Source organism: Acartia tonsa, chromosome 7, assembly GCF_053477335.1.
Source record: "Acartia tonsa isolate MP-2025a chromosome 7, ASM5347733v1, whole genome shotgun sequence".
NCBI lineage: Eukaryota > Metazoa > Arthropoda > Copepoda > Calanoida > Acartiidae > Acartia > Acartia tonsa.
This window is the reverse complement of record NC_137266.1, coordinates 27,401,858-27,464,628: the sequence shown is the minus strand read 5'-3', so window position 1 is coordinate 27,464,628 and position 62,771 is coordinate 27,401,858. Positions and strand designations below refer to the sequence as shown.

The window sequence follows — 62,771 nt, the reverse complement described above, 5'->3', positions numbered from 1 at the left end:
GTTTATTATAATAGTCCCCAAATTCACAAAATAGCGTTTTCTTATTTGTAGGCATAACAATTTGACTTTTATTGAATTTTGATTGGTTGGTTTATTAGTTGAGTGTCCAAACGTTTTAATCACTAATTGTAATTTAAAGAAGGGCCAATTTTGTGTATTAGCATTGGGAATGTACATTAATTTCTCGGCCATTGTATAATCCCTATAAATCTCTGATATAAGACTTTCATTTTATTTTCAATTAACTTGAAAGGAAGCATTTTCTATCTTAAACAATACAAATTCTACTTGTCTTTTTGAAAGCACCTTTGGAAAAAGGTTGCTTAATATAAGTGTGAAGGGAGTAAATAATGCTAATTAAATAAGAATATATATTTAAACTAGGAAACCACATAAAATTTTTTTTAAACTTCTAGCTTTAATGGGTTTAGATGTGGATATAAGTGGGGCATTACCCTCCCCCCCCCCCCCCCAATAAAAAGGTAAAATAGTTCAAATAAGAGCCTAGACTTTTAGGGATAATCTTTATTTAAAACTTTTCTTTACTTTTAGTTTAATTAATTATGTGTTGGAAATAAGTAGAAAAATAAATTACTTTTATATCTTAAAAAATTGTTATTTTTTTATAGACCCAGTATCTTTAGGGCTTAAAAAAACAAACTTCGCATACCTTCGCATACACAGGGTAAAGTTCTCTGATATTGTACATACATATAATATCACCATGTAAGAGGATTTGCTTGGACTCTTTTGGTCTTAAAAGATCTGGAACCAAACGTAAAATTTTCATTAGAAGAAAATTGTCTATTTAACAGAAATCGAGTATGCTAAGAAAACCATCTACAATTACAACAAAAAATGGAGATTTGACTTCTTTTAAAGGCTAAACGTATAAATTATTACATACTGATTCCAAAAATATATAATACTTAAAAATAGCTTTAAAAATAAGGGGTCCACATTGATTTGAAATGTAGTTTAGTTGACCTTATAAATAGTTGTTTACAATGATGAAAAGGAACTTAATTCCATACCTCTGGTATAATTACACGTAAAATTCTTATTTTTCATAGTAAAGAGCTAATTCTTTCGGCTTTATTTTCCAAAACTTGTGTATATTACTAAACAATTGTTTAAAAGTGTATTTTCCAAAATGTAAAAAACGATTTTTTGTCACCCGTGGAACATAGTGACCTGTCTCTTTCTTCATACATAATACGTGAAAAATATAGGATTTCTATGTAGTCAACATGTTACAGTAGAATTACAGGCTACATTAAGCTTCATTTGTATTGTTATAATATGGATGTTATAACTTTAGAATCAGCAATGCATTGTAAAGGGCTTGGGGTATGAAAAAGGGGTATATAGAAGTGGAGTAGTTTCTTCATTATTATATTGCAGTTTCAGTAGTAAATAGTTTGAATAATGTTTTGGCTTTCCAGTGCAATGTGGGGAAATATATTTTGCTACATTTCACAATCAAAACAATGCCACGACGTTTTAAAGATTTGACTTTTTTGTGCTTGATTAATCTTTAAGGCGGTGATTTCTTTAAATATACCATATGGAGGTCATCTAAATAAGAGAGAAAAGTTATTACATATTCTATCATATGTGATTTAATCAATATTTTATACAAAGAAAAAGGCATGTAAAAATTTCATATAGTGAATTTAATTTGTGAATAGAAGAAATTTGTAATATTTATACTTAATTTCAAATTAATGTTGTTAGATTTTAAAATTTCAACAATGATTTGTAAATTATTAGAAATATAAACCAAAAATTGAAAATAAAATTAATTATATAAAATGCCTTATACGGACTTACATTTTAACACTTCATTTAATGTTCCTGATATAGAACCTAATCCTTATTCCCAAATTGAAATGAATAGTATATTTTTTATGATATAAACGTACCTTCGTACCATATGATTGTAGAGTTGCTACGCTTTTGAATTGATACAGGAATCACCTTGCAAGTTTTAAATCATTAGTAGAAGTCAAATCAATGATAAAGCAATCTGTTATGGGGGGACGTACGGACCGACCCTATTTATAGAAAAGCTACACTTTTAAAGACACATAACAATCAAAATATATTTACTGTTTTATATTTTGTGTATGTATTTAGCAAAATATATCTGCGGATTATTTAAAACCAAAATCCTCGTTATATATCGTTTTTTGAGGTTTTTTATTTAATACTAAACATCTAATATGCGTTTGATCTTTGTTTACTTTCAAACAAAGCAAAAAATCCGCAAAATATTTTGCAAAATTTGTGTTTGCATGTTTAGTTAACATTAAAGAATTATCTGTGTAAAATCTTTAGGAAGCTTTCATAATATTTTTCAATTCTTAGTATTGAAGATACTCAATAATTCAAAATGTTCGTATGTCTGCCTGTTAGACACATTATTAATTGCCATGAAGAACAACTGAAATTTTTGTGGTACGGTTTATAAAAATCAAGCATCTTGTATATCATTTTTTTTGTCCATCGGTCTGTCGTTAATCATGTCATACACTTATTATAGATAAACATATAGTTAATATTCTGCTGATAAACGGGAATCTACTGTAAAACGCACTTGATCCATCATTCTAGGCTAGGCTGGGGCAGTGTTTCTATCTCTTCTGCTATCTAAGATAAGAGTCTAATTTTTTGCTTAAGATTTTTCTTATCAATTTGAATTTAGCCTAAAAATCACTTGGCATGTCGGTTTGTCTTTTCTTTTCTGGAATATATAACAAAAATAAAAATGTATGTCTTTTTGTGCTAAAATTTTCATATTGCCATGAATCATCTTTTCTACAACTCACTATGTCTGTCTGTCTGTTTTGCTGTATTTGAGATTAATATTGTGGAGGGGAGATATGATTGCTTTCAGTTATCATTAAAGATCTATCGAACATTGTGCAAATCTTTCCCTTACTTTGAATGACCCTTCCGCTTGGCTGTTTTTACTTTTACATTTATGAACTTCGATGCTTAAAGATCTTTTCATCCTTGTAAATTGTTATATTAACCAGAACAACAAAATATAAATTTTAAATTATCAGTAATATAGAAATCTAGTAATTATTACATGATCTTATGTAGAAATCTAGTAATTATGATATGATCTTATATTGAAATCTAGTAATTATTATATGATCTTATGTAGAAATCTAGTAATTATGATATGATCTTATATAGAAATCTAGTAATTATGATATGCTCTTATATAGAAATCATGTAATCATGATATGATCTTATATAGAAATCTAGTAATTATGATATGAACTTATTTAGAAATCTAGTAATTATGATATAATCTTATATAGAATTCTAGTAATTATGATATGAACTTATTTAGAAATCTAGTAATTATAATATGATCTTATATAGAAATCTAGTAATTATGATATGATCTTATATAGAAATCTAGTAATTCTGATATAATCTTATATAGAAATCTAGTAATTATGACATGATCTTATATAGAAATCTAGTAATTCTGATATAATCTTATATAGAAATCTAGTAATTATGATATGATCTTATATAGAAATCTAGTAATTATGATATAATCTTATATAGAAATCTAGTAATTATGAAATCTTATATAGAAATCTAGTAATTATGATATAATCTTATATAGAAATCTAGTAATTATGATATAATCTTATATATAAAGATTGTATTTTAACTATCATTTAGTGTCGGATATACCCAACATTTAAAAGTTTCCAGTTATCATGTTTAACTAACATTAGGCCATGGGAAAAACTATTAAAAGGCTCTCATAACAAAATATTTCAGAAAACTTTGTAAAAAAAGACCATAACATTTTCGTTTCATTCTATATTTCTATGCACAATAAATCATTTGTGCTGTTAATCTATCAATATAAAATAATATCAAAGTATTTTTGCTCTTAGAAGATATAGATTTATTGTAGTAATTTGCAATATTTATAGTATTGCTTAATTTCCAGGAAATGTCAGCTATTGCCACTTTTATCAATTGAAAGTAGTCGATATAAAAAAAATAAGTTTGAGTTAATTAACTCGTTCCTGTATTAAGTTTAAATTTAGTTACTTTTTGTTGAGCAATATACAGCCAACAAAAGTTGTTATGTAGACTTGCAAACAAAATATTTTTAGAAATTGTTTGAAAATGGCACCTGGGTAGAAAAACTTTAACAAACAGAAATGGAAAAATATGATAATCTTGGATTGATTGGTAAGACTTTTTTATTTTACTTGCTGTGATTATTGGGAATGACGCTGTTCTTGTTGGAGGATGGCTATGCCACCTTTTAACAGGGATCTTAAGGGATAAGACAAAAAAATTCCCTTAGTTGACAAACAACATTTTCCCTTCTGTAAATTAAGTCCATTGGTTGACAATCTTGCTTGCTTGTACTAATGAATGATTTTTTCCTAGGGGCAATTTAACCCCACCCCCCCCCAAAAAAAAAACCTTCTTAAGACCTTTAAACCAAATAGATTCAGATGTAACGATGTTCTTCGGTGTACATAGACTGACAGACAGACGGATCTTTTGGTACATTTAAGATAATAATTGTTTTTTTTTCAGGTGAGGGGTCATACGGTGTGGTGACAAAATGCAAACACAAAGAAACTGGACAGGTGAGTGGCCTTACTTCATTCATGGCAGTCGGACTGCTTTAAAGCAGCTTTGTAGCCACTGATTTAAATTAAAATTAATAAACCGCCGTGGTTCAACCTCAACCCCCCCCCCCTTCATTACATGGTTAAAGCCATCATACATAAATTCTTGTACTTATGCTGCTATGATAATGACGTGATAATAAGAGTAATGAAAATCCTGCACTATGCCTATATCCTACAAAGCCGAAAAAAATAGTTTATATTGCTGTAAACTTTGGGATAAGAAATGTATTTAGTTTTAGTTAGCTGCCATTATCATCTCCCTCTCTGGTTTATGAAAAAGGTTAACAAAACATCACGCGGACAATGGCAGATGTTTTATCTCTAAAAGAAGAGAATTTAATGAAAAGGAAGATTTCCATAATCACACTTTACTAGAAATAATAGGGTTTGAAAATTAAAATGTTCATAATACTAACGGACTTACTTTCAGAGTTTCAAATTATACCTGTAAAGGAATCTTTAAGATAGATTAAAATAAAGAGGATGATTCTAACACGTTTAAATAATGTATTCATTACCGACAAATGGGCAAATGTTAAATGTAGAAAAGTTTTGTTTTAAATATAGTGTTCCCGCATCTAATTAATCCAACCTCAAACAAACTTTCAAAAACACAAGATCTTATTCTTTAATTATTAAGGGAGAGGATAATGGCATGGTAAATTAATCTACTCCCGAATCCTTTTTTAATTATCTACAAACTAACAAACGCACAACTATTCTTAGATTTGGAGAGAAAACTAATTTATATTTTATGTAATATCCCTATATTCTTTTACCCACATTACAGTTTATTTTGTTTATTTTTCCTAGGTAATTGAATTGCTAAAGTCAACCCAACAATTTTATCTCAAATCTCAAATAGGAATATTTTTTTTGAGGGGGGGGGAGGATTGACATATCCAACAAAGCAAGAGATTGGACATAAACCTGTAAATCATACTGGTACCCAATGTTTTATAAACACGATCTTATATTAGTTGGCTTCTGAAAGCTCTATCCAAACTTTTAACTCAACAATTATAATCTACAGAATGGATGGGTAATATTTAGTTATTCGTAAATTTATTGTTCATTGTCCTTAAACATTACTTTCCTGGTCAAGGTCGTCCAAACTTTTTCATTTTTGGAGGGGGGGGGGGGTGGTGGTATTTACCCCCCCCCCCCCCTCTCCATTGGACGTCCTTGTTCCTGGAAAAAATATATCAGATATAGAATTAACAACTGACTGACTTGATTATAAAACTTTGGATTAGCTTTGCTACTAGACAAAAGTAAATTCAATTTAGCTGTCTTTACACAAAGTTACATAAGACAATTTACAGACAAATCATTAAGAGAACAAGGATAGTTCTATTCAAAATTAGCGTAACATGGACAATTCAAAAACACAAATATAAATACAATGGCGTTGTAACTATGTAATTGTCGAGTTAAATTGCTGATCGTTTGAATTTAAAAAGCTAATAAATCAGTTTTGGCCAGTATGGCCACCGATATTGAGATTCTGTACACATACAATTTATATTTTTATTTTACTTAGTGGCTAAGCAAATCACAATTTCGATTAGTAATAGTACAGACAGACGTATGAATGCGATCTAATTTAAAGGGAGCTATGCTAAGAAAAAGAAAATAAAGCATTTCCACTTTTTTTCTGACAAACAAAGTAAATTGGATTAGAAACAGAAATTAAGACTAACAAGGATGTAAAAATTCAAATACAGCCGAGCTGTTGAAAGACTCACCCCCCCCCCCCCCCACTCTAATGAATTTTAGTTTTTAAAATATTGTATGTATTTGGGATTTTGCGGCAATGTATGGGTAACGAGTTAGTCAAAAAGATGTCACAGAGTTTTTAGGTGGTATCATCACAAGAAGTTTTAGGTATATAATTATAGAGAAGTGGTTAAATAGAATTATGTTAAATTGAATCATGATCATTTGTAAAAAAAAGATTCATCAAAATATTAGGCTTATAGTTTCTCTGATAGCGGCCAACTTAATCACATTATCTCTGATAAACAAACGGACTAAATGATATAGACACAAATTAATTGATAGAGTATTTTTGCTACTTAGATATCACCGTTAGAAGTTTTCAATTGCAATTTGTATGTATGCAATATTTTTCAATGATAAAAAATAAACACTTTATTTTAGGAAATGAGCCGAAAATTCTATTTATATATAAATGCAAATTTATATGCAAAGCTTTTTTTTACATTACGCGTGGTTTTAAATAGATATATTATTACTTGGATCTCACACCATATATTTAAGGTATCAAATAAAGTGAAACACGCGGAGGGCTAAAATAACGATAACAAATTTTTTACCTATATTTGAACTAAGTTATGAAGAAATTTGAAGTTTGACCTTTTGCTCTACTGCGCCATTTCTATAAACTTTGTTCTATTTACAATGTGGATTTGAGGAAAAGTAAACAAGTCATTAATTTTGATTAAGAATTTTATAAAGTAAACAATATGTCTATACTCTATCGGAAGGTGTTTTTGTGTTCATCTCAAGATCTCGGAAACTAAGGTTAGTAGAAAAATTTTGGAGAATAGTCCCTTACGTGACAACGCACCTTAAGAGGCGATTTGTCGTATTTTTAAAATGGCTTTTTATAGGTTATTTTAGGTTAGGTTAGGTTATATTGGGGTAGGTGATTGCCCCACAGGATTAGGTAATTGGCCCCGCAGGGGCTAGAAATAGGAGAAAGCCTACTGTGAAAACTACGAAGAATCGCCCCTTAAGGTGCGATGTCACGAAAGGGACTATACCAAAATTTCGTATTTAGGGAGTGATGGGGAATTGGTCTTATTTATATTCCCCATAGTTTCACAACAACGTTTACGTTGGCTTAACAACTTTGCAGACTTTGGTTGATATATTATGTTGAGTTTCTAAACGTTTAAACCACGGCACTAATTGTAATTACAGAGGGGTAATTTTTATTAACTACCATTTGGAATGTACTTGGATATATCGGACATTTGGTTATCTGGTATTAGACTTTACCTAAATTCTTTTTTTTATTGTTGTATGGTTTCTATTGTTGAATAACGCTGACTATCAGGATAAGGGGCTTACCCCCATCAGGAATAAGGATTTTCAGGAGCACCCCTTCCCCAAGAATAAGCATGTTTCTTGCTTTCCAAAATATACTCACATCTAACTTTAGTTAATTTATATATTCATTTAAATACCAAATTAATTCATATTACTTTTTTCATATAACGCATTTATTTGCCCTTTTTCCCTGTTAATTTTAAGTACGATCTCTTATGGCAAAAATGCTTTATTCCTCGTTGTGCAAAATTGGTGGGCGTTCACTTCCGCATATAGTAATATCATATTCACAAAATAGAAGTAACAGGAATTTTGTCTGTCTGTAGCGAAGGATCTTGCTGACTGTTGCACCGATATGGATCTCCTTCAAAGTGAAGATTCTTTTTCTTATCTTACTTTTCTTTTTAAAACTAATTTGGAAGGAGAGGGTTTTCTCTCCCCCTTCCCCCCGTGGCACTCAAAGGCCCATTAAAGAAAAAATTAGAAATTTTTTTTATGATGAAAGTGAAATAAGTGGAAATCGAATTTTTTTCAGTAATAGATAGCAGTTCTGATAATTTATTCATATAAAATATTTTGCAGAAAGTATCGCATGTATAAAGAATATTTTGCAAATATTTGCATTGCCAATAAATATGTTACCAGGTGTTAATTGCTATATTTATTGTACATTGTTTTTAATGCCAAGTTAATTCTTGGGGATGCGATCCATAGGTAGTAAAGTTTTTTTAATTATTGAATTATTGGCGACATAATGATTTGAAATAAAAAATGAAACTGTTATCTTGGTTCTTTTTGATTACCTTCTATAAATTATTTTGTTGTAATTATTGAAAAAACTTTTTATTCTCTTTCTATTCTACCATTGTTTTTTTTATCTCTTCATAAAGTTTACCATTAACTCTTGTGCACCAGTCTCTTCTTTTATTTTGTTTCTTTCCATGTTGCACTTTATTTTTGTAAATGAAAAAATTCAATTCTAATATTGATAAATAAGACAAATATTTTACTTTGAAATTTATTGAATTAACTGATTTTCTGTCTGTCTGTTCAGTAAGTATCCTAAGACTAAATTTGAGGGGCAAAAGGAAGTTTTTTTGTCAACATAGAATAATAAGCTGTTATAACTAAGACACTATCAACATAATATTTTACTATATTTTTCTAAAAGCCAAAAATCTTAGAGGCAAAATAGTATTTCTTTGGGTGTCATATCTCTGCCCAAGCAATAAATAAAAACCCACAAGTTGTTAAAACTTGTCCCCGCACTTTTTATATTTTTGTCTCGAAAATAAAATTACAGAAAAGAGTTAATGTGATTGATAGACCAATATGACAAAATACAGAGGACCTAGTAATAGAATATTCGTTTTTTTTTCAATTAGATCTTGAGAGGGACTAGACCGAATTTTCAGGAATGCTGTGTAGTGACGAATGAAAGGACGGTTTAAAACTTTTTTTTAAGATGAGGGTTGGTAAGGTAATTTGGGTTTCATATGACTACATCCCATTTTTTTTCTATAAAAACAAAACTTATCTTTTTCTAATAATCAAACTACCATGACGATTTTTTCACCACGAGAACTGTGGTAAAGATTTATTTATTGTCTATTGAATTTTCACTGTTCCTTAGAGATTTTATAATTTCTTATAAAGCCAGTTCAAAAGATTGATTTATCATCTATTCCTAAGTATCTATTGTCTAAGTATAATCATTCATAAATTACTTGACTTTCCTGATACTTTTTTACCATAATTAACAGTACAGTTAGGTTATTGTTAAAAGGAAACTTTTTTAAAAATTAAACCATGTAACCTATTCTTATTTTATACTTTTGTTTTGATTTTAAAGATACTACTTATTTATGGGATAAAAAAATTAAAAAATTTATTTCAAGTTTTGATCAACATAATCAAACTTAATAGCTTTAGCTTTTCTTTAAGAAGGGTATCTTTGTCGTTATCATGTCAATTATGATAGTCTTACATTAAAACAATTCCGACGGGGGAGGGGGGGGGGGCGGGGCGTGTGGTGGGGGGGGTATATCACAAACACACTAAAAGCAAAGTTGCTCCAAAAAAAAAATCAGAAACATTTAATTATCTATATAATGAAGTTTTTTCAAGACAATAACTGCCATAATTAAAAATTTAATTTAAAATCTTTCTTATTTTATACTTTATTAGCGGTTACGCCCCTAGAGTCCTTTAGAGGCTCTGGAGGGGTGGTGGGAAAAGTCAACTCCCCACATTTTCAATTAAATTTTTTTTAGAGAAAAAAATTTGAACAAATTTTTGGGGGTGGATGATATTTATCTAGTGGCGATTTTCCTGCCCCCAAATAGTAATAAACCTTCACAGGGCCTAACAGAAGTTACTTTGTAAAGGAGAACCATCGATTATAGCAATTAGCGATATCCTTCGGTACAGAAGACAGACATACATACTGTTACTTTTATTAAAGGATTATTGACTTTCATTATGAATGTTTATATCTTTCTATTACTGCTTCTTGGTACCAATATAATACACTCATATAATTATGGAAAGAAGTTGTATCAACTTTTTTTTTTTATAGCTAGCCGGTCCTTTTAGTAAGTAGTAGATGTAAAATTTTTCATAGAATTCAGATATGCAATCGGTTTTTTTGTAGACCTCTTATTTTTTAAGTAATTTAAGTTTTTAAAAAAAAATAATTAAGTCGGTTTTAAGGTACTAAAACGCAACAAAATAAAAGAAGAAAATGGCCAGTAAGAACAAAAATAGTAAGATCTTTAATTTGACACCTTACTTTTAAAATTCTGTTGAGTAATTATTGAAAAAATCTATTTTTTCAACCTCGGTTTAATAAAAACTTTAGACCTAAATATTTTCTCAAACAGACATAAAAAACATGGGTTCATATATACCTTTAGAATCAGAAAAATATTACGAATCCATTGTAAGCAAAATTGAAAAAAAGTAAAAAAATAAAAAGATATAAAAATGGCCAATTGTATTTTTTGTTCTGGCAACACTATCATCTTCCCTTTTTTACCCCCTCTTTACCCCCTCTATACCCCCTTCCCATTTTTATACCCAATTCAAAAGTTAAGACGTTGCCTGTACAATATAATATGATATTTTCATATAATTCCTTTTATTGTAGTTTATATACTATATTGTAAACTTTTTTTTTCAATTTTGCTTACAATGGATTCGTAATATTTTTCTGATTCTAAAGGTATATATGAACCCATATTTTTTTACTTGTGAAATGATAAAATTGAGTTCAAAGTTTTTATTCTCATGGGTTTAAAAAAATCGATTTTTTCAATAATTACCTGACAGAATTGAAAAAGTAAGGTGTCAAATTAAAGATCTTACTATTTTTGTTCATAATGGCTATTTTCTTTCTTTTTTTTGTTGCATTTTAGTACCTTAAAATCGACTTAATTTTTTTTTTAAAAAACTTAAATTACTTAAAAAATAAGAGGTCTACAAAAAAACCGATTGCATATCTGAATTCTATGAAAAATTTTACATCTACTACTTACTAAAAGGACCGGCTAGCTATAAAAAAAAAGGTTGATACAACTTCTTTTCAAATTTTCAAAGTAATCTGCTGTAACTTTTTTCCAATAATTAATTATCTTCAAAAGAATCTAAAACCTTTTGACCTAAAAAATAACTTTTCTTTTTTTGTATAGTTTTCGAAGGAGGAAAAACTTTTTTAATTTGAGTTTTAAAAAAACAACTAATTGAAGCCATAGTAAACAAAATATAATCGTATTTTACTCAAAAATCAAAATTCATGGTTTTTAACTTTTTCTCAACAATTTTGAGGAAAAAAACAACTAATTTCTCAAAAAGTAAATTTTGAAAATCTTCAACAATTTTTAATCAACTACTTCGATATACATAACATTTAATGGTAAATTTGATATTAGGGTTTTAGTGATTTAATTAAACCTTTTACCTTATAATGTGAAAAAATAAAGTATTACCTAATGTCAAAACGTAATTGACACTTATACAGTAGACTATAAAAGTTTTAAAGATTTTTAATCAATATAATAGATTTGAAATCTGCATAAAATTTCAAGGATTTTTTATAAAATTCGTTTTTTATATAATTCTTTATTTAAAGGCGCAAATACGATTTAAGTTAATAAATTTTGACCAATGGGATAGCTGGATTGGAAACTACCTACGCTCTAATTGGTTGAATGATGTACGTCACTTAAGCTTCTCCAATCATAGCGCAGATAGTTTTCAATCCACCAATCACAGATCTCAAAATTATTTAACTTAATTTGTATTTGCGCCTTTAAATAAAGAATTATATAAAAAACTAATTTTATAAAAATCCTTAAAATTTTATGCAGATTTCAAATCTATTATATTGATTAAAAATCTTTAAAACTTTTATAGTCTATTATACAGATTACAATATGTCTGTTTATAAATTTAAATCGTTTACTGAATCGTTTTAAGAATCGAAGTTACTCTATAATTCATTTTCATCTGGTAGTTAGTCTATAACGCTATGGGGGAAATTAGGCTTTCTCGGCTGCTATCGAAGATCGACAGCTGAAATTTTTAATAATGATATATGCGCATCTAGTCTTTGCATTGTTTTGTCTGTGGGTCAAAGACGTAAACGTTATTTTTCGTGACATTTTGAGTGTTTGCATATCCTCTCTCTTTCTGTTCCTTATTTTGACAACTGAACATTTGCTGTAAATTTACTTAGTCCATATGTCCATTCGCTACTTATGGATGTTAGCATCATTGTTAAATATTAATCCCTACAACCGTGAACACAACCAAGTATTACCAGAGTCACGAGAATGGGAACAAATTAATTCAACTGTTAACCAGGGATTTGAAGGGATAAGGCAATCGGTGATAAATCTATGTACACCCCAACTGTTGATATACAAATTCCCAGTTTCTATAGATATAATTATAGGTCAAAAGTTTAAACATTGCTTGTTTGAACCAACAAATCAAGATTAGATAAAGTATTCAAAGTTTTTAAGCCAGCGAATAAGAGGAAGACTTAATAAAACTTTGGGTAAAGTGGGATTTACAGTCAAAAGTCCCCTCCCTTCCTGACTGTTAGCTCAAGTAATTTACTTTATAAATTGATTCAATTTATATTTACAATTATACAAATTATACATATATTGCTTTAATGGATTTAATTTTCATGGATAAAGCTATTAAAGGGAATTTGTAATTGAAATAAACAAATATTAGAAAAGGATCAACAAAACTTTAGGTAGATAATGATATAAGGGGCAAGTTTTTGGTAACTTAAGTATGTAAATCTAATTTTTTTAGCAAAAACTTCAAAAACTGAAGGCCACTTAGGACAATGCATCTCAGATTTTATTTTTATTTTTTTTATTATTACTTTTCTAACAAGATTTTAAATATCCTTATTAAATAAAATGTTTTTTTTTCTTTGAAGTGTTCATTGAATTTTAAAATGCTTTGCCCTAATATTATAAGTAAAAACATAAAAATTTACAAAAGTAAGAACAGAAGACAAAATGTAAGTATGTCCCATAACTTTTTTGATACCTTCAAATCAAACAATTTTTAAAGGAGATGGGACATTGAACTGGAAATACTCTGGTATCCAAAGTTTTCATATTGATAAATTTGTGTACTTTAATGGATTTTATAATTGTATATAAATTCATCGTGCTTTGCCCTATCCCTTCAAATCTCGGAAATTTTGAAAATTTCTTTTTCAGATTGTAGCCATAAAGAAGTTTCTGGAGCCGGAAGACGACCCCTCCGTGAGGAAAATTGCCCTGCGAGAAATCCGCATGCTGAAAAGACTTCGTCATGATAATCTTATCAATCTTATTGAGGTAAGATGAGGGGCGTGCACAGCAATTAACTAGGGGATGTCAAACCATTGGAGGGTGAAAAATGGGGATTGTAGGACTTCTAAATTTCAAATATAAGAGTATTGTTAAGCAGTCACTATTTATTTAGGAACTGCTAATAAAACTTTAGATTGGCCCTTTCCTGCATATTGCCTTTGAGCACGAAACTACCACACTTTATTATTAGGTCGAATTATATGCTCAACAGACAATATTTGGAAAACACCCAACTCTAATCAAAGAAAATCAGAATCTTCTGTTCTAAAAATATACAAATAAAATATAATAGATCATTTTTTAACCACATTTGCAGAAAATTATATATGTAGTTTTGATATTTGTCAAATAAGATATTAAATTGCATTGATTGAAATTTCAGTATATTTATGTTTGTATAATGCCTTGAACTTTAGTCACGTTTTGAAGATATAAAATTTGCATTTTATGGACATATTTCCTTAGCAATATCTATAACAGAAAGTTTCAAATTTTACAATATGCACAACATTTGCAAATGAGTGAACTTTTCTTTAATTTTGCTATCATATCAAAATAAGTATTTGGTCTTTACGATATGTCTAAATGGTATTTGTAGATTTCTAGCTTAGAGGCGAAAGTGGGTGTAGTGGATTTTGAAGTTTATTTTTTAATTTTAGTAATTTTTTAATCCCTCTTATCTTTATGTGAATGTTATATTTCTAGGTTTTCCGCCGACGAAAAAAGTTGTACCTGGTTTTTGAATTTATGGATCACACTATACTTGGTAAGACAATTTTCTTTTTTTTTGTTTTTACGGCTAATTAATTTAATTTAACAGTAACATGCTGTTTGTCATAATGTCTTTCTGTGTGTTTGTAGCAAAGGATCTCACCAACTGCTGAGCCGATATGGTTATAATTATCTATAATAGAAAGTAGCTTGATGTCTGTCCGTCCGTCCATCCGTCTGTCTGTCCGTCCGTCTGAAGCTTAAGATCTCAGTAACCACTGAACCGATTGGATTCTACTCTTCAGGGTATATACCTATCGGTCCTGTGGTGGTTTTAAGCTATTTTCTTGGGGGGTTGGACACCCCCAACCCCCCAAAAAATGAAAATTTACCCCTCCCCCCCAAAAAAAAATAAATAATTTTCTTGAGAACACATTAGACTATGAGCAGCACCAGTAGTAATTTTCTTGAGAACACATTAGACTATTTTTTTACGAATTTTGCGAATTCGTTATTTAAACGAGAAAATGTTTTCCTGCTGGGTGTGTGCGAAAATTTGCGATCCATTCTGCTGGGTAAGTAATAGAAGATGTAATTATACCTCTTGGGGCAAAGCCTCTAGAGGCTAGGGGCGAAGCCGCTAGTATTGAATTAAAGTAGAGAAGATTTTTTTTCTACTTTAATGTAGGGTACTTCAAGTTTTCAACCCTCCCAATAGAAATCGCACTAAAACAATTACAAAAGAAATATTTTTAAAGGGCGCTTGAGACCATTAATTAAGGGCGCACACTGTACATCATATTTAAAGTACCCCTAGAGGCTTCCATCAATGTTTTATATGACATTGTTGTAATTTACCACAATCTACATATGTTACAAAGTTGTTCTATTACTTCAAAAATTTTAAATATAATTGAATTTAAAGTTCTAACTTTTTTAATTTTTTGGTTTAATTTTTGACAAATTACTTTGAGTGTAGCAACTTTTATATTAAATTTTGAAATATCGTAAAATATTATAAAACGTAAAATGTTTATTCAGTAATCATTACTGATAAATTCAAATATTAGATTAGCTGTGGGTGATTCCTTTTCGTAATTCTAATCTTTTATGTGACTTTTTGAACGTGTATATATTGTTAAATAATATTTTCCATTGAAAAAAAAAACATAAAAGAACATTTTATGTTCGGATTATATGATTATCTTTTCGAATATTTTTCTATGTAATTTATTTTATTATTCTATAGACGTACTAGGGAATGGGGTTGAAGGTGTACTACTAATTTAATGATTTTTTTTGCTTTACAAACACATGTAAAAAAAATGATAAATTAATTACACCTCAAATACAATACTTTGTGGGACTTCATTAACCTCCATTCGCCCGCCCCCTTGTAAAAATTAAGTGTTCGCATTTCCAACTTTATACAATGATCCTAGTACAGTGTTTTTATGGCTTCTGGGTATGTAAAGAATTTAACTATTGAAGGATATAGGTACCTTTGATAATTATTCTAGTTAAATGTTTTGATAAAGTCAAGGTGATATAAATCAATATTTAATAATAAAATAAATGTATTTCTGTCTGTGTGTAACCACTGAACCGATATGATTTTAGCTTGTATTTTTATTTTGACAAGGGTCCGAGCCTTAAATATTATACCTTAAATGATATTTATAATATTTTGTTTAGATGAACTTGAGTTGAACCCTGGAGGATTAAATGAAGAGACAGCTAGAAGACACATCTATCAAGTTATACAAGCACTGCAATTCATTCATCAAAACAATGTAAGTTTTACATCATGCGTTGCAATGGATATATTATTACTTGGATGTTTTACCAGATTTTCATGTTCGCGAATAAAGTGAAACACCCAGCAGGCTAAGATAACAATTTCCCCCTTTATCCATCCCATCCTCTCCTAATGGATGAACGAACTGGCCCATATATGAACTCTATGTTAGCAAGCTAATTTGACGATTTTTTCCCTTTCTTAATATCCACGTATATTCTACATCCTTTTTGATGCATTCCAACAGAGATACAGATAAGGATTTTCATAAAATCATTGAAAATATAAATATGGGATGGGTTGGGTTAAAACCCCCTTCACTCACTTTATAAATGAAATTGTGTAGGTTTGTCGGATCTACTGCAGTTCACGGCAAAATATTGCTGGTAAGCAATATTTCCAAAAATCTATGAAATTCAAAGGCTGCTAGCTGCCAAACGGCTGAACGTACAGATCATGCCCGCACACTGTTTTACGCGGCATAAGAAGGCCTACAAATAATATGGAATAGCCAAGATCTAATTATGCACAGGGAAAGCTTCACTGAAGAAAAACGCGTTAAATAGGTCTTTTTCGCGCATTTCTCTGCACTGCGAGATAATTATGCATTATTGATTTATGGCTATTCCAGATAATTTGTAGGCCTTCTTATGCCGCGTAAAACAGTGTGCGGGCATGATCTGTACGTTCAGCCGTTTGGCAGCTAGTAGCCTTTAAAATTCATAGATTTTTGGAAATATTGCTTACCAGCAATATTTTACCGTGAACTGCAGTAGATCCGGTTTGTCTACCCCTTTCAATCCATCAATCAATACATCCCATGACAGAACCCTGTGCACGCTCAGGGGCGTCCAAGCTTTTTATTTTGGGGGGGGTAAAATTTTTTTAAGGGGGGGGTAATTCGGTATTGGGGGGGGTAAAATGGCGCGCGAAGCGCGCCGCAAATTTTTTTTACCCCCCCCAAAATTTTTACCCCGGGGGTAAAATTTGCTTGGGGGGGGTAATTACCCCCCCTGAAATCTGTTGGCAGGGGTAAAATTTGTTTACCCCCCTAAAATTTACCCCCGGGGTAAAATTTTTTGGGGGGGTAATTTAAATTTGATCAAAAATTTAGTATTAAAAATGCGCGCGAAGCGCGCAAAAATTTTTTTTGTTAGAGATTTTCTATTTTGGGGGGGGTATTATAAATGGTTGGGGGTAAATTTTAAATGGGGGGGGTAAACGCCCCATTCCCCCCCCCCCCCATTGGACGCCTATGTGCACGCTATTGGCTTAAACAAAAATACCTTATAAATAAATATGACGCTTATTTAAAAAAAAGTTGATATAAAAAAAATAATAATTGTCATGAGGTATGGCCACCAAGTGAAAATAATATTTGGAGGCAGATAAAAAAAAGTCGTCTTTAACACGAATTTTTTTACCCCAAAAATCATGAAAAAATCAGCTATAATTAACAATACATTTTTTATAAATTCAGTTAATGATTACAGCTGATTTATTATAAGTTGTTGAGATTTTTTAGAAATTGATTACCTATCAGATGTTGAAAACAATAATATAAATAATTTATTAACAAAGTTCTACAGTACACTTATATACACAGAACTTCAAAATAATAATATAATTGTAGTTTTAATACATAAATGATAACATAATTTTTATACAATTTTACTTACTTAATTAAATACTAATGTAAGGGATAGAAATTTAAAATACACATCTGTAAATTAGTTTTAACAGGACATCGCTTTCTAAAACTATACAATTTTCATTAAAAGAGAAACTTTTTGTAAAATATTAGGACAGGCAAAAAAATTTACTTTCCCTCAAAGTGCCTAGCGAACACAGAACAACCTTTTTTTTATAAAGTTAGTTGGGGTTATTTTTGTACGCCCAAACCTGGCCAAAGCTCTGCTAGGCTACCTTGCACTGTAATCTAATCTAACCTGACCTGAAGTATTAACAGTTACACGGAAACTACCCTCAAGAATAAGGAGAGGGTTTTCTGTGTTGGCATCCCTTATTTTCAAATAATAGTTTCTTGAATAATAGGGGATTATTCACAAGAAATTATAATTCACAAGGAAACATGTACTTCAATCTGTGTCAGTCGTCAAGTTTTTTATACATATTCCTTATTCCAAGTATATTAATTTTCATATATAGGTAGGTATGCTTTTAATTGAAATTAGAATCAAACTTTAAATATACAGGATAGCTTCAGGAATATACTTAAACATAAACATGTTTTGAATATAAACTTTTGTAAATTTGAATTAAATTAATAACTCCAGTTGATTTCTTTTTATATGGCAATTACTTTTAAGTGGTTGATTGTTATATTCTTTACATTTAGTCTATTGCAGATAACATTTTAATCAGTTATCAAAAACATGTTTGTAAATATGACTTCTGTTTGAATTTAGTTTTGAACAATATTAACCTTGTTTTTAACATATTCCTTTTTTCTTGAATTAAACAGAGTATATACGCCGAAGTTTGAACATATCTAGATTATTAGAAACATAATCCAACTTTGTAAACTATATATATATAGTGTCTCTTACCAAAATCGGCCAAAAGTCATCCTTATAAATGTAACAGATTATCTTTCTGTGTGTATAGCGAAAGATCTCGCTAACCGCTAAACCAATATGGTTCTCTTTTACTTGTATACGTTTTCTTTTTAATCTTAGGCGGTTCCGCCGCCGTTTCTTCACAGTTCCATATTGTTCTCCACAAAAGCAACTGTTGTGCCGAATTTTAGAGTTATAACTCTTATATGGGCTGAGATCATGCACGTTTTACTGTTGGTTTCAATAAGTGGCACATCCGCCTACCCCCTTTAAAATGTAGGATAAACTCAACTCTCCCCATACTCAAGTTCCTCTAGATTACCCTGGCATGGGACGTAGCTGCTAGTATAAAGTTTAGCAACATCTAAATAGAATTTTTTTTTACTTTGCTCCGATTATACCATTTAGTTTAAGGAATCTATGTATATTTTAGGTTTACGTTTAAAAACGACTTTCTAAAAAGATATCTATTAAAAGTAGAAACATATTAAGGTCTAATAAACAATCTATTTTTTATATACATTCTGTTAAGTATAAAACTGTGACATACATACTACATTTATGAATATATATTTCGTTAATTTCAATATATTATTGTAAAATACAATATTTTGTTCCTAATTAGCCGTGACCTATTTTAAATCTATTTACGTACGTGTATGTTTAAGTATATTGAAGAAAACTTTCATATTTATTAATTAATCAAATACGCTTATTATTGATTTATTTTCCTTGTAAATTTTTGGAGATATTGATGTATATACAAACATATATAATCGTTAAACCAAAAGTTTGCAGAAGGGGGTGAATTACCCCTGACAATGATCCACACTCATTCATACACCCCCCTAAAGAAGCAATGGGGGTGTCAAATTAAAAAAAAAAACTGCCACCACTTGAAAAGGGTCTACTTTGATATACCCCCCTAGACAGCTAAGATGGGGGGGGGGGTGTCAAGGATCTACAGTTACTGTTACACCCCCCCCCCCCTTAAAAAATGGGGCAATTAAAGAAAAAACACCTACAACCACTTGACAATTGTACATCCCCCTAAAACAGCCAAGGTGGGAAGAGTCAAGTTTTAAAAAGCGTTAAAAAATAGCATTCCTGTTATTTTTATTTTGATAAAAATCTTCAAATAAAAATACTATACCAAAAGATTATGTATTGAAAACCTTTTGACACTTAATTCATTATTAATCAATTTTATTTCAAGGCCCTTCTAATTTGTCTTTTTTTGATAAAAAAAAGTAGTACAATCAGCGAAAGGAACTATAATTATTGAAAAAATATTTGGGTATAGTCCATTTCGTAACATCGCACCTTATAGGGTGATTCTTCGTATTTTTCACAGTAGCTTTTCTCTTATTTCTAGCCCCTGACCCCCGCTCTAACACTGCGGGGCCAATTACCTAAATCTGTGGGGCAATCACCTCAATATAACCTAACCTAACCCAATATAACCTATATAAAGCCATTTTAAAAATACGACGAATCGCCACTTATGGGGCGCGATGTTACGAAAGGGACTATTCCCAAATATTCTTATATATATGATTATACAAATATTTTACTAGCCTATGCACTTCTTTTATCTAGGGACTTCAAATGGGTAAGAAAGGGAAAGAAAAACAGCCCAAAACCATTCCAAGACGTAAATCTAAAAAATATAATAGCCTTAAACCATCCCGGGACATATGTGAAGCTTTCTTTAAAGGAAGTTCTCTATCAGTTCAATAGTTATTGAAATCTAAAGCTTCTGACAAAAAAAACTACGACTTTATATAAAAGGATATCAAATATCCAGAACAAATAAATTAAAATATAACTGTTTGGGTTTTAAATAAGTAGAGTCTGGTTGTTTAAGAGTCTGGTTGTTTAAGAATTAAAGTCATTGTCAAAGTAACTTTGGCCTTTAAATGTTAAATGGAAAAAACTAGCACATTTACAAATCAAATTTTTTATAACAAGGATAACTATATTGCTAAAAAGGGCAGCGGAAATAACTTTTTAAAGTAGAAACAATTTTCGATAAAAAACTTACTAGGTAATAGTTATTTATCGCATCGTATTATAGACAGCTTTATGCGGATATTAAAAAGAAAAAAAAATTAAACCACTTTTGTTTTGTATTTCAGTATTCATGGAATTGTTAATATTTTTTCAGTATGGCATAAAATGGACACTAATCCAGCATTAAAAAGTAAATAACATAGCCTCCTTTAAAGTACATGTGTGTGTTTGTATTGGGCTGTACAGGATTTTGTGTTCGGGAAATCGAAAAAAAAATGATGAAGATATTTTACTTACTCAATCGTTGTGACAGACAGAGAAATAAGAAAACGTATCTGCAGACTAAAGCAAATTTTAGAGTAGCCGCTATATTAAAAATTAATTATTAAATCAAATGGAAAAACCTTTCAAAATAAATAATTGTATGATTTATTATTATTTTAGTTTTGAATCAAAGCAAAATAAGGACAATTAAGTCTTTAGGTAGCTCAGCAATAGGAAGACTAAGCTAGCAAAATCTATATAGGGGGTTTACCTAAAATTACCTAGCGAGCTCAGAAATCGTGTGTTTTTGTTAAACCTTAAGTAAGATGACCCCGTAGATTAATGGCACTTTACAGGTATTAATTAATTAACCCCGCAGGATTATGACCACCCCCAGCGGTTAAGCAAAAAAATTACCCAATTATTTTCATTTTATTTTAGAAACAATAAATATGGGGAGGGGGGGTCTTTGATCGCTAAGAACTTTTAGGATAGCATCCTTTCATGATAAAGCAATGAAAAACGTACATGTAAAAATTAAAAATGCATTTATAAGCAATAATTAAGAAAGATGCCTAATTACAGAAAGCTGCCCAATAAAAAAAATATTAATTAATTTAAAACGTCCGTAATTTACAAATGAAAAAAAAAGTCATACGCAAAATTCGAAGATGAAAATGATAAATTAATAAACAAAGAACATTAATAACAAATTTCATAACAAAATCTTTATTTTTTGACAGATATCGACTGAGTACATCGGCCATAAGAAGAAGATGTTCATTGGTTAGGCAAAACATTAAAGTAAAACACTAGAGGGGGAAGAGGTTAAATAACTGTATTTTCATATCCCAATGACCTTGTACTGACTCTCAATTGGGTCTTTGAAAATCAACCAATGGTGTTGGGAATAATAACACAGATAAGTAGCAGAAAACAATGTGCTAGCAGACAAAAAGGGTAATTAGAAAAAGGGGAGAAGTAGCTATATGTATATACATCTATACTATAGATCTGTTGGGAAAACTATCTCACAGTGCCTTCGAAGGTGCTTTGACTTTAGTGTCAGAACCTAAATTGGCACATAGTGCATTTTATTACCCTAGGTTAGGTAACTTCATTTCACTTTTCAATAAAATCTAAAATGCAGCGGTTTTTGAGAAAATTAGATTTAAAAATTTCAAGTTCAATTTTCACCCACTAGAAGTTACCGCATAATCATGACAAGAAAAGCAAAGATTATTTATTTAAAATTTTGAACAACTTTGCTTTTATAAAGTCAGTCATAAAACCTCTCTATATATGATTTATTTAAGGCTGAATTTCCGTGACCTTAGCAAAGCAATTGATAAAAATGGCCATTAATTAACTCACTTTAGGAGTGGTTTTATGAAGAACTTTATAAAAGCAAAGTTGTTCAAAATTTTAAATAAATTATCTTCGCTTTTCTTGTCATAATTATGCGGTAACTCCTAGTGGGTGAAAATTGAACTTGAAATTTTCAAATTTATTTTCTCAAAAACCGCTGCATTTTAGATTTTATTGAAAAGTGAAATGAAGTTACCTAACCTAAGGTAATGAAATGCACTATGTCCCAATTTAGGTTCTGACACTAAAGTCAAAGCACCTTCGAAGGCACTGTGTATCTATCTTAAAAAGCAGCCATTAAAAGTTTTTGCCTTAATAACACTTTTATGCTTTCCCTGGATAATTTTGCGTTTTGTAACAAAATAATTTAACAAACATATTTTGTGGTAAAATTTCCATATTGTTTAAAATTAATTAACATAATGAAACTTCCTTTTTTGTCTAAATTATCAAGAAAAAGTTGTAAGGAAAAACAGAATATATTAAAAGAATGCTAAAAGGGAAGATGGTGCTTTTATCTCCAATCCCCCCACCAACTTCTAACCCTTTATCTAATAATTTTTATCTTTTGTTATGGTTGATTTACCCTTCCCAAAATAGCTAAAAGAAACTCTTTACATGACATGAAAGATGCTTCTTCTATAAATTGTTCTAAGCTGTTAGCATAATCTTAATATCTCTCTATATGAACAGACACCCTTTAACTCTGTAATGGCAGGTTCGGAATTGGCTGAACTAATATCATTAATGATTTGTTCTTTCTTTATTATGTCTATATTTTCAGTGACTCTATGCTTCCATTAATCCCTGATGAAAAGTACCGGAAATGTTTTGGTTTTTACTGGTTTAGGTTAACTAGGAAAAAAAAATTAAAACAAATAATTAACAAGGGAATGATTTAGAAAAAAATTATTCAGACTAAATATAATTTTTTGTTTATGTAAGCAATTACAGTCAATGAGATTTAATTTTAAAACATTTTAAAATATTAATTTTTTTTTTAAATGCTTTAAGCAAACTTTCCATGACGAGGAAGCCTAATGAATCATTGGTCTTGAAATCAATGGTTAATGAAATCAACCTGGACAGACTCACATCCAGCTACTTGGTGCTTTACCTAGGGGATGTGGGTTCTGTGCTTGATAAGGTACTTTGATGGAAACCACCAGCTACTAAGTCATAATAAATGTTTAGAATAATTATTTCTGTTGTTGTGGATAGAAATAATTACCATGTTCTATTTTCTTTACAACAAATTAAAAGTTAGAATTTCTTACATTTTTTGTAGCGAAGCTACTCTATAATTCAAAATGTTCGTCCGCTTGTCCATCTGTTCATCTTACTGTAAGAAACGGTTAAGGGAACGTGAATATTTCCTTTACTGTTCCAGATGGAAAACTGGAACTTTTTGTTGGGTTTCCCTTTAGCAATGAGTATTAAGATATATAAGTTGGAAAGAATTTTAATGTTAGAGGGAGATTTGAAATCTGCATCAAATTTAATACAAATTAAATACAATTTAAGTTGATTAATATTGACATCTGTGATTGGTGGATTGAAAATTATCTGCGCTCTGATTGGAGAAGCTTAAGTGTCGCACATCATTCAACCAATTAGAGCGCAGGTAGTTTCCAATCCACCTATCCTATTAATCAAAATTGATGAACTTAAATAAAACAATGTTTTTAGACGTTTTTTCGAAATTATTCGGCAGGAATGGCGGTTCTGCCTACTTTTTATAATTACTTCATATTTGAACTCTTGTTACATTATTTTAGGTTGGCAGTTCTTTAATTATTTCTTGTTAAAATCATGAAAATATGAAGTTTTTGATAAAAAGCTTAAGATTGAAATTTCGAGATCAATTTTCATTGTAGAGAGGTCTAGTTTTCACTAAAAGGTCTACATTTGAGCCGGTAACAACTTCAAGGTAACCGCAAATTGATATGGTAAAGATTTAAAAATTCATGTTTTTTTTGGGCCAGTCTAGTATCCAGTATGTAATTTATTTGGTCCGTCGGTCATACTATTTTGTGGTTATTTGTATTTATTTAATTGACAATGTTTAACTGTTCTAAAAATCGGTTTGTCCATTTGTCTATCCACAAAATCTTTGAGCTTTGTTACTTATGGATGTTGTCATCCTTGTTACACAATACTTTAAGTACATGCTAACAAGGATAACATAAACTTATCAAGAAAGCCTCAGACCTCATTTTTTTATTTTTCAATTTCAGGTTTGTAGGTTAGGTTAGGTAACGTAAATTCTACAAGAGTCCAAAAGTGAAAATAACAAGATGGATAGGGCACCGCTGGATAGAAACATACACGCATTAATTTATTACTATTATCATAGAAATATAAAAATTTATAACTTATATAGAGAATATGATTTTTAAGAAATAAAACCAAAGTTATGGTTTGAAAATTTTCCGATAATATTCACAGTTATGGAATCTCAACCACAAAGATGTTTTTATCCAATCTTGACAATTGAGGTATTTTTGGAAAGAGGAATAGACATAGAAAACGCCTAAAAAGATTTTTTCTAAATAAGTCATTTAAGGCATGAAATTAATTTTGCAAATTAACATTGCAGATTTTTGCAAATAACTTGCAAGTATGATTTCTGCGGATTTTCTAATTTACATAGGCGTTTTCTATGTCTATTCCTCTTTCCAAAAATACCTCACTTGTCAAGATTGGATAAAAAAATCTTTGTGGTTGAGATTCCATAACTGTGTATTGGAAGAATATTGATTTGACGGAAAGGAGCTGCATATGTCTGCATTTTTTAAAGCAAAGCTTTTCTGTCCAATATTACAAATTACAATGTATTAAATTTTTTTGTATGAAGCTTACAATTTCGATAAGTACTGAGCTGATTGAGTTACCCATTTGCACATAGGTTTTTGGATAGTTTTAGGATATATTCTTCTTCTTTTTTGAATACAAATCCCCTAGATGTTAGAGGCGCAGTGGCTAGTATTTTTAAAATCTAAAATTCGCTAAAATCGCTTCTAGTTAGCCAGTTATCAATGTTACTTCGTTTTCAGAGCACAAAAAGATCTTAAAGACTAAATCTAATTAAGTTGTTTGAACTTTACCTGTATTTTGGAAAATCTGGTGAATGTGCCTTTTACGCAACTAATTAATTGCCCAAATAACCTTAAGGTGAGGGACTTACTTAACCCCCATCCCCTTCCCAAAAAGGGTTTCAGTAAAAAAAAATTTAACCAACAAAAATATTATCTTGTAAATTTTTTCCTTTCTCAAAATTAACTAATTTTTACTTTTACTTTGGTGAAAGTTGTAGAAGATAACAACATTATATCTAATAAAACTTTTCATATCTCATTACCACTGTTTCTCAAACTAAGAAGGTTTAATAAAAAAAACTTTAAATTTAGATAACAGTATAATAACCTAAAATAAAACAATTATGATAATACCATCATATAAATTAAACAAATTTCACAAAAGAAAATTTTTTGCAAATGATGAATCATGAAAACGTGAAAAATGCATTTTGACTGTAACAATTATTCGAACATGGACAATTATGTCTAAAAAGGAGTCCACCAACATGGAGCTATCAATGTATTTTACACGAAAAAGGCCACGAAAAACATTTATTTTTTAAGATTAGACCTTTTTAAATTAAATTTATACTTTTATGCTTTTAGATATTAGTTATCAAAGATGAGTATAGAAACTTCAGTTATTTTCTTTGTGATCTTTTTTTATCAAAGCTACCCCATGACTCATTTTGTCAGTCCGTAACGTTATGTGGAAAATGAGATTTTCTCTGCTCTTTTTTGAGTTTTATTGCTGTTTTTTGGGAAAATATCTTTACGAAAAGAATCTAGTCTATTACTTACCTTGTCAGTCCGTCGGTCATTCAACGAGAGATATATGTATATTTTTTATTGGTGTTCTATCACATCCTTTTTATGACCATTTAACATGTGCTCTATATTTATTATTTTCCTATGTCATTCCATTTTTATTTTGTGCACCCAAAAACAGCTTAGACGTCCTTTTATCAAGTGAACGAGAGAACTTATTTAGATTTATATTTTTTAAACCACTAACTGTGAATTGCATGGTGGAAATAAGTTTTTTTTACGTTTAGTCATAACAAGGATAATTGCAAGTTTATTAAAATTGCATTTTCCACGAAAATTTTGCTTCCTTATTCAAAAGTTAATTTGCTGTAGTTTTTTTTTTTTTTGATTGCTTGAATATAAAATTGTAAAAGCAAATCTTTTCTTTATATGGGTCTGTCAAAGTGTTTGTCAAAACTACATTGCCATTCTATCAAAATGCATTTTCATTGGTTAAAATCGACTACTTGACTTTAATAAAAAGTGATTGTAGCTTATAAAATATCAGCATGCTTTTCAAAAAACTTTACGTCGACTTTGATAAAAAGTGGTAAGACTGATATAATATCGACATATCGATGGTCTTAAGACATTACAACTACAAATTTTGTTATCATTTTAAGTATTCAAAATTTCTGGTTTATTTAAAACTTTAGAATTAATTCTTTTGTTCTTTTTGAACTTTCTAATTTAAGAAAATCCAAAAGAAAAAAAGGTTAAAAAATATTCCATAGATCAAAGTAGACAAAAAATAAAAAACGATAAATAATATAAAAAAAAAATTTCCATGAAAATCTAAACCAAAAAGAACCAATTATTTTTCTTGAATTTAAGATTTATTTATATTTTTGAAAACATTTAAAACAAAACTAAAATTGATGGTAATCTTTAAAAACTATAAAAATGTAAATGTTTTACTTTTCACTAGGGACCAACAAAAAACATTGAAAACCCTAATCTTCATAGGAATTGCTAAAACTTTCTAATGCTTTCAAAAAATGTTAATACATTACCTTATTTTTGTTCATTAAATTAAGAACAAATGAGTCTTTTTTAGACTCTGATTCATCTCTTTTAAATGGGATATAACTTGTATTTTTACTTCTTTCTTAATTGTCTATGTCACTAAATGTGCACTAATTTCTTAAGCAAAAACAGAACCAACTTTCTATTTTTACAAATTGGAAAAAAAATTTGAAAATATTTTCTTTTCTCTTACTTGTATTTTTAGGGCATGTGTAAATACTCTTGTTTATAAGAAACATTCTGATGCAGTGGGGATAAGAATTATGAAAAACAAATAATATAACTTGTTAGATAATGTTTCTTTGATGTTTAGATAAATGTAATGGGATGCCTGTATGTTAGTGTGTAGCGAAATATCTCGCAAACCAGTGGACCATTATGGTTCACCTTTACAGGGAAATTGCCATGGAAAAAAATTTACCCCACATAAAAAGATTTGGCTGTTTAAAGAACAAGGCTGCAAAGGGCGCAGCTGCTTAAAATCTAATGTGGAGTTGGATAGTTTGACTGCATATAGATCTTTTTACAAAAGCTAACAATGTCATTTGAAAGCATTTTATGCCATTAATGAAATCCTTGATATATGTATGTAAAAATACTTATGTTATTTTAAAGTAACTATTAAAAAAACTTAAAAATTATAAATTGTATTCGGTCCGTTTGATTTTTTTCATCCGAATAATGTTCTCAACTTACTACTTTACAGAAACTAATGCATTTAGAAGAAAACTTGAAAACATGCGTCTTATGAAATTTTTGAACGTAATTAGAATAGCATGGTCATTATGAGTAGGTAATTACGTTCTACCAGTAAAGATTTATATTTTAACAGCAGTTTTTTTCAAATAAATCAAAATAATCCTCTTTTTATCAGCGCAACTACTATGCATTAGGCTATATCTACGCCATTTTTTCCCCTTGTTAATAGATTGACTTTAAATCTAATACTTTGGATGTATTGATGATATTATTAAGATTGTCATATTAAATAATTTATTTACAAAACCTGCAAAACATTCCCTATCTTTAAGATCAAAACTATGCTTTGATTGTTATTGCTTCGCATTCTTTTGAATCCATTTCTATCCTATTTTGTTGTAAATGCAACATTTAGTAAACAAACAGAATCAAACAAATAAATCAAAAAAAAGATCTGGAAAAAGGCTTTTAAAATAAAAACATCTTTATACGTCAATGTTGATTACTATCAGTAAGTTAAGGTGAAGACCATGATTTATTACACTAAGGGGTCTTCAACTGCCCTAACCCTGCGGGACTAACCTTTACCAAATATAACCTAAGAAAAACTGCCCCAAAACAAAAAAATAAACACATAAAACCTATCACAAAACTCCTTATTTTCGATTTATTTCAAAGTGGGTTTATGTGTTCCAATAGGCTTTATAGGTGAAACTGCAAAAATCATTATCGTAACAAAATATTATACTTTAATGTCAGTTTGACCTAATCAAAGTGTTTGATTTAATATCCAAAGTTAGATTTAAACACAAATTTTGAAATTTGAAGTCATTTTTAAGTTAAATTAATTGAGTTTAATAAAAGAATCGAAGTGAAGATTTGCTACTTAACATTTAATTACAGAAATAAGTCAAAGGAGGTTTATTTAATCTTAGTCTTACACCTTAATCTTAAAAAATAAGTATTTAATTAATATTAACTAGCATGCAAAAGCTCTTAACATAAGAGGTTATAAAACAAAAATAGATCCTACAACCATACCAAGACCTAAATCTAACAATCAACTTGCCCATAGCTTTTCCGTGACCTGTATAAAACTCTCATTAAATAAAATAAACTCCATAATAATTTTTGAAAACTTAAGCTACAGAAAAAAAAACCTTACTTCTATATATAATAGAAATACCTAGCAAAGTACCAAAGTAAATTTTTTGCGCAATTACAATTTTGCAGATTAAAAGTTGATATGGTTAATGGTAAAGGTGAAAGTACTAAAAAGGAACAGGAAATATAAAATAGACAAAAGTATTTAAAATGAAACTTATTTTTTTTTAGCAAAGCACTTTATAATTAGTATAAGTATAAACAAAAATTTATGTAAATTTGTTACAAAATTACTCGATTCAGGATTCTGTATAAGGACAGAATTATATTTTCAGGACTTAATAGGGATAGTGTACCTTGTTTTCCTAGAAATCACTATTGCAAAAATCAAATGAATAGAGTAATAGTATTATACAAACAAATTTTAAGAGGTTAAAAATCAGCATGTTTTGCTATGTAAGCTGCTACGCTTTTTAAATCGTACCTAACTGTAAGATGAACATCATGAGAAGTTTGAAACCGATAGGACAATTCTCACATGCCTAAAATAACGTAAGATACGTATGGACGGATCGACCCTAAATATAAAAAAACACTGTAAAAATAATATTTTAAACTGTAAATGCGCCAAACAAATTAAATGAATTTTTAGATTAACTTTTAGTTGCGTGTTAAAATAAATAGTTTAATGTTGGGTTTATGTGAAATTATATTTGGTTTGAAGGGTGTCCACGGAAATTATATTTGGTTGGCAGGGTGTCCATGGAAATTATATTTGGTTGGCAGGGTGTCCATGGATATTATATATGGTTGGCAGGGTGTCCATGGAAATAATATTTGGTTGGCAAGGTGTCCATGGAAATTATATTTGGTTGGCAGGGTGTCCATGAAAAATTATATTTGGTTGGCTGGGTGTCCACTGAAATCATAAAAAAGAGATGATTTTATTTAATACGAAATCAAAAGCATTGCTTTCGAAAAGAACGAACACAAAAGACGGACGGGCACATATGCTAGGGTTGCAGCCGCTAGTATAGTATATATGACAAAGTGTCTTTTTGTTTATTTTTTGACTGATTTTTTACTTGTTTTTATGATATTTATTATGTATGTATAAGAAGGAGAGGTTTTAATTATAAAAAGGTAAGTACATATCAAAAGCATAATAAATATATTATAATATGCTTGAACTCAGGCAAAGTTCAAGTATTATTACATACCCTTTTAGACTTAGAAGTATTTCATTATCGACATGCAATTAAAACCAATGACCTGACATTTACATAGACAACATTGAACACTGAAATCTAAATGTTACGCTATTCTAATTATAACTAAGTTTATAATTATGTTGATTTAATATCAGCATAAAGTTTAACAGAATACACCAACACTGTAAGGGAATAATCAACACACTTGAGGTGCCTTTTAGAGTCCTTTAAATTATCGTGTTTCAGTTTATATATTGTTTATTTCAGCATGCTATTTAGGTGTCATATTACTATAATATATTGGCCCTAGAAACCGCCAATAATCAACACACTAAATATTACAGCCTCAAAACCATAAGTGCTTTGCTATTCATACGAGGGATTAAACAATTTCCTAGAAATTTTAACCCACCTCCCCCTTTTTTCCTCTTTTAAATTTACAAATCTATGTACAAAAGTGGTGTTTATGTTTATTAAGATCTCAAAAACTAATTTTTTGTATCTTAATGATAATGGTAGGTTTTAAGCTTTTCGAAAGGGTTTAGAGCGGTCATTATTAAATTCTTATGGAAATTGGAGGGATTTCATTTCCAGGTTTTTCCAGGTTTCCTGTATGCCTAACAATGTTTAGTAGCTTAGCTGCTTTATATCAAAGGCATTTTCGCACGTCCCTCCGGTCATATCATCTTTCATATTTCATTTATTACATTAACATAAATTTATTCTGCGTTACTAACAGACATAATTTATTACTCACAGAACTACTTTTTAGTAGTAAAGCTACTCTATAATTAACTTTGTCAGTACGTCTGTGACGCTATGTAGGAAGATTTTCTCGGCTGCTATTTAAGATAGGCGGCTGTGTGAAGATTCCCTATACTGATTTTGCATCAAAAGGCATTAAAAATACTTCTTATTTCTTTTTCATTACGGTTTCTAGAATTTTTTTGGTATAGCATATTTGACAAATAATAATCTTCTATGTAATTCACTTTCTCAATTTAAACTTTTTTGTGGTTCGCTACTTATGGGTGTTGTCATTCTTGTTTTGTTTATAATATAGGCAGCATGTTAAAGAGAACAGTAAAGGAAAATTACTTTAACAATTGTTAAAAATGAATAGAGAGGGAATTTGTAGATTTTGATAAATTGTTAGTGTAAGTATACTTTTTAGAGGACTGGTATTTGTTAAACTGCTTCGCCCCTGGTCTTTAGAGGCTTCCTGTTGGGTTGCAATTTTTGTTAAGGGGTTTATCCAGATGGATGTACAGACGGACGGACATCATTCTTAGCTTAAAGATATGATTTTTAATTTTTAAAAATTTTCGGTGGTGGGAAGTTTTTTCTCTAATAATGGAATTGTAACATAACAATAACTTAAAACCTGCCTTGAAAAAAATACTTAATTATACAAATCCTGTCATTTTATATCTGCAGAAAGCTGTCTATGATGCGAGGCAATAAATAAATAAATATTGTCCTATTAAAAAATGCGTTCAAATGAAGAATTAACAACTTTAGTTCTATAATTTCGCAGAATTATTGCACTTCTGGAATGTTAAACAAAGTTGGCGATACAACATGTGTTGAAAAAAACTGTTATTTCCTTAATGAGATACGTTAAAAAGATTAAGGAAACCAAGGACGATTACTTGCATAAGTAAATAGATTACAAATCTGTAATGGAAATACAGAATTATTAAAGTTCACTCGTTCGGTAATATGAAAATATTTATACACACAGTCAAAGAGAAAGAAACTTTTCCCTAAATGTTTATTATGTCTGTTTTAAAAAAGGCATATAGTTTTTACCTTTTCCACCTATTTAAACATTTGCATAGTCCCAGAGGACCTCTAAAACTAATCTTTTATTCTCATTTTTAAGACATAATATTTTTGTTGCTAGTACCTATTTGGTAGAGGGGAGAGGAGTTGGGGTTGTAAAGGAGTTGTAGATTAATCCATATTGACTTCTCCCTCCATGACACTACAATATACCCATTTGGAAAAGAGATACCATTACTTGAAGAGTAGCTTTGCTGCTTGAGAAATTTATTATACAATCATAATCTGGACTTACAACTTTGCAATTCTTTAGGAAAACTCCTGGGCTTTTTGTATTAACATTTTGGTGTTGCAATATCATTTTGGAAAATCATATTAGGCCTTAGTCCTATTATATAAAATAGTAGTCAAGTTCGTTTTTTGTCTGAAGCTTAAGATTTTAATAACTACTAAATTGGTTGAGTGCACTTTTTAAAGGAAGCTTCATATTGGTCTCGAGGTGGTTTAACCTTTTGAAAAAAAGGCCGCTAAATGCCAGGGGCGGAGCCACTAAGATTTATTAATCCTTAAGAAATGAAGGAATCACGAGGGATAAGGTCTATTGAATGATGTTCATCTCCAATTGTGAGAAACGCTCTATCATCTGCAGATTAAAAAAAATTGGTTAAAAAGTTTGGACACTTTTATTGCAAGTTTGCATAATTTACAGCCCAATGTCCCCTCCCTCCTTTAAGAAATGTGTGTCTGAGGCGTTGCAAGTGTAAAAAGTTAACATAACTTTGATAAAATAAACACCAATCTTGTAATTTTTATTATTAGTGTGATAAGAAGAATTAATGTTTGTTTTTCCTAACATTTGATGTTTATTGATGTTGTCATTGTCATCCTTGATTTGTTATAATCAAAGTTTACAACTTTCTTAACAAAACAAGGATGACAACATCCATAAAAGCGAAGCTTTGATACGGTAGGACTACGAACATTAATACTTGTAGTGTGTCAGAACTGAAAAATAAGAATAAATATAAATGTCGAATCAAAATTTTAATTAAATTTATTGAAAAACTGCTTAAATACAGGATACTGTTTAAGGACATACTTACGTTTTAGACTTGATCATTCAGATGCTTCACTTATAACATTGTACTTTGTTGTTCTAGGAATCAGTATTCCAAAAATCAAATCAATCGGATAATTTTATCACATACAAATTTGTTGTTAAAAAAGTTAAAAATCAACATGTTTAAAATGGACGTACAGACATTCTGGTAAAGCTTATAGAGTTGCTACGCTTTCTAAATCGTACCTAACCACTACAGGAATCACCATGCAAAATTTGAAATCGATAGGACAATTCTAACATGTCATACGGACGGACAAACGGATGGACCAACTCTGATTATAAAAAAAATTCGGTTTAAAAAAAAATATAGTAGGCTAATAGTCATAAAATAAACATTTTATCGCTACTTTTAGACGCAACCATCCTTATTATACAAAAATAGAACTTTATTTATCGCGTCGTATTATAGACACCTTTCCGTGGATATTAACATGTCCGGGCTAACCATACTGGTTTTATTTTTATGATATTTTAATTTGATATTCGTGGAAAACTGTCCTTAATACGATGCAATAAATGATTTTTCATTATGGCTAAGAACCGGTCCCAATCCGACGAATATGAATCGGTTTTAAAGCCATACTGAAAAAATATTAATATATTAAATTGGCTGTATTACAACCGTCTAAACAACAGGCCAAAAGTAGGCCAATCGTCATAAAACAAACAGTATTTTTAGTTATTTATTTTAAATTTCGTGTATCTATGTAATTTTATATTTCTGACATTCTTGAAGTTGTGCAGCTACTCTATAGATCTGTCTGTCAGAGAATAGATAGATAAAATTGAAGCTTTGTTTAAAATAGGGTTAAAATTATCTTGGCGATTTCCCTATAAGTGCCTAGTCGAGCTCTAAACCCTAGCTCCTTATTTTGAAAATAAGGGGGATAGAGATATATTTTTGGGTTTGGTTAGGTTAAGTTAAATTGGGTAGGGTTAGGACCCCCTGTATGAGTTAGTTATAGGAACCCTGTCTCCCCCCCCCCCCCCTTCCAATTATTTAACTCTTTTCCTTTAATTCTATTTAGAAATGCCCAATTGTATAAATTGGAAATATTTTTTTTGCATTAAAACATAAAAATACACACTTTGATAAAACATAAGTAGCACGCTAAAATCCATATAAATCTATATAAATATTTAATATGTAAAATCTAGCTAAACGTATATTTTATTTTATAGCACAGAAAAATATATACATGTATATATTCATAGGCGTCCAAGGGGGGGGGTAATGGGCCATTTGGCACCCCCAAAATTTTTTGAACAATACCCCCCCCAAAAAAAAATTACCCCTACCTTGGGGGTGCCGTAGGCACCCCCAACGATTTGGGGGGGGTATTTACCCCCCCCGAACCATTTTGGGGGGGGTAATTACCCCCCCCCCAAAATAAATGTTATTTAAAAAAATTTTTTTGGGGGGGGGTATTTACCCCCCCCAAATTGAATGTTCTTAAAAAAAAATTTACTGAAAATTTTTTTTTGGGGGGGGAGGGAGTAATTCCCGCCCCCCCCCCTAAAAAAAGTCATAGTGTGACTCGAGCCTTGAGGTGTAATATATTTTATGTTCCTCATTTGGTCTCCTAATAGTTAATGAAAAGTATATCCTAATGTTTCAATTAAATCAGATCTTGAACACCATGATAACAAAAAATTTAATAGTTTGATCATGTTTTATTTGCTTGGGCCTTTATAAGGGCTAAAACCATCCCGGGGATCTATAAAGTAATTGTAAAGCACTGAAGATTCCATAAAATAGATACCTAACTAGATTAAATATTTCATTAAATAATGAAAAAGAATTTCTATAGGCGATTTCTTTTGGGAGGATGTCAGGGTGTCTCAAAACTAGTTATAAAACTTACCAGGACCTATAAGACGCTTCACTTTAAAGTATAATCATATTAGTTCATTGGTTAGTGAGTTAATTATTGTATTTTTATGTTCTAAAGAATGAGATACTACTATATATTTGAATAGTAGTGGCGCCCTTAGCATCTAAGAACTCGTGTTTTCTAAAGGGTAAAAAGGGAGGAGAAAAATAGCCTAAAACCACTCAAAGGATTGACCTATAATAGTGTGAAACCATCATGGGATCTATGTGAAGCTTTCCTAAAAAGGAGAACTCAGTATTAAAAGTAATGAAATCTGAAGCTATAGTCAAATAAACCTTACTTACTACTTTATGTTATAGGATAGTACTTATTAACTTAATAGATTAGGTAGGTGCTTTTTTTACATAATTAAATTACCCCCCCCAAAAATTATACCCCCGGGGTAAATTAGTTTGGGGGGGTAATTACCCCCCCCCCAACAGATTTGGGGGGAGTATTTACCCCCCCCCCAACAGACTTTAGGGGGGTAATTACCCCCCCCCAATCAAATTTTACCCCCGGGGTAAAAATTTTGGGGGGGGTAAAAAAAAATTTCGGCGCGCTTCGCGCGCCATTTTACCCCCTCAAACACGAATTACCCCCCCCCTAAAATTTTTTACCCCCCCCAAAAAAAAAAGCTTGGACGCCCCTGTATATATTATATATATGCTATTTTACTTTGAAAGCAAATACGTAGTTTTCTAGCCTTTGAAATAAAAATATATGTTTTTAAACAAGGATGCAATGACAACATTTATTAGTAGCGAAGCTCATAAATCCTTATAATAAAGTAACAGGATCTTATGTATTTGTCTGTCTGTACCGAATGATCTCACTAACCGCTGAACCTTTATGGTTCTCCTTTACATGGTAGCTTCTCATAGGTCCTGGAAAGGTTTACCACCACCCTCTCAAGAGTAATTGCCAATAAACAAACAAAAATTGACTAGCCCTAGCACCCGTAAAATATTTTTTGCTAATGTTACAACAAAATTAGCAGACAGACAAAAATGGAGAGATATTTAAAAGATTTGCTTAGGTCTGCATAATATTTACAGCAAATTTCAGCCATATATCTCTCATAGCTCTGTAGAAGTCCTAGCAGTATAGAAAGACCGACGAATTTACAAAATTATAGAGTAGAGTAAGGCGAATAAGTCGTTATCCCATTATATAAAGTAGTAAGGTTTTTTTTCTGTATCTTGGCAGCACCAGAAATACTTATTTTTTTATATTTTTTTAAAATCACCTCTTGGGGCAAAGCCCCTAGAGGCTAGGGGCGAAGCCGCTAGTTTCAATTTAAAGAGTAGCCTCGCTTCTAAAAACATAAAACAGATACATAAATGAAAAACTGAAAATGAAAATGTACTCGTATTCAGAATACATGAACATATGCAAACTTAGAATTTAATAATCATGACTTCAACAGATTGTGAAGTAATAGTTATTTCTCGCATCGTATTATAAACAGCTTTCCGCGGATATAGAATGTACAATTATAATATTAAAACCAGTTTTTTTTGCCCCGAGGTGCCGAAGGGGCTAAAAATACTGGTTTTAATCTTATGATTGTACATTTTTATATACGTGGAAAGCTGGGTATGATACGATGCTAGACATAGTTTTTTTGTATGGATGAGAACCGGTTCCTATCCACCGGATTCGAATGAATACGAGAATAGTTATTTCTCGTATCGTATTATAAACGGCTTTCCGCGGATATAGAATGTACAATTAAAAGATTAAAACTAGTTTTTTTTAGCCCCGCGGTGCCGAAGGCACCGGCCAAAAAAACTAGTTTTAATCTTATGATTGTACATTTCTATATTCGTAGAAAACTGGATATAATACGATGCTAGACATAGTTTTTTCGTATTCATGAGAACCGGTTCCTATCCACCGGATTCAAATCAATACGAGAAAAATAATGAATACATTTCAACAACAAAAATTAAAAATCAGGTTTAAGCTTAGAAACAACTTAATTAAGTAAGCAAAGTTTAAAATGCTTTTATCTGCTAGAAAAAGGGCCAATACAATTTGAGCTTAGAATTGAATAACCAACTGACTCAAATAAATCGTAGAGTAGCTACTCTTAAAACAACAGGGAAAATTACAAATGAATAAAACCTACTTTCTTACTTTCATCTTTTTGATGCATTACTTTTCTTTAATGTTTAGGTAAATTATTTCTGACACTTAGTTAAAATATTATGAGACGTAAGTGAAAAAAATAGTTTTTAGGATGTTATACAATATTTATTTAGCGCTTTTAATGGGCATAATCAACCCTTTTTTACCACCTTTGTGTTTTAGGTAATCCATCGAGATGTGAAGCCAGAAAATGTTTTGGTGTCCAAGTCTGGAATTATTAAGCTGTGCGACTTTGGATTTGCTCGAGCCACGGCCTCGCCTGGAGAGCTTTACACAGGTACAGCTGCTGCTTTGTCATACGTGTGACAAAAAGTAATAGGATCTCTGTCAATCTGAGTGTACCGAAAGATATCGCTTACTGCTGAACTGATATGGTTCTCCTTTACAGTTCTACGAATATAAAAGTGTACAATTATAAGATTAAAACCAGTTTTTTTAGCCCCGAGGTGCCCGCGTCAAGATGTTTACGATACGATGCGAGAAATAATTATTCTTTGATTTGTTTAGACTACGTTGCTACAAGATGGTACAGGGCACCAGAACTGCTAATTGGAGATCTAAACTATGGAAAAGAGGTAGGGTTTATGAATAGATATTGTAGATCCATTCAGTAAGTTGGACTAGATAAAGCACAGTGAAGGAACAATTCGGCCACATTATTGGACAGAATGTGTACATATTTCGGTACAAAAGGGCAATTTTTTATTTTTTATTCATCTAAATATCTAAGTAAATTGCTTATTTTCCAATAGTGAACAAAACGTAATAAAAAATATCTAACAAACAAATCAAATGGTAAATTATTTAGTTTTTTAATTAATGGCGCGGTATGAGCATTAAAATTAGAGTTCATGATACATCTAATGGCCATCCTACTATTTTGGCTCATAATACAGCTTCTGAGATTTTACATAGTACTTTTATAAATTGTTCAAGTTTAATAATCTTATTTTTTGTTAAATTCTTATTGCTATTTATTAAAACATTCTTTTGTCAAAAGGTATCTAAAATATTTTTATTCTTTTAAGATTTAATAACGTTTTTGATTTAATTCATAACTATATCTTATTTTTGAAAATCCATAAGAAAAATTTGTTGGCCTTTGTAACGTGATATTTTTTAGGTTAAATAACATTATTTAATAAAATACATAACTAAAAGTTGTTCTTTAGAAAATATTTAGAAATATTCCTATTGTTAAAAAGTAAATAAATACTTCTTACGTTCGAATCATCTTATTAAATTCTGTAATTTTCTACAGGGAAGCTTTTCACTAAGTCGTTTTTGTTAGTTGAGTTAAAATTTTAAACTTTGGAAAATTATATTGTACATTAAAAGTTAGTGAATAAGAATCAAAAATCTTTGTCTGCTAAAAGTCTCTTATAAAGTTTGACGGACTATTATGTCTTATAGGGAAATGAAATTTAAAAATTACATCTAGTCTGTAAAATCTAGTATCGTTGGTTTTATCTCAGCAGTCAATGAGAGTAAAGTAACAACAATTTAACCACTATGAGTTTCAAACTTTTTTTTAATGTTTTGAGAACTTGAGCTCAAGCATAGACTTTTATTTCCAACTAGCGGCTTCGCCCCTAGCCTCTAGGGGCTTTGCCCCAAGAGGTTTGATCAAACCAATTTTTCGTATTTTAGAATTAAAATAAAAAAGAAAATTTTGTTTTTTTTGGGGGGGGGAGTAGTCGACCCCACTATTTTAATTTTAGTTTTAAAGAGAATTTTTTTTTTTTTGGGGGGGGGGTATTTTTCATTTTTGGGGGGTTAGGGGTGTCCCACCCCCCAAAAAATAGTTATAAACCTTCCCGGGAACTATGAGAAGCTACCCTGTAAAGGAGAACCCGATCGGTTCAGCGGTTAGCGAGATCCTTTGCTACAAACAAACAGACAAACAAACAATCACACAAACAGACAGACATCGTTCTACTTTGTATTATAGACTAGCAGCTACGCCACTAGAGGCCTCTAGTGGCACTTTGAATGTTTTTTTATTTAAAATATCTAATTACAGAAATAATTGGTTTATGTTTCGTTGGAGTCTCTTTTTCGGGAGGGGTAATTTTTTTCTAGGAGCGATTTATCCTGATAGGGTGGTGGTACCCTCCCCCAAAATAGTTATAAACCTTCCCGGGACTTATGAGAAGCTACCATGTTAAGGAGAACCCGATCGGTTCAGCGGTAAGCGAGATCCTTCGGTACAAACACACAGACACACAGACATACTGTTACTTTAGTATAAGAATATAGATCTGAAATGGATCTTGAAGCAATAAAGCAAGCTATTTTATAAATGTTTAAAAATGGAAGTTCTTGTGTTATAAAAGTTGTTGAAAATAAGATATTCAATAATCAATTCTTCTTTTCATTGACTGAAATAGCGAGCTATAAAGACTTCTCTTAGTATGATTTTCTTTTATTCACATTTACTCGATCATTAAACTGATATTTTTGTAATATCATGACTTTATTTTTTTTAAAAGCTTTGCCAATATAAGAACTCATCTTTTTATCCACATAGCATGCTCACTCGAATATGAAATACACAGAAGAGAAAAATAATGAGAAAAAAATTTTATAAAGAGAAGATTAAACTGTGGAATAATTTTATTATATTTGAAAAGAAATATATTTTGTACATTTTATACAATTTTTAATAACTAATTCTGTATTTTTAACATACTAGTTATAGCATCAAATTAAAGACATGAAAATGAAAAGCTATAAGATTAAAAACAGTCTAGCACTGGCTAACAAACTAGTATTTTTTTAGGATTTTTATTTCAATATTCGTGAAAAATTGTCTTTAGTATGATGTTATACATTAATTTTAAGTATGGCTAGCAAATGGTTCTAATCCAGCGGATATTAATCGTTTTCGAAGTCTTGAATAGTTATTTCTCGCATCGTATTATAAACGGCTTTCCGCGGATATAGAATGTACAATTATGAGATTAAAACTAGTTTTTTTAGCCCCGAGGTGACGAAGTCACCGGCTAAAAAAACTAGTTTTAATCTTATGATTGTACATTTCTATATTCGTAGAAAGCTGGATATAATACGATGCTAGACATAGTTTTTTCGTATGGTTCCTATCCACCGGATTCGAATGAATACGAGAAAGTAATTTAAGTGGTGCTTGGGTTACAAGTTTGATGAAATTTTCATAGTCTTTATTTTCCCTAGGTTGATATATGGGCAGTTGGTTGTCTGTATTCTGAAATTCTGACTGGAGATCCCTTGTTCCCTGGAGAATCAGACATAGATCAGATCTTTCAGATCACTAAAACATTAGGTAAGTTACGACGAAGCTCTTTTTAGTGCCTATAAAATTGAATAGTCCATTATTCTAATATGACGTAATTTGTGGGTTTTCGGTCAAAAGTTTTTGAATTTATCCCCTTTTCTATATGCACTAAATCTAATAATTTTTGGCCGAAAAAATCCCGAATTGCGTCACTCACCAGCAAAAAAAACTCTGTATGATAATCTAATTGTAGAGAACTTTTTATCACTTTTGATAAGGCATTCTATATTTTCCTAGTATTGATGACAACCCTCTGACATTGATTGATTGATTAGCCATAGTCTCTTAGGGTTTGGACCTAAGTAGTCATGGAGTAGGCTGAGACACTTTTGTATAGCCACTAGGGCTATCAAGCTCCACGTTCAAGCACATTATGACTTGACCCGTTATCTCATGAGAGCTACTCATTATTACCTCACCCTCGCCGAGTATGGCAGGTGTCCCAAATTAAGTCACCGTAATGAATGACGCTCTCCGCAGAGGAGCTTGGGATCAGGGTAGTACTGATATTATGTACTTGACTATTAAGTATCCAAACTTACTCAATAATCCCCTTCTTACACAACCTGGGGAAGTTGCGTGAATGTATTCAACTGAGAAATTCGAGTTGCCACATGGGGACTAGAACTCGAGCTCTCATCACCGTAACTCAGTGCGTTACCACTGAGCTACGACGCCCCTAACCCTCTGACATAGCATTATTAGGTTTTGAATGTCTTTATTATGATGCAGGGTGCAGGGTGGTGTATCAACCCCAATTGTAAAATTAGCTGGGTGGAAAAACCCTATTACAACCCTTTTACAAGGTTCTTCACCCTCCTGAAACACAACATTAAAACAGCCAAGGGGGTGTCAAGTTAAAAAATAGTCACACCCATATAAATTTAAGGAATGTAAAAATATAGATTTAATAAACGACCCCGTAGTTGGTAAAATATCGACATATCAATATTCAATGACATTGCGACTGTATAGTTACATACTAATGTTGATATGATAATTGTACATTTTTAAAAGAGTCCCTGACAACTAGAGTGCGTAATATTTTGCGCTAATGCCACAAGTAGATAATCTGATTCTTTAAAACTTTAACAGAAAACTTTCTTTAAGTTTTAAAAGTTTGGAAGGAATTTAGATATATTTCTTTAAGTTTAAAACTTTTAATATATGCATTTTTTCCTGCAGTTAAACATAGACATAAAGACAGACAAAAATGAAGCACAGCTACTTATTCATCAGATAATGATTTAATATTCTAAATTTCTAAAAGATTAGCTAATGTTTTCTGATTAAAATTGCAAGTTTTTTATGTATTTATGGGCTTATGGTCAAAAGCCTTTCAGACAACCAACCCTTCAATTGCAATTTATATGACGCATCTGACATTCTATCAGTGGTAATCATTTTCAACGTCTTTAGATTCGATCGAATTTCTCACCTCCCATATCAAGACGAGAAAAAGAAAATTCTTATGTACCAGTCTCGTGTTATTTATAGACATAATTGTCATTCTTATAAATTTATACTTTATGTTCTAATTTTAGGTCCCTTATGTCAACGGCACCGTGACCTGATGTCTCAGAATCCTATATTTTCAAACACAAACATCGGAGCTCCCAAAGAGGGCCCTGAAGGGCTGCTATCCAGGTATCAATTTATCCATTTACGGATGCGCAGCAAATGTAATGGATAAAGATGGCGCGATTTTTTTTCGCATAGGTTCTAAAAATAATTTCTAAATACATCACGTAAAGTACTGTTTAATCAAAATTCACCTCTTTTAAGAGCTTGTTAAACCATCCCTCCATTTTTTTATCACTAAAAACTAGAAATAAAATAGAAGTTAGTAAAAATTCTCTCTTGAGGATTACAACCCATTCGCCGTAGTAATAGAGTTCTTTAGATTTATATTTAAAACCTTACTACTTAATTATTATAGGTTAGGTTGTAAAACAAATCTAATTCAAGATATTATAGGCCTATTAAGTATTAAGATATAGAAAACTAACGCTTATTGTATTTTAGGGGAGGTTCCTCTTGGTCCCCCACCTCTCTTGAATTCATTAGCAGCTGTCTCGCGGTCGATCCTGCTGAACGGCCGTCTGCAGACCAGCTGCTAATCAGCCAACTATTTGTACACGATGGTTTCAGCGAGCGATTCGGACAGGTAATCTAATTTTTCATTAAAAATTAAACATCAAGAATGTATGCTCATTTAGTGGGTTCTGAGTGTTTTTTAGTTTGTCTGATTAGATCTTGACAATAGTTAGATTGGTCGAATCAGGGAAGCACGTGCATTGGTCTATTTCGCCAATCGATATATCATTACTTGAATGTTGCACCAGATTTTCATGTACTCTGATAAAGTGATGCTCGCAGCTGGCTAAAAAAACGACGGAATTGACGAAAAATTTCCCCTGTCAATATAGACACGTATATCAGGGAGTAAGGGAGTCGACAATGGCCAATTTAATTCAATTTAAGAGTTTTCAAAGAAAGGCCATGAAATCCATATTAATCCAGAAAAATTGGAGGAAATTGTAAAGGGTGTGTTAATAAAATTTAGAAAACTATAAAATAAGAAAAAACTTCCAAGAAAAAAAAACAATCATTTGAAAATTAGATTACCAGCATATCAGACTGACATAACCATTCTGTAATTAATTACTAGAAAAATCTCCCTGAAACTCGTTTAATCCATTTTACTAGATTTTTGATGCCACGTTACACAAGAATTAAGGTTAGGTTGTTAGATTAGGGTTCTTAGATTGTGTATTACACAAATATCACAATAAAGTTTTTATCTATGAAATGAGATTTTTTGGAGATTTTTTTTTAAACCAGCCATATCATATCAAATTCTTCCGTCTGCTATATTCAAAACTAAAACAGCGAGTAGCGGCATTCCATGCGCTAGTACCCAAACTCAGTCAGAAACTGTTAAATTCTTGCACATTCCCTTTAAGCCAGTACCCAAAGTCTGAGACTCCTAAAAATTGAATATTCTATCCACTGTCACCTCCCTTACCCCATGAACGTATATCCTTCATCCATTATTTTCTTCAAATTTCAAAAAGTGTTAAAATTCCATTTCTGATGATTTTTTTCTCATCTATTTTCAAAACTAGAACAAAATTGGTGGAAATCCCCAAAGGACAAAAAATAAACCATTCTTTAAATTTAATCAAAATGAACTCAATTACTAACATGTATATTTTTTTATGATAAACCAATCAAATACATTTTAATGGAAATTTTGATATTTGAGTTTGAATGTATAATTACATTCGCGTTTTAGTGTAAATAAAATTATCATGGATCTAAAGGAAAGACAATAGCCGATAAATTAATGCAATGTACAACCCCAATAACGATACACAAAATTACTCCTTCTGTAGAATGCAATTAGTGGTTAAAACGTTTGGACACTCAGTCAATCAGAATACAATAAAAGTCCCTAAGGTTGTAAAGCCACCGAATAAGAATTCGTCATTATAAAACTTTGGGGTTTAAAATAATAAACAGCTAAATTGGGGAGGGAATCACCTCCCTGAAAATTATCCATCTGATCCAACCTTAATTTATTTAGGAGTTGACTCGAAAACTTTCTGAGGAACGAGGGGGGGGAAAGGTGGAGAGAAAAACCCCCTTACAATCAAACAGAAACATCACTAACAAACAGAAAGAAACAAAACAACAGTTTGTAAGTTTTTTTTGTAATCAAGCTACTATTAAGTACCTAGTTTGTCTGTCCGTCTGTCTGTGAACTACAATTTAATATTGATATCAACAACCAAAAACAGGATTAAGGTGACAGCGTGAAGTGGCACAAAAAAATAACGTCATACAATAAAATAGGCAATGAGAGACCAGTATGAATTTTACCATTGGTAAATTACAGTGTATACTGGCCTCTCATTGGGCAACTTTTTTGCATGACGTCATTTTTTGGGGTACTTTACGCTGTCTCGGTTTACGTTTCAGTGTATTTTAATAGTTATTTCTCGCATCGTATTATAAACGGCTTTCCGTAGATATAGAATGTACAATTAAAAGATTAAAACTAGTTTATTTTAGCCCCGAGGCTAAAAAAACTGGTTCTAATCTTTTGATTGTACATTTTTATATTCTTAGAAAGCTGGATATAATACGATGCTAGACATAGTTTTTTCGTATGGATGAGAACCGGTTCCTATCCACCGGATTCGAATGAATACGAGAATAGTTATTTCTCGCATCGTATTATAAACGGCTTTCCGCGGATATAGAAAGTACAATTATGAGATTAAAACTAGTTTTTTTAGCCCCGAGGTGCCGGAGGCACCGGCTAAAAAAACTGGTTTTAATCTTATGATTGTACATTTCTATATTCGTAGAAAGCTGGATATAATACGATGCTAGACATAGTTTTTTCGTATGCATGAGAACCGGTTCCTATCCACCGGATTCGAATGAATACGAGAAAAATAATTATCAACACTGAAAACCCAAATTACAGTATATAATATATGATTAAAATAAGAACCAGTGAATTTATTTTACTTATAACCTACGAAGTCAATGTAAAACCAATGTAAAAGTCAACTATAAAATTTTACAAGTTACTCCACGAACAAAATAAATTTACCAACAAATCTAATTTGAAAGAAAGACTAGAGACGTACAGACATACACCACTATGTAATTTAGTGAAGCTTCTCTGATAGAAATGAATAAAACCTAATTAAGTTGCTAAAAATATAATGTACAATACAATGTCATGTTTGTCCCTAAGAAGTGCAACAATTACACGAAAACTAAAATTAGGTTGGAAAAGATTAGTAAAATACAATTCAAGTTATAAGACAGGTTGTCTATCTGTCCCAAAAGATCTCGCTAACCGCTGTACCGAAATGGTAAATAATTGAAAAGAAAAGATTTTAAATTACCGCTACAAAGCCTCTAGGGGCTGTTAGTATTTCTATAAAGTGAATGTGATTCTGACAAACAATTCTAAGTGAAAATTTCCATTCAACCTTCTTCCTTTTTTTTATCTCCCTTCTTACCCACTTTCCTTTCAAATACACTAAAAAAAAGTTTTACTCCAACTTTACTCCAACAAAATATTTAATTTTCGGCAATAAAAGAATTAATTGGCTGAATAGGAGCTCCAGCTATAAAGTAATTTCTCACTTTCACTACTTTATGAATGAAGATACAGGTGGACGGATGGACATACTGACGTTCTCTAGATATAGAGTACCTGCGCTGGAAAAGACGTAAACAGACTGAATAAAAAAAATTTCCCTAAAGAAAATTTTAATAAAATTTAAATTCTATATTTTTATCTGAATACCTCTTCAATTAATTTTGCCCACACTTTTTTAGTTCGCCTTTGTGATATTGAGTTAATTAAAATGCATAGCAACGAGTAAACATTTTAGATTTATTCGAAAATATGTAGGACTCTCTTTGTAATAGGGTAATAAAGTTATACATTTATTATAAGGGCCAACACATTTTATGGACTTTAGTGATCAAAATCGCAAACTTTTTTAGCAATGATCTAGGATAATCTTGACCAAATAATAAACAGGGCTTGCAAAAACACACGTTAAATCAGTTATTTTTGCGCATTTACGTACGTTGCGGAACATTTATCCATTTTATCTTGGCTTATTTAGCTTATTTGCCAGCTGTGTAAACGTAGCCTTTACGGTCTAGTGGTTAACGAAATCTTAAGCTACAGACAGACCCACATTCATCATGTTGCTATTCATATATGATTCCAAAAAAACGTAAATAATTATTAATTTTAAGCCGGACAAAGGTTTCCAGACAAAAATTCGAAGGTTGTCGGAGAATGAATCTTTATTTGAAGATGTACTCAAGAAGGCTGCTATTTACAGGTAAGCTTATTATTGGAGACATTTATTCCCCTTATTTCTATCCTCTCAAGGCTAAAGCCCTACGCACTCCACTGATTTAGAGGATCTGAATTATAAAAAAAAATTTATTCAAATTTCTTAACAAATTGTTTGAATATATTATTTGGAACAAATATTTAAAAACATATTTATAATTTCTTAACATAAAACTTTTATTTCAAGTTCTTTTTAATCAATTTGTTTCGTATGTTACCTTATTATAGGGAAATATATTTTGTACTGAGATCTAAAGCTTCAAACAGACGGACGGACGGACACACTATTTTTTAATATAGGATTACATAGATAGTTTTTTCTGTTTCTTATTATTTTTTATTTAGTGAGAAATATATGAAAATGGACAGACTGAATCCTGACAGTATTGCAGCCAGCAGAGAACCATCGGCCCACTCAGATTTGGTAAGTTACCACAGGGTTTTCTCGAGTTCTAATATATAACACCAGCGGGTACGACCTAGATTCCTCTGGGAGCACTTGATGTGGGGAGGGAGTCGAACCCCTTCTTTCAATTAAAATTTTAAAAATAAAAAAATATTTTTGAAGGTTTTGCCGTTTTTTAACGGGCGATTTATCTTGGGAGGTTTGTGTCAATTTTCCCAAAAAATAGTTATAAACCTTCTTAGGGCCTATGATTAGGTATACTGTAAATGAGAACCATATCGATTCAACGGTTAGCTAGATCCTGCCGGAAAGGCAGACAGATAGAGATCCTATTACTTTTATATAAGAATATTAAGAATATGACAATTAAGCCATTCATAAGTTTTTTTCAAGCGTTATTGAATTTCTAAAAGATTATCCAACTTTTGTTTTGTGTTTAAAATGAATAAAAACTGCATAAAATCAGCTAATTTTTTCAATGGCTATTCTTATATTTTCTGAACTAAAATGCAAAATTGAATAAAGAAAATTACAAAATCTTTAAATGCAGAGTAGGTAAAATGTTTCTTTTGCCTAAAGTTTAAACTTGGGCTCGACATCTTTAAACAATTCGCAGACGTGTCATCTTTAGTTTTACAAGCTGCAACCAAGCCGCCTTTTATTACAACCTGCGACTGCAGAACCTGCAGTTAGAGCCGACAGCTGGCTCAAAATGATAATGGAAGAATAATTGAAATAATATAAACCAGTGTTATCCAAATTTAACACAATAAAACAAGATGCAAATAAATAGAATAATTAATTCTGCGTGATATTTCCCTGTATAGTACATATGGTAATTTACACATCAAAATTTATAGTAATTATTTTCAATGTCATATAAAGTTGATTTATATCTCTTGAGGTGTTATAAGAAATGTAACAAATGAGATATATCATAAACCCTAAAAGTTTTGAGATAGATTTTCATTTGTTTGTTTTTAGATCAGGTTCGGTACTTATTTCCCCTGAAACTTATTTAACCCAATATAGACGGGGGGGGGGGGGGGGTGGCGGAGGAGTCATTTCTTGATAGGCAATTAAAGGGAAAGCACCAAGTAACACCGGATTGTATGTAGGCTGAGACCAAAGCTATTATTGCAGAAAAGTTTAGATTTTGAGATTTTAATCTCTGCAATATTTTCAGAGTCCATTGAAGTCTCCTGAAGGATTTGGTATCAGTCCAAGATCTAGTACCAAGCAATCAACCAATTCTAAGGTGAATAGAAAGATATATATGCATATAATAGGTGGATTATTTTTTTCAGGGGCGACTTTCTTTGAAGGGTGGAGGTACCCTTCCCTTTAAAAAAATTTAAAACTTTTATGACCTACAAAACGAGAACCATGTAGGTCCAGTGGTTAGCGAGATCCTTCGCGTCACGCAGACAAACAAACATACATCCTGTTATATAAGAATAGATAGAAACTGGAAGACAGACAAAATAAGCAGAAAGACAGACAAACAGACTACATGCTGATCAAAGGACCAACCTACGTGACTTTAAATTTCTTTGTGTATAATATTCTATTTAATAATATTATAAAAGAATAATATTTATATAAAGAAATATTATAAAATTTCGTTAAATCGAAGCATTTTTACGAGTAGGCTGTGTCCGTCCGTTCGTCCGCCATTAAATTCTTACGAATTTTGTCTTCGATTTTTCTATAATTTAAATATATTATTTTATACATAAAGTCATAATGTTATAATTCTCCACAATAAAGAAGACCTAAATAAAGATCATACAATTTTATCACTTTTACAGAATTTTAAACTTGATTTTTGTTCAAATTACTAACAAATTACGACAATAGTTATTCTACAATATGTATTATTATGGATGTTTTTATATTTGATCAAATACAATTCATGATAGTTCAAAGTAAGATGATCACACAAAAGTAGATCCAAATATTAGTTTAATTTTATTAAAAAGAAATGATTACGGTTGATTCTTATACTTTTATCTTTGTATTTCTTATATAAGATGTTGGGAGTAGGGACGAAAATTCTGAAAAAAAATTTAAGTTCAAAAATCCCACTTTCTAGCCACATTATATGTCAATTGAATTAGCTGTAATCATAAATAGTGTGAAAAACGAAAAGAAAGTCCACTGCTATTTTAACTTAGAAACTGTTTTTTTTTGGTTTATTTACTTAACTGTATGTTTAAAAATATGTTTTAGGAATTATCGAAAGAAAAGAGCCAAGGAAACGAAATATCTTACACAAGGTAACATATCTTTTTTCGTATTCATTCGAATCCGGTGGATAGGAACCGGTTCTCATCCATACGAAAAAACTATGTCTAGCATCGTATTATATCCAGCTTTCTACGAATATAAAAATGTAAAATCATAAGATTAAAACCAGTTTTTTTAGCTGGTGCCTTCGGCACCTCGGGGCTAAAAAACTCATAATCTCATAATTGTACTTTCTATATCCGCGGAAAGCCGTTTATAATACGATGCGAGAAATAACTTTTAATTTACTTTTACTACAAGTTATCGGGGAGGAGAGAGGGACGCCGTCGCCCCCCCCCCCCCACCCCTTTCGTTTTTATGTAATTTTTTGTGTGCAAAAATTATAGAGCGCCAGTGATTATACATAACTGAGAATTATTTTTTTTTGATATCTTAATCCTGGTAAAGTCATCCATATATAGAGCAAAAAGAATGATGATCTTCATGAATTTTAATTTTAATTTAAAAACCTTGGACTTGATAACTTGAGAAGCTATATTGTAAAGGAAAAGTATATGGGTTCAGCGAGAACCTTTGGTACACACAGACAGACAAACAGATACAAATCCTTTTACTTATAAGCATGATGAAACTTTAAAACATCCCATAATGTCACATAAGTGTCCATTTAAGCCATGAAATAGTTTTAGGCTAGTTTTTTTTTCTCTTTTTCATGATCTTCGCACTTATAGCATCTTGATTCTGTGAATTAATAATTAATAATTAAAATTAATCAGGACTCCACTGAAATCTGGCGGCAGGGGTCAGCCCCAGCCAGGCACTGAAAAATTTGGCTACCTGGAGAAAGCCTTTGAACGGGCCTTTCAGTTTGATGACCTGCAGCCGACCAACAACCTTATCCTGGGCACTAGAACGGCAGACAGGTAAGGATCAACTATCGGGGGACTGGTTATTATTCACAACAACAGCCAGTCTGAAACTTACAGTCACCCACCCACTTATTTTTTTAAATAGAAGGGGGGGGGGGGGTATTTTTTCCTATGTCTAACTCCTGCGGTGTCTGAACACTGCGCGGCTACCCAGTACCCAATATAACCTAACCTATCCTAACCAGACCTTAAGTAATAAACAAACAAACGAAAATCTCTCCCACTTCCCCATATTTAGATCTATAATGCTTTTTATTATCTAATCAGGTAGAATAAAATAAATGGATTGGGTTTTTGTATAAATTTTAGTAATTTACAAGACGTTAAGAAAAAACCTTTAAAAAGAAATCAATGTTTCTTCAAGATATTTTAAAGATTATTCTAAATGACTGTAGTAGCTTTTATATCCATTAGTTTTTAGTTTCTTAGCTACTCTATAAGTTGGGTGGATAACTAATCATAATGATTGATATTACTTATCGGATCTACTGCAGTTCACGGTAAAATATTGCTGGTAAGTAATATTTCCAAAAATCTATAAATTTTAAAGGCTGCTAGCTGCTAAACGGCTGAACGTACAGATCATACCAGCACACCATTTTAAGCAGCATTAGAAGGCCTACAAATAATATGGAATAGCAAGATCCAATTATGCACGGGGAAAGCTTCGCTGAAGAAAAAACGCGTAAAATAGGTCTTTTTCGCGCATTTCTCTGCACTGCGAGATAATTATGCATTATTGATTTATGGGTATTCCAGATTATTTGTAGGCCTTTTTATGCCGCTTAAAACAGTGTGCGGGCATGATTTGTACGTTCAGCCGTTTGGCAGCTAGAAGCCTTTAAAATTCATAGATTTTTGGAAATATTGCTTACCAGCAATATTTTACCGTGAACTGCAGTAGATCCTACTTATCTTACAGAGAAACAAGAAGCAGTGGAAACAAGAGCGTGCAAGATAGTAGGAGCAGAGACAGAAATGGCAAAGAAAAAGTCTGGCTTCCGAGTCTTTCAGGTAAACATTATTTTACTAGTAGCGCAATTACTCTGTAATTGACGTCTTTAAGTGCATGTATAAGACTCTAGCCCAAGAACCAAGCTTAAAAAACTTTGAGGATTTCATTAAACTCGTTTTTGGAGTGTACAAACTAGTATTGTCAAAACTTTTAATCTACACGGGGGTTAGTTTGTAAATCATAATTAAGGGTGTTTTTAAATAAACTTAAGGCTTATTGTCCCTTTAGATCTCTGAATATTATTACATTGTTTAGGGGCATTGGGAAGAGGGCAGTCTGATCCTTCCAGCAAAGATCAAACTGGCATCAAAAAACAGGTAAAATAAATTTGTTTAAATATTTGATTTTACATTTGTTATTGATAAATTAGGTGAATTGAAAATGACCAGGGAAACCTGGTACCCAAAGTTTAAAAAATAATTTATCTTCGTTGCTAGTTCAAAGTTTTTTTTTATTTTAATTGGTTGTTCCAAAAATAGTAGTGTGCAAACTTTCGAACAAATAATTTTAATCTACAGAATAGTTTTTTTTGTTTATCATCATTTTTGAGGTTTATATAATTATAACCTATTGTCTTATCCCATGGGATCCCATAGAAATAACACAACAGAAAACAGCATCAAAATAACATACAGACGGACAATGTAAATTAAAGATCAGGTTCTTTGGACAAATGGGGTTGTTATATGATGTATGTTAATGAAATGAAAATGATGTATGTTAATGAAAATATAATAAATGAAATTTCTTTTTAGGCTGAATTATTTCACAAGAGAACCCGCCATGCCCACAATCTACCCCAAGTTTAAACTAAAACACAGCATTACAGTATAACAGTTTACTGTATGTCCTTGACCGCTATCACTTTGCTTTCCCTCAAAGTGCCTAGAAAGCGCTGAGCCCTTCATTATTTTCAAAACAAATTGAAAATGGGATGGTGTATTTTTTTCTTTGCCAATACATGTACCTAAGATATCCTAATAAAGGGAGAAAAGCTCTGCACTAGACTAGATACTTTAAGGGAAACCATCGATTTTACTGTTAATATTACTTTTAAAATCATATTCTAAATGATAGACTGATAAGTCAAAATGTATTTGTAAAGGGACAAGGTAGAAATATTCTGAAAAATAATTAGTACAACTTTGTAGTAAAAGTTTTAATATGTTTAATATATTTATGATGTCAAAACAAACTTACAATTACAGGCGCAGCAACAAAAAAACAGTTATTAAAGAAATCTATTTTTTTTTAATTTTTAAAATCTCTTCATAAACAAGAAAAATACACGTAGCTGATCAGCAGAAGATCCTTACGTATGTTCTGACATACCCTATAGTTATAGAGTAGCTACAAGTTTCGTCTTGCTTCAATGTTTATCTAATTGTTTTTCAGAATATATTCTCCATCCCTAAAAAAATTCTTTGTTCTTTTATTTGAATGAACTATATGTACCTTAAAATGCACTAAGAATAACAATTTTTATAAAAGAAATTTTTTTTTTTTAAATATAACCAATTATTAAACAGACTATTTGCAATAATAGGTCTTTTTTAAAATCATTGATATCCCTAAAGTTAAAGTATTTAGTGGTAATCATATTTTTTGCTTAATTTAAAAAAAATTATGAAAGGCATTTAATGTTAACTGTTGTAATTGGCACGCACTTTTTTAGGGTTTTCAAAGTTTAATGCAAAAAAACTGATATTTAATTTTTTTCTACTTTTTTTACAGTTTTGTTACTTTACTCCTGTAAATATGTAAATAATCTTTTTGATCTAACATGTCCACTTTCTGCGCTAAAAATTCTAATTTTGTCTATATTTTTACACTCATTATTATCAATATTTTCCGTGTCTTTTCTATATGTTATTGTAGTAGTATCTTTTTGTAATTCATGTTTTTTATGTCTTTGAAACAGTTTGGTGGTTGAGTCTATTTTTGTTATATTTTTATCGTAACTTTGTAAGATTTAAATAAATGAATATAAACTCAACTTCCCAATTGCTTCCCACTGTATGTGATTGTTTTTACTGTTCAAGTACAAAAATGTTTTGGTAGAATTTTTTTTTAAAAATTTCATGCTTATAATTGCTTTTAAAAATTCAAAACTATTCAAATATCAATGTATCTCAAAAAGACTAATTATAATTTAACATTTGAAAACATAAATCAGTTTAATAAATATTGTAATTTTTATAATATACAGTACCTAAACATTTAACTTTTATATTATTAAGTTTTTTTTTACTTTTTCTTATTTATTGCTTAGTGTATGTTAAAAAAACTACTAAGATATATTTTAATATACTTGGGCAATTCAAATTGTTAGTAGGGACAACATTTTTTTTATAAGAGAATTTAGAATTTTTAAACTGGTGTAATTTAAATTTTTTCTAGTACTCAAAATATTAGAACAGGGCAATCGAATATTCAGTTATAGATCAAAAATACAAGGTATTAAATAAAATCATTCAAGATAGGGATCATCCATAAGTAGCAAAGCTTAAAAATTATGGATTGACATCGAAAAAACAGGAGTCGAGAAAATCACAAAACCTTAAAAATCTAGGAATCGATCTAGCACCCTAAACAACATCTTATTGAAACTTAGTGGAAATTTGTAGAGTGTAAACATATTCAATCTCTGAAAATTTCAGCTGTCTATCTTTAATAGGAGCCACGAAAATCACATTTCCCCCATAGCGTTACGGACTGACCGACGGACAGACAAAGTGAATTATAGAGTAGCTTAGCCACTTATAAAAAAAGGTCTCTTGTGATGAATGAATCTCTGTCTGTCCTGTTCAACTATTTGCTTCTTAAAATATTTGCTCTGTTTCTGTAGTAAATGAATGTTAGGCAGAATCCTTTTTTTCTGCAATTATTGCATGAATAACCCCCCCCCCCCCCCTTCTCTAACTCGTATATTGATATTTACTTTTATCTAACATAATTCTTATAATGATATCAGGACTGGAGTCCTTGAATATTGCTTAAGGTATCTTGTTTTGTGTTTAAAACAGTGGTGTTCAGTAGGGGGTGTAGAGGGGTGACAACACTTCACTTAAAATTAATTTCTCTTCCCCCCCCCCCCAAATGGTTTCACACCCACTTGGTGAATCGCTGTGTATGCCACTGTTTTAAAATCAAAATACAATAGATCTTAGTTGCACCTAAATATGTTATTGAAAATGTTTTTTAAACGAAGGATGGGGTGGGGGGTTAATGATGCTCGAAATTGGGTAAATACTTTCCGTTGTATGTTTGTTGTGGCAATGATGTTTTGTACTAGATGTTTACTTTCAGAAGAAATAAATATTTATGTCATTACTCACTATTTTTTTTATATGCGTTACATCTCTATAAGTATTATATCTTCCGTCAAATTGCTCATTCCATTCAGCTGCGCTGCTTTCAGAACCATACCGCAAGCCCAATCGAACAGCTTGGCTTTTAAAAGCTGTAGCCGCATCATTTACAAGGCATAGGAAGAATTAGCTACTCTAATCCGCAGCCACCAAATTCTTATTCAGCGGCAGTCACCCTCATCTTAGTATAATCTCGTTTATTCTCAGCCGCAGCAACTATAAGCCAACCTCAGCCACATACAGATACACTCAATCTTAATTAAGCCTAGTTTAAGAGTTAAGATGTGGTATCCGCCTAGGGTAAATGGCAGACACCAGAGTTCGAATAAAGACTACGGCAGTGTGAACAGACGTGGACACCTTACTATAGAGAAGCTATGCTTCTCTAGCATTCACTAGACAAGAATCAACATCTATTTCAGTTGTCACTTTATTGAAGGGTTGAAGGATACTGAAGCTATATACAACAAACAATAACTACATGGATAGGAATAAATGATCATAACATAAAAGCATTATAATACATATACAATAGTCAGTTTGGGCAATCATGATTCCCCATCCCTGGAAAGGGTGGGGGGGATTAAGAATACAGTTAACCATAATATAAATACATATGGATTAGGAATAAAGATAGTTAAGGATAAATCATACAGTAACACATAGATAATTGCAATGGTTAGGTAGATGGCTATCCCTGTCTGGGGCAGGCAGGATAGCCCATGGAGCAGCACAATAGGTAGATAAGCATAGAGGGGTTGAGTGGTAGGTCTGGGTACTAAAGAGGGAAGGTTTGATGATTACTTGTGACAACAACAGTCTGTGTGGGAGTGACTCTATCAGGTGAGGGCAGGTTTAGATCCTTTATCCTCAGGGTTGAGGTGGTGCTGATAACTTGGTGGTGGAAGGGGAAGGTTCCGGTGCTTAAGATGGGAGAGGGAGGGGTAAAACCCCCTCCCTCCATTTGCAGGACAACTGAGAGATGAAACCAGTACCGTTATCTGACATATTTTCAGGTGGCCTTATAATTGTAGAATAACAGGATTTAGCTAGGTGCGTAACATCACTATAATGTCCTGGTTTCTGCATGGTCCAGAGCTGCCGTATACCACAACTCTCCCCTCGGAAGGCTGGAGGGGTTGTCTGCACCGCCAGACTTCCGACAGTGGTTGCGGCCTTCAGTTTGTTGTCCTTGTGGAATGGGTCCGCCAGGATACCAGTTGCTGGACGGTGGTGGACTCCAGCCCTCCCCAGGTCTAACGGAATCGGCTATATCTGCTGGAGTAGCTGGTCCTGTTGGATATTCTGGCCGTTGGATGTGTACCTCTGAGGCCACCCTGTCAACCTCCAGGGGTGGCACAGCACATGAGGGGGCTTGGACCAACAGCCGCCTGGTATACACCTCTTCAGGTTTCTCCACTGGGCTGGTGGTCTCCATCGTGTTGGTCACCTTGCTGTTGGCAGGCTGGCTACTAGATGCAGGCGCAGTTTCTTCGCCCTCGGGGCTGGTCAGGTTCATTCGGCTTCCAGGGTCTCTGTCAACGCGGGCAGGTGGTGGTTGCCATACTGTAGGAGCGTTGCCTCCTTCAGGCTCATTCTGGACATTGGCAGGGTGGTGCATGGCAGTCCGACCTGCGGGGTAGGGAAGGGTAACAGTCCCTCCTTTATGCCGGCGGCTGTCTTGGATCTGCAAGGGTGGCTCCGCTCTAGTTGGCTGGGAGACAGGCCCATCCACGAACACTGCTGCTGGTGGACTGGAGGCACCAGGCTCCGGATTTCCTCCCCTAGCCTGAAGGGGTCCAGGCACATTGTCTCCATCTGGGGTAGCCATAATTGTTGGAGATCCTCTACTTCTATGGTTAGGCTCGGCACTTGGCGCACCTAGTGGTGTTACTCCCCAGGCAGCGGTCAAAGCTTCTTCAGTTTGGCTGGTAATGGTTGATACCCTGGCTCCTGGGGCAGATGCAGGGGGCGCAGGCAAGTTTGGCCCAGCCCAAACTTCCTGGTACACCAGTGCAATACAATTACCCTGGCTTGGTTGAGGGAGGTAGACAGCTGGATGCAGTTGAGGGTGTGGGACGGCTGGACTCTCCCTGCTGGCTGGGGGCTCTGGCTGGCTGGGGGTGACGGGTGTCACCCCTTCCTCTGGGGCTGCGGGCTCCTTCCGGGGTCCAGGTATCTCGGTGGCGGCGACGGTTGTCGCCCCAGGCACCAGTGTGGGGGCGCTGGATAGCACCCCCCAGTCTTCACAGGGGTCCAGGTCTCTCGGTGGCGGCGACGGTTGTCGCCCCAGGCACCAGCGTGGGGGCGCTGGATAGCACCCCCCAGTCTTCACAGGTGGCGGCGACGGTTGTCGCCCCAGACATCATCTTGGTGGTGCAGGGAAGCACCTCTCGTTCCTTCCAGGTGGCGACGCCGGTTGGCGTCCCATACATCGACTCAGACTCGCTGGCTAGCGCCTCTTGCCTCTCCCACTCGGCGGCCGCCAGGGCCTCCTCGTCCACCGTCCCGGTGGCGCTGGGTAGCGCCCCTCGGCTCTTGCTGGGGGTGACAGGGGTTACGGACACCGGTCCCCTGTGGTTGCGGCTGCGGTCCAGGCCAACCCGGTTGGGTTCAGCCGCTCCTCCCAGCACGTTGATCCTGGCCACCATGGTCCCAATCTGAGACACAGACTCCTGGGTAGCCGCGGCCCCAGCGGCGGCAGCTAGTTGGGGTGACGGCTGGGCATCTCCCTCCAGGTGGACCTGGGTGGCAGACTGGTTGCATGCAGGTTGTTGGGCGGCCTGGTGTTTCTTCATTGCCCGGTCCCAACCGGTTCTACACTTGGCGGCTGTGTGGCCGTTGAAGCGGCAGCGCCCCTTCGTCCAGCTGAGTCCCATCAGGCCGGCTTCCCCAGGGTGTATCAACCTGCCAGGCCTCTCCTCCTCCAGTTGGGGCACCAGCTGACAAACAGGGTCTCCCCTACTAGGGGTCAGGCGGTGCCGGGCTGCTTGTGGTGGCTCCTTGGTTACATTCAGCCTCCTCCCCATACACACAGGTTCCTTCCATCCAACAGCGGCTCTCCTCCCCTGGGTGGCGAGGCCAGCCTCGGCCTTAGCTTCTGCAGGTGCTTCTCCACAGGAGGGATCCTGCCTCTGGGTATGCCAGGTGGTTGGTAGCAAAGGCCGTTGATGGTGCCAGTCGGAAAGGGGGCTATGATCTCTGGGGGGTACCTGTGGCCAGTGTGTGGACAGGTACCCACAGGTGGACCAGCAAGGCCCAGAAGATGCCATACTGATGGTAGCCTGAACTGTATTCCGGACTGTCAGCAGACTGTTGGTAGCCACCTGAGTTGGGCCAGAGTTGCCAGCTGGTATTGCGTCCCTGCCAGGCTCCGTCAGTTGCTGGTGGGGAGCCCCTGCGGTGGTTCTGGTTTTGGCAAGGGGTGGCCTTCTTATTGACTTCCCTGGTTGGAGCTCTGCATCCTGGTGGGCCTCCATCTTCAGCAGCATGGGGGAACTTGGCTGGGACATGTGCAGTGGTTCAACAGAGTAGCGGCATCTGGTCTTGGAGTGTGGGGGAACAGCCTCACTGCTGCTGGTCAACCCTGCTCCCTCCGTGCTGGGTAACGTCTTCCACTGCAGCAGGTCACCAGTCCCCATCCTTAGGCCGGTCCCCAGTCGTTCCATGCCTGGGGGCTCCCAGGGAGGCTTGGGTGGCGGCTCCCCCACCCCCAGGTACGCGTCGGGCATCTGGGTGAAGAGCCTATTCCCCTGGGACAGCTCCCCATCCTCCAGCTTGGTGAGGCCAGCGCCAGGGAGGACCTTTCCACCCCAGAAACAGGTGGTACTGGCCCTAGGGCTGGGCCCCGTTGGAGTCTCAGTTCTGGTGGTAGTGTCCATCTTGGGGCTGGCCACTAAGTCTCTGAAGCTTGTCACCTTCTCATTAGGCTCAGTTGCATCGTTCAACACCCCCAGGAGGACACCTACAGGTTCAGCAATCCCCAGTCCAGTATTGCTATTTCTCGTGCGTGGAGCACCAACTGAACAGGAGCTGTGCAGCGGACATTCAGTCACCCTTCCAGACAAGGGCATCTCAGGGACCAGGGGTCTGTGACCTGGCATGTGTTTGATGTTCACTGTACTCAACACAGTAGGCCAAAGTAATAACAGAAGTAGTATCTTGTAGATATAGAAGCAGAGTAGAGTAGCCGCGCCGCAAGGAGGTTCGAGCCGGCTCACCCCTAGTATAAATACTATAGCTGTGTAATTAGGGTGGTAGTCCACGTAGCCGTAGGCTCGGTCCTCCTGGCTCAAGAGTTTCTGTGGCTGGCGCGCCCCCATGATAAGTAGCAGGGTGTTGGTCTGTTGGTGCCAGCGTCTTGTTTAACTGTGGAGCCTGGGTTGTTCTCCTTTCCAGTATAACTCTTGATTTCTGTGGTAACCAGCGGATCTTAGCTATATTCGCCCTTTAAAGGTAACAGGGAATATGTTAGGCATCCACAGATGTCTCTAGGAGCGTATCCACTAGTAGATATATGGATAGGTAGGCTATCTATATATATACATGGCTACACGCCCATATATATATATATATACGTGTATAGGAATATCCCCAGAGCTAGCTAGCTTTTCCTCCTTGCTCCAAAAAAATCACGCTTCCTCTGTATATAGTTCACAACTATGAGGGTCGATGGTCCAGGTACACACCACCACTGCCCAGTGTGGGGCAGCAAGTCAGGCTATGTCCACAGGGTGGGCGTACTTTCGTTCAGTTACCATATCAGTTTCCAGTGTTGTTTGGTGAGGTTAGTATTCACTTGATTGTACCCATGATACAAAAAAAAACAACATTATTTATCACTTGGGTATTTGTATATACATATATTTGTTTCACTAACCACTCAGCTTTGAAGTAGGGTTGGCAGAGCTGGGAGATGTTGAGGGTCTGAGCGGGTTCAAGGAACTGGTTTAGTTTTCCTTATCACACTGTAGACAGGGAGGGAGGAGCTTGCAAGTTTTTCTCCTAAAAAAATATCTCTGATGTATGCTATAGAATGGCCCCTCTCCTGTGTGGGTGTGTGTGTGTGTGTGTGTGCGTGAAATCTCCTGTCCTTGCAACGCGCGTCCGCACCGTCAAATCCGCGCACACGGGGAAAACGCGCTCTCACCCCTCAACTCGCTCTCTCATTGGTCAGCTTCGTCCGTTGGATTTATGATATTTTCCGCACTCTGTTGCGCTACCCGTGAATGGCGCTCTGTGTGTCCGATCGCTAGCCCCACACTACAGACGGACTTAGTCTAGTGTGGGTGGGAAGGGGGAAGCGCGTAAGGGGACGGGGGTAACTCCGTCCGTTCCCCCTGTGAGGGAGGGGGGTAACTGTGGGCTGGTGTAATATTGCCTTTTCTTCTTAATCCTAGGTTTATCTATTATATCACCCTGATTGTATTTGCCTTCAATGGAGAGGGGCTTCTCCCCTTCCCTTGGAATAAGGGGTGTATTGTTATTGTGCTGTGGGCTTGAGATGTTTTGATTGTATATCAGGGTCTTGATTATATTACATCTAGATTCTATTTTTGTCCTTATCACAATTGCATAACAGATTTGTTTACCAACTCTGTTCTATTTTTAGCTGTTATCACAATAATCCAAGCCTGGTCTATTCTTAGATTTATCACAACACAACAATTTGTTTGCCAAGCTTTGCTCATAAATCTATTGTTTGGCCATCACATCAGGGTGGTAATCCCTGCAATGTAACATAATATCTGTTTTTCTAGATGGGTGGCTGCGTTGTAGCTTCTCAGGATACTTGGAGTTGACGTAGTTTTTCTCTGTTCTGGTGAACTACACTCGTATGTTGGCTCGCAGCTTGCAGCTATGTGGCGTGTTTCAGCCTATCGGCGGCAGGGAATGTCCCGTCCTGCTAGCGCCGCTTGCAGCTATGTGGCTTGTTTCAGCCTATTGGCGGCAGGGAATGTCCCGTCCTGCTAGCGCCACTGGTTCGGATCCTGCTATCTCTTGCAGTAAAATTGGCCTATTTCCAGCCGTTTACACTTATTTGGCTTGTTTCAGCCGGTCCGCAGGCCTGTTTCAGCCCTTTTGGCGCTCAATTCTCCGTTAGATATCAGCGCTGCTCGCGGTTATTCATCAAATTTCGCTGTCTCGCTTCCACAACTGCCGGATGCAGAGTTAAACTTTGCTGTCCAGGGTGGGTAATTCAGGTTGCTTGCGTCAGTTTTGCCAGATTCACTGCTGGGAGTACCTTAGCCTCAGATACGCGTCTGCTCTACACTTGTGGTTCGCCGTAATCTCACACAGCTGTCACCAAAGTTGTGGTATCCGCCTAGGGTAAATGGCAGACACCAGAGTTCGAATAAAGACTACGGCAGTGTGAACAGACGTGGACACCTTACTATAGAGAAGCTATGCTTCTCTAGCATTCACTAGACAAGAATCAACATCTATTTCAGTTGTCACTTTATTGAAGGGTTGAAGGATACTGAAGCTATATACAACAAACAATAACTACATGGATAGGAATAAATGATCATAACATAAAAGCATTATAATACATATACAATAGTCAGTTTGGGCAATCATGATTCCCCATCCCTGGAAAGGGTGGGGGGGATTAAGAATACAGTTAACCATAATATAAATACATATGGATTAGGAATAAAGATAGTTAAGGATAAATCATACAGTAACACATAGATAATTGCAATGGTTAGGTAGATGGCTATCCCTGTCTGGGGCAGGCAGGATAGCCCATGGAGCAGCACAATAGGTAGATAAGCATAGAGGGGTTGAGTGGTAGGTCTGGGTACTAAAGAGGGAAGGTTTGATGATTACTTGTGACAACAACAGTCTGTGTGGGAGTGACTCTATCAGGTGAGGGCAGGTTTAGATCCTTTATCCTCAGGGTTGAGGTGGTGCTGATAACTTGGTGGTGGAAGGGGAAGGTTCCGGTGCTTAAGATGGGAGAGGGAGGGGTAACACCCCCTCCCTCCATTTGCAGGACAACTGAGAGATGAAACCAGTACCGTTATCTGACATATTTTCAGGTGGCCTTATAATTGTAGAATAACAGGATTTAGCTAGGTGCGTAACATCACTATAATGTCCTGGTTTCTGCATGGTCCAGAGCTGCCGTATACCACAAAGACTCTAGGGGGCTTGGTGTCGCTTCGGGTACTAGACCTCTCTCCACGCACCTTGAAACATACTCCGCATTAAGATATATAAGTTTTCCGGAATTTTAAAGTTAGGGGGAGATTTGAAATCTGCATCAAATTTTGAGGATTTTTTATAAAATTCGTTTTTTCTATAATTCTTTATCTAAAAGCGGAAATGCAATTTAAGTTAATTAATTTTAGCATCTGTGATTGGTGGATTTAAAAAATCTGCGCTCTGATTGGATGGCGTACATCATTCAACCAATTAGAGCGCAGGTAGTTTAAAATCCACCTATCCTATTGGTCAAAATTAATTAACTTAAAATGCATTTCCGCTTTTAGATAAAGAATTATACAAAAAACGAATTTTATAAAAAATCCTTAAAATTTGATGCAGATTTCAAATCTCCCCCTAACATTAAAATTCCGGAAAACTTATATACCTTACTCCGCATGGTAACTAGTTACGCCTGTTTTGGGCCAAGGCATTCCCCCCACTCTAACTATTTACGTCGCGCATCTAAATAGTAGCAGTGGGACGCGGTGTAGGACCGAGATTCTAACCCATCACCTTCCCAAAACGAGCTAATGCGCTACGTGTTGAGCCACGGTCGCGGGTTAAAGTTAAGCCCAGTTACCCCCCTTGCCCTTTCAAAGGTTCCCCACGTATATCAAAGTATAACGCAAAGAGACAGTTTATATAGAAGCTATATTTTTAATTGAGGTTAAGAAAAAGACAAACTAAAATAAACAGTATTAATTCTAGAATCAATACATCTTATTTTCTATAAAGAGTAGGATTTTCTGATTTCTTGCAAATTTACAAATAGTAAAAAATCCATGTTAAATGATAATCTGTGGTAAAATTGCTTAGATTGTAGGATACTTAGTATTCAGGCACTTACATTTAGAGATGTAAAAAAATACTATGCTTATAACAAAGCCATAATTTTGCAAATAATATTATTAGACTTAGAGTACCCAGTAGATCTTTTCATGAAAATACCCTTTCTCGAATTTCATTCTTCTGCTAACCTAAAAAGTTACTTTAGGGGCCTAAAAATATATGTACAAAATTTCAGCTCTTTATCTCTACTAGCGACCTAGCGCCAGGCATGTAAAATAACAGATAACGGTAGCACGGCGGTTTTAACAATATCTCAGTAATGTGCAGGTTT

The 62,771-nt window shown here is 33.3% G+C and overlaps 1 protein-coding gene across 1 annotated transcript; it reads left to right on the top strand.

Moving 5' to 3' along the window:
* The first annotated feature begins 4,155 nt into the window (after positions 1–4,155).
* Positions 4,156–51,954, top strand: LOC145325179 (cyclin-dependent kinase-like 4). The gene is made up of 19 exons (XM_080168047.1): positions 4,156–4,236; positions 4,594–4,646; positions 13,517–13,636; positions 14,357–14,417; positions 16,058–16,155; positions 37,410–37,524; positions 37,755–37,822; positions 40,443–40,551; positions 42,108–42,210; positions 42,589–42,730; positions 44,153–44,266; positions 46,363–46,451; positions 46,811–46,889; positions 48,058–48,129; positions 49,104–49,150; positions 49,898–50,044; positions 50,973–51,064; positions 51,321–51,382; positions 51,821–51,954. The coding sequence occupies exons 1-19, from the start codon at positions 4,206–4,208 to the stop codon at positions 51,872–51,874; spliced, it is 1,656 nt and encodes a 551-aa protein (XP_080024173.1). The 5' UTR covers positions 4,156–4,205; the 3' UTR covers positions 51,875–51,954.
* Positions 51,955–62,771: the final 10,817 nt, after the last annotated feature.

What these genes read in the sequence shown, in the direction of transcription:
- LOC145325179 (XM_080168047.1), top strand. Translation starts at nt 4,206, where the DNA reads ATGGAAAAATATGATAATCTTGGATTGATTG. An exon ending in TATGGATCACACTATACTTG is followed by an intron (nt 14,418 to 16,057) that starts GTAAGACAATTT and finishes TATTTTGTTTAG; the next exon opens with ATGAACTTGAGTTGAACCCT. An exon ending in ATCTAAACTATGGAAAAGAG is followed by an intron (nt 37,823 to 40,442) that starts GTAGGGTTTATG and finishes TATTTTCCCTAG; the next exon opens with GTTGATATATGGGCAGTTGG.